The following is a 72,089-nucleotide window of genomic DNA, read 5'->3' as shown; positions in this document are numbered from 1 at the left end:
ACTTTTTGCATAATTATAATGCCCAGTGGTGTACTAAAATACCACGTAAAAGACTAAGCCTGAAGTGCTTTAATAGCAGTAAAACTTTTTATATTAAAACCGGGTCAACCCAGTTTTATTCAGAGTTCATCGATCGACTGCTTGCTAACATCTCTCGTGGATGTCAGCTTATGTGTACACACGTCGAGCACGATGCTCCATGCAGTATTACATGTTACGATCGGCGAGCATAGTACACGCATTGTAGGCGCTGGATTCACAATTTTCTTCCTTATACCTCATTTGTTTGGCTCGAAGTTAAAAGAGGATAATGTGATCAGTGAAAACAAACATTTAAATAGGAATCTATTTTTTATGCAAATCACACATTATTGCTTTAATAAATATAATCTTCATAGACTTCTTAATCAATGTGTGTGTTAATGGAAGAATTCAGGTGCCAAATGTGATACACTGTGTGCTGCCACTTGTTTATTTATCAATCATTTTGTTATTGGAAGTGTTATTCTATAGACCATTAACCATTTGACATCATTGTTTATCAACAAAGGCGAGGGACTGGTCTATTGATATGCTTGAATGAACCGCTACACTGTCCAATGGCTTTCTTGTACTATGAAATGTGGTGGGTGATTTAAAATGCATGTGCCCTGAGCAAACTATGATGCGTACACACGCTGCAGGGCAAAGAACAATGGAAATTGCCATAATTCACATGCATACTGCCAGGCAATGACGTCACATGTCAAGTGGTCTATAATTTAGCACATTTTGAATTGAGATAAGCTTTTAATACATGTCATCCTAATTAGCAACACATCGTAGTAAGTGATTACAAAGGTATCTCATCATGTTAGGCAAAATAAAAGTATTGATACAAAAAAAACACCAATAAAAACCCCACAGGGCAGCCTTTAACAACACGTATATGTGGTGTGATCAAGCAAAATCAGTCTGAAATCGGTCATATTAAATTTTCTGTTTCTTATAGGATTGTAAAAAGCATTTGCAAAGCTACAGTTTGCAGAAAACTTCATTGAAATTGGCAACCAGATATGAGCAGTTTTAAGAGTTTCCAAAACAATAGAAAACAAGTCAACAGGATTATTTCCTTTGCTTGGCTATATCTCAAAATCAATATTGCCGTTCCGATTGATTTTGCTGGATCATGGGCTGGATCACATCACATATTACATTTTTGCATCTGAATTCTTCAACTGTGATAATAATAATGTTAATGTAAAGGAAATTTGAATACAGTTTTACTATAATCACTACAATGCAAATGCACAGGATGCCAACTTTTAATCATTATGACCTTTTCTGTTCTGCTGTTGACCATGTTTGGTCACATTTTTCCATGTTTCATTTTTTGATCTCAGATAAAATAAGAGACACAATGTAGTGTTTTTAACTCATTTTGTTACCTTTGGCTAATTCCTGTGCCCACTGTCATGTTGTTAACTTTGAATTGGGGCAATAGACGTCTGATTGATGGTTGCTGCTACTTTATAGTTGTTAACTTTGAATTGGGGCAATAGAAATCTGATAGATGGTTGCTGCTACTGTATAGTGGTAATTTTCGTGATGGTTTAATTTTCACAAATAGAGGTTATCACAAATGTAACAACTAAGGAATATGAAATTTGATCATATTATAACATCATGGGAAGGCATGAACTTTGTGAAAATATCAAGAGGCACAAAAGTCTTCTGTGTTGAAAAATATCTACGCAAACACAGCCACTTGGTTGGTTATCTGCTGCTCTGCTCCACATTCAAAGGTTGGGTTCTGACAGCCCCCATCTCCACATGTTGGCATTGAAATGACCAACTCCAGTGCGTAATATGTTATCCATGCTCAATTGGCTCTCTCCACCCATGTGTATAAATGGATACTGGCATATACACTAAAAATAGTACTGGGAAGGTATAATAGGCCTGTTGTGCAGTAAAAGTGGAGAACCTCTGCAAGTTAATTCAGGACTGTCTGGCTAAATAGAGATGGGCACTTTGACATGTGTGCACTGCTTCGGCAAGACCTTTGTCTTAATATATTACCTGCTTATTTTGGAAGACAACTCATTATAATGATGCAGTTTGTGGTGTATCATAATTACATCCAAGAGAGATCAACTTTGTTACATATGCTGAAAACTTGCCAAACTGTTAACCCTTTTTACATAATTAATTCAGTGCATGTTATGAACTGGCTAGTTCAAGTCAAATTTAGAACATGTCGCGGTGTGTATTTGTATGTTTATATAACTATGAGTATAATAGGTTGACATATGTGTGTTTTACTGTTGCAACAAGAGAAGCCGTTTTTCACTACGCTTAAAATGTGATGCAACGATGAAACCCAGAGAAGAACAATATCCCAGAACGAAGCTGACTGTTTGAACTTCAAATCGCAGCCAAGAATCGAAAATGGGTGGAGAGCAGAATTTGGAAAATGTATTTTGTTGCGACAGAAAAAAATGCGCACACAAAATATTAGGGTGTGTCACACACAAAAGTATCCATACCAATTTTTTCTTAACAAAAATGAAAAGCACTCAATAGATTCACCAGGGGTTTGTAGGTAATCTGAATAAATTTCTTTTGCACAAAACCAGTATTTTACTCACAGTTTTGTGTATCATGGTCGATAGGTTACCTGATTCAAATTGATTTGTTGGCCCTTTTTACAACACTGCCTGTATATGTTATAATATAAATGTGTACCTGTAAAGTACGGTTTCCAAATGCTGATTCAGGCCCACACTCGATAAATCAAACTTTGTTTGATAACACATAATAATTGTTCCTACTATTGAAAGAGAACACTGTATACTAACATGTATACTGCCACCTTCAGTATACACACACCGTTAATTGTGTGACTTAGGCTACTTAACCAAAAATAAGATTGGTTAAAGAATAAAGAATTTGCCAAAAAACAAAAAAGGATTGCGATTTCTTTTTAAATCACACGTTTGGCACCATCACCCAAACCTCCTTTGCTACTACCAGACTCGTTCTAACAACTGAAAATTGTAATATGTGTATAAAACTAAAAGCAACTTTAACAGGCTATTCCTACAGTTCTAAGACATTCTTAATTTTTCTCATCATACCTAGAAACATAACGTCAGGGGCCTACATTGTATATCCCATTACATGTATATCACATAGTGACTTCCACAAGGTTAATCATTGAGATTATATGAATATGTAGTAAATATTAATAACTATTGAAGAGCAACTTGTCCATAACAACGGTTAAATATGATTTTTTTTTACAAAGTTCTACAAAAGCACCCTTCATGAATCCTTTATTATGTTACTGAACTGTGTAAATAAATAGTTTATCAAACTCTACATTGTTTGATGTTTGTGTTCTTGTAGTGAAAATTGTAATCAGTAAGCATTCATCTATCTGTCATTGAAATGCAAACGTAAAATTGTATTGGTACCCTTATTTTGTTTTACACATATGGACCAAAACACAGCCTCTTTACTTATACAATTAAGGGATCTGGAATGAGCGTTTTGACAGTATTTTTTGTGGGACATGAGAGCACATCAGACATCGAATTGCATTCTGAATAGGAAGAATGTCTTTCTGATATCAAATAATTTTCATTTTTTGAAATTCACGATATAATACAAATTATTAAAATGTGATATTTTTCACATTTTTGATATATAACAGTCAAAAAATCTGTTAAACAGATTTCCAATAAATTGTTCCATTTTGGGTTAAATACTCAATTTTCATGCGCGGGATATTTGAAACATAAAATGAAAATGGATTGCACTTTTTCCTCGAGATGTACTATAATATCAAGGTTACGGATATATTATAACATTTTGACATCTTTTTCTGCACTGTATTATACCTAAATTAAGAAATTTTTATAAATATTCAAAGAAAATATAGGTCATCCAAAAAATTGTGATTTTTACACATTTTGGGGCAAAAAAGGAAAAATAAGCAAAAATATCAAAATCTGTTTAACAGCTTCATTCATCAAGTCATAACAAACGGTCTACATGCTTAATTTCTAATAAAATATTGAAATTGTGAAAAATATAGGTATTTATTGATTTTCATGTTTTTCTTGCAAATATGCTAATAATATGCAAATTATGAAATTGCAAAATAAAGTTTCTACATAGCATACATCTTTCAAGTGTGATGTTCAAAATGACAGACATCAAAAAGAGATTCGATGAAATGTAAAGGTGTAGTAACAATTTTGGCATGGACTGTCTGGTCAGGAAAAGTACGGTAAGTTGAGCTGTAGCAGCCCTTTGCATTTATTCTGCTGCCATGCTGCTATGTTGTATAAAAACAGGGAAAATCTGTTCCAACTTACCAGTATACGCAGTAGAAGTGACGTCATAATCGGATTAACTACCATAGCAATAGATGAATACAATTTTTGAATAGATCGCTCTGCACTACACGCAGATTGCACTAATCACCTGTGTATGTCAGCAAACATAGATTGAATACGATAACGCTCTTTTCAAAGATACTTATCTTACAGGTGCGAGTGATCAGGCTTTCTTTGACATCTATGGTTCAATGCATCTGTAATGCGTGATCGTTGTAGTATACACCACATTTCGCCATACTGCATTCTAGAAACGCTTGCTGTTAGAATAAGAAAAATTTTAATGCTAAATTATTGCACATTCTAGGGAAGCGTGGTTACCGTTTTGAAATAACCGAGTGAGAGGGTTTTCAAGAAAATATTTTTCCTGTCAAAACTGAAGCATCCTCTGTATAAAAGAAAATATGAATATTAACTGCACATCATATATAACGATTCGTGATACCCAATTGTGGCACATTTGATGTCGTTTATGAGGCAGAGAATTTTATTTCAATTTTATATACGCCAAAATATTTTTTAATTGAGCAAGAATAAGGATAGAAAAAACGTTGAAAATTCTATGTATAAATAACATTAGACCCGGCAAAAGATTACTGTTTCGTTTTTATGGTAATCTAATCTTTTATTTCCGGAAAAAACATTTGGGGTCTAAAATGGATTTTTATGTAATTGATAAAACATCGAACGTGTATACAAGAAAAATGGTAGGTTCCTATAGTATTTTACTGACCATGGAAATGTACTGACACCGTGCGAGCACATGTCAAAATCGATATAATGTATTGTCCATATAGACGCGCATTTATCATGTTTATTGTCGGATTAACAACAATTGAGTGCTATTAATACACATTAATGTTTTTAGGCAAATAAAATTCCAAAATATAGTACGTTTTCTGCTTTTGCTTGTCACGTGGTAGGCCTATATTGAAGTTGCGATTATATCTTCAAATAAGTTTCAAATGGATTCCATCAAGACAAGTGGCCGAGTGGTCTAAGGCGCTAGGCTCATAGAGCATATCCAAATCGGCGTGGTGCGCCGTGAGTTCGAACCCCGCCTCTGCCGAACTTTAAAAGAAGTAAAATTAAAATTACAATTTAACTTTTTTTTTAAATTTCATATTGGGGAAATGTGACTGGGAGAATTTATGTATGGCGTGGAGTGGTGTGGTTGTAGTACAGGGCGGTATATTCAAAATTGTATTAATCTATTGCTATGGTAGTTAATCCGATTAACTACGTCACTTCTACCCCAGACAAACAGGTTGATGTCTATGACTTCTACGGCGTATAGGGAACCAAAGGATACGGTCGTGCGTCTTGAATTCGCCACCCAAAAAAGGTGGCGACGTTACGTTTTTCAAAAGTCGACTCAAATTAAATGATGATATCTTTGTCAAGCAAGAAGTTATTGTCATGCTTGTGGTCTCATTTTATTGCTAAATAAAATGTGACACGATCTGGTCCATGGGGCCAAAGGCGGCAAATTTGAAACTGAGATAAAGGTAAAAATATGGAGTAAAAAAATAATAAAATACATAATAAAATAGACATCTAAAAACTTTAGAACCAAGTATGCTACACCTTTGGTGTTTTAATGATTTAAATGATAGCCTATTGTATGTATAATGTAATAATTACAGTAACTCAATTGTCAAAAATGCCTCCTTTGGCCCCCATGGACCAGATCGTGTCACAAATGCACTTTCAACCCTGTAAAAAGAAATTCTTCAGCCTTTGTAATACTGACACTGTGCTTCATAGAATTCAGAATGGGCAAGGTGGGGGATGTGGTACACACAAACTCTATGGGATTGATATTTTTAGTGCATATTCTGTTTCTGTAAAGGCTGTAAATTGGATTTTGACTATATTTAGCATCTAAAAGACTCATGACCTTACAGCTAAACAGTTCTAATACTATAGTTTTTAATCATTTATAATTGGTTTAGTCTAGAAAATACAAACTTTTCCATACAAAACTACCCGTTTTCCCCCGGGCCGTTTTCATATTAAACACTAGCAAGTAATGCGGATATCTTCAAAATCTAAAAGTTACTGTAAAATCTTAATTACTTATCCTATCATAGTCGAAGTATAGATTTTCTGAAGGGAAATTTAATGAGGAATCTAAATATGGATTTATTTTTTCTGTATGGGTTAGGGACAAAATGTTTCAGTTCAAAATATGTTGAATTGTAAAAAATTCTAACATACTTTGGGGCACCCTGTATTCCGAGATAGCTGTGAATTTGGTTTCTTCCAAAGTCAGTAGGCTCCCCCTATCCTCTAACCAAATGAATGTTCTTTACTTCCAGTTTATTACTGCAAGTTGGTAATAAGCAATGCATTAAGTAACCCATTTTTTATCCGAATCTTTTTTATTCCACCCTGTATAACTTGAAGGTCACCCTGTATGATGAGTTGAAATGTATATATATGAATTGCTTATGCCTTCAGCTTTCCAAAAATGTATACTCTTGCTAGTTTAGGGTTGATAATTGTGGAGATAATCTAAATAGAAACTCGATTGGTATAACAAATCATAATATTTGTGATGTAACGCTAAGGGTGGCGAGTTCAGGACACACGGCCATACCAAAGTACTGTGTCAATGGATAAAATTAAAAACATGAAAATATGAAACAACATCCAATGGGAGAATAACACATAAAGGTATAAACATGGGTGGAATGGAACAAGCGAGATACCCAGCAAACGTGTAAATTTAGTCAAATCATAGACCCTATCTTCCAGGGTCTATGGTCAAATACCCGTGCTACCGTCCTCCTCTCCGTACTATTATGCCTCAGGTTAGTCGAACTTCAAGAAACTGGCCTGACGACCAGGGGTGGACCTCATAGGCTGCATGGTGTGACAATCATGCACATGCATAATATTAATAGAGTTTTGTTTGTTTGCTTGCTTGTTTTTTCAGTCTTATTTTTTTCAGTCTTATTTCTACATAGGTCTTGCGGTTCTTGAATCACGGCACTAGATCAAAATGACAGTTTGGAGCGTTTTCCCCTAAAATCTTACTCATACATACATACATACTACATAGGCCTACATACTACAACATTTATAAAGCGCCTTTTCAAGAAAGTTTCAAAGCGCTGGTAAGCAAAACACAAAAGATCAAAAATATAAACATTAAGGTTATACAAAGAAACGTATAAAAAACGTATAAAAGACGTATAAAGTTGTTCTCTAAAACAGAGTTTTCTCAGTAATCAAATATCGCAGCAAGTGAAATGTTGGTGCATTGGATGTAGCTTAAGGCTACATGCTCTTTTTGGTTGAAATTTTTGGCGGGAAATAATCCCGCCAAAACATTAAAGTAATCTTTTCCCACAACTAAATATCATAGTCAGGAAATTAATGATGCATCTGGTAGCTTAGATCATAACTTTCATTGCACTTAGTTGCAATTATCCCAGAAAATTCTTGATTTGTTTTTACAGAGTCTTGAATTGTCGATGTTTTTGATCAAAAACATCACTCGGTGTATTTTGAAACTCGAGGCATTAACTCTTCTCAAATTAGCCCCAAATCATAATTTATTATATGCATATGTAGCAAACACCAATGGGAATAATTGGACGTTGTTTGCGGAGCCTAAATTTGGTTTGATTTTATTTCACAATAATTCTAAGGTGAGAATTTTGACCTGACATTTACTTTTTGGATTTCAAATTTAAATTTATTGATATACATATTTTGAATAAATAAAGAGTACGCTTACCTTTCTGCAACACTTCCCGGTATCATTAAGCATCTGCTGATAACCAACATTTTAGCTGAAAACAGTCCTTCCTATCATTTTTGAACAAAATATGGTTCAAAAGTCCGTACGCTGCGTGTATAAACTAGCACAGCGAGATAACGAACAGAGCTATTTACGGTGGGGTATCTATTGTAAGCTATTAGGGTAGGCCTATAGTATATCTTCCCGCAAGTGACAAGATGTGTCAAGCAGGGCGGTATATTCAAACGCTATTGTCTGGATCATTGAGTATCGATTGAGCACGTATACATGCAGCACGGATGTGTGTGGTCCTCCCAGGTTTTGACATAAATTACAAATGACGTCGTGAATGACCCAGCGTTTTCATTTTATTATTACTAAATTAATCGTCGTTTATCACGAGTGCTAAGAGTTGTACCAGTTCAATTCATCAAAATTAATTTGTATTAAATGAAAAACAAACAGACAAGTAGAGTCATATGTCTTTCTATGACCGTATTCCTACCAAAATCAAAATCAAAATGATTTTCAATACACTAGAAACGTGTTGATATGTATATCTTTGAAAATCGCCGAATGTTAACCACAGTCACCGTGGCACAGCATAGGCATCTTTAGCATTCAGTGAAATTGGCAGTGGTTCGAACCCCGGTGAAAATTTTAGTATTTTTTATTCTTTTACTAATGCGCTGTGCCGTTTTACAAACACGCCCCTGAATGAAACTCATGGGCATGTACCCTTAACATTTTTCTTGTGTGTTTATACAAATTTTTAGAATAAATTTGAAAATCCTTCGTTTAAAGCCGTTTTTCACACCGTGTTCACAAGATCAAAAACGCGTTCCATGACGTTTTTTTTCAAATGTGCGCCCCGTATAAAACCACGCGGAGTGATTGTTTTCTTCTTTTTTGTATTGTACTACAAATCGATTAAAGAAATAATGTTGCCATAGGGAAGAACCAAATACAGTACCGATTAAGTTTTAAAAGCCCGTTTTGGGGGAACATTTTCGAGAATCTTGCTTGAGAAAAAACTGTTTTGTGAAATTATCGATATCTTGATTACGGGACGTTAATTTAGACATCTGAATACCTACATTATTTCTCAACATTCTGCCAATTGCTATCCCATTTGATTTTCACTCCAAATTGAAGCTAGTGTTGCAAAAAACGAGGTTTTTCCTCCATCAGTTCGCATGATTTCAGCGCCGACATGCGTGTTTATTCTAAGAGCCATTGTGCGGACGCGATTGTAATCATGTAATTGCATCAAATTATAGTTACATATCCGCTTCGAGAACAAGCAATTGCGTAACCTCATGGTGTGGCCGAGTGAATAGAGCGTTGGACTGGGAATCTGTTATGAACTATTTTTGTGGGTTCGAGTCTCCGTGTGACTGAATTTTCTTTTTTTTTCTCTTTTCTCATTTTTACTTCCTTTCTTTCCTCTTTTCGTTCTCCTTTTCTTTTTTCATTTTTTTTTCATTTCTTTCTTTCTTTTCGTTCTTTTCTTTCTCTCTCTCTTTCTCTCTTTCTCTCTCTTTCTTTCTCTTTTCACTATTTCTTTATTCTTTCTTGCTCCTTTCTTTTTAGTTTTATTTGATTGATTCGCTGACTGCAGTGAATCGTGATTGATTGTTTTTCACCTTTATATAGGGCATAATAGGGGGCCTAATTCAGAAATTTGTAGGCCTGCTAAGCCTGTCTTGTTGAATATTCTTCCCAAATTCGATATGCAAATAATTGCTTTTTGATATTGTTGTTGATGTTATTGTTGTACCCTATTACATTGTAATCAGGGGAATAGCAGCATTGATTTATTTCATCAAAGATCATATCAAGGCTATAAATTCAAAATCAAAACATTTTCCAGGGCGTACGTAGAGCTTGACGAAATGCCCCCAATCAATTTTAAAATTGATAAAATCCTTATGAAAATTGCCGAAAACGGCTTGTGCCCCCCCCCCGGCATCCGACCCAGCATGCCCCCCCTCATGACCCCCCCGCCCCCCCCCCCCCCCCCCCGACTCACGAGCTCCGGGCACGAGCTAAGCTAAGTTTCATGTCTTGACCGTGGATCGATATTCTATTGTAAGTAGGCATACGTCCCAGTGCGCTTGTTCATTTTCTGCATGGCTGTTTCTGTTATGAACTTACGCCCCTCTGAAATCAAGCGCATGAAAAACTCTCGGCTAACCTTAAGCAATAATTAATATAACAATGGTGACATACATGTATCATGAGAAGTACAAAGAGTTTATGGAAAACAAAAAACAAAGTTACTGCGGATAAAGATGAGATTTGAGAGCTGTTTTGAAACTGTATATGTTTTGAGCATTTCTGATTGTGACAGGAAGCCTATTCCAAGATTGAGCAGCAGCAATGGAAAAAGCTCTGTCCCCAGCTTGTTTTCTGGATGATGGAATTTCCAATGTGATACAGGATGATGAACGAGTACGCATAGAGTCTGGCCGCGATCTTATTTTTAGGCACGCATCAATGTACTGAGGACAGAGCCCGTTTAGTGATTTAAAAACATAGAGGAGAGTTTTGAATTTTATTCTTTCTGAGACAGGGAGCCAGTGCAATTGATCAAGAAGTGGAGTAATGTGAGCAGATCGTGGTTGCTGACACACTAACCGAGCACACTTGTTTTGCAGTTTCTGGAGTCTTTTAAGATCTTTCTTGGAGATGCCATTTAGTAGAACATTGCAGTAGTCCAGTTTGGAGAGAATAAGAGTTCTAGCAGCATGGTTACAAGTATCATATTCAATGAAACGGCGAAATCTATAGATGTTGCGTACTTGCCAGTTTATTGATTTACAAAGTTGGGTTATATGTTCAGACATGGTCATGTGACGGTCAAAAATGACTCCAAGGTTGCGAATGGACTGTGACTGATGGACTTCAACATCTCCAACTCATGAGGCGGAAGTGTCATCCCAATATTAGGACCTCATTTATAGAACCCACACAATTTCTCTTGTGTGTCAGCTTTATTTAGGCTATCTTAATATTTGAGTGCAAACACCGATAGGTCATGCTACCATCCGACTCGCCTTAGAGCATCAATTCCCTTGTTAGGTCGTGCAGCAACCCGGCCTAAGTCATTAAACATGATAAAGAGTTCGTATCAATATCTATTTACTCTGTGTCTTATGTTTCATTCATGTGTACCATCAAAGTTCAGTCTCCTCCCAGTGGGTTTTTTTACTTCTTCAAGTTCAACAGACACGACAAAGCCAAGGACGCGAGGATTGGATAGTCCGAGATTTATTTGCCGTTCATGATTAGCGTTCTCTCTTGGTGCCGCGCTGCAGGCCAGACCTAGACCAAAAGATTTATTATTTCCTCCCTGTCCTGTTGTAGCTCTCCCTGTAGAAAACTCCTGGTGGTAAACTTGAAACGTGCATGTGAAAATTAAAGTTATAGGCCTATAGGGCCTACTATAATTATTGAAAACTTATTATTAATAAACACGTTCAATTTACCATTTTAATAATATTAAAAGAGACTTTAATATAGGGATATTTCGTGACCCTATATCATCATCTTTTTATGGCATTTTCCACGAAAAAAGCGCAGGCCTATTCCCAAAATAGTAGCCTCGATTCCGATTTTGCGTTTGTGAGTTATGCATGATGTAATTTGCTCCATAGGCAAATGTGTTGTAATTTCGTTCTGTTAAGGGATCGGATAGCAACGTTTGCACAGTACTTTTTTGTGAGACACGAGAGCATACCAGACACATCAAATTGCATTATGATCCTTCTGATATCAAATAAGTTTGATTTTTTTTAATTCGCAGTAGGCTATAATGCAATGTCAAAAATATCAATTTTTAAAAACTGCCATAAAATTTACATTAGGCCCTATATCGCGAATTTAAAAACAACAACAACAATATTTGATATCAGAAGGCCATTCCTCGTATTCAGAATGCAATTTGATGAGTCTCAAACAGATCATGCTGATGTGCTCTCATGTCCCACAAAAATACTGTGCAAACGTTGCTATCCGATTCCGTAGACATAAATACAAATTTGCCGATATTTTTGCCAAAAAATATAATAATATAATATTTAAACATCACAACTTGGTAACAGATTAATCTTTTATACGACTCTTATAAATTGGCCGACAATCCTATGGTTTGGTCGACAACAGTCAATTTCTGCCGATAAAATTATGAATTGGGGGTGTCCCACCCAGTAGCGTAGCCAGCGGGGGGCAGGTGGGGCAGAGTGCCCCCCCTGACAAAAAATGAAAGAAAAAGTGCCCCTCTGACAAAAAATGAGAGAGAAAATCAGGAGGGCAAAGGAAAAGAAAAAGGGCAAGGAGCCCTTTTCTAGCAAAATTCAGGGCCAAAATAGTGTAAAATACAAAAATTTTCCGCGCTACGCGCGCAAATTGTAACAATAAAGCCCTTTTTAGCCGGATAATGGGCGAAAATAGTGTAAAATACCATTTTTTTGCGCTACGCGCGCACATTATCCCAATAAGGCCCTTTTCGGGAAGCTCGAAGACATAGGCCTACAGTCTCTATGTATTGTATGATGCAACTGCAATTTTTTTCGTCTGTGCCCCCAAAATTTTATTTTGCCCCCCCTGACCAAGAAAGCTGGCTACGCCCCTGGTCCCACCCCATACCCCACCCCCTCTAGCGGCGGACCTGAGACTGCGTATGAACGGTGTGCCAAAGTCGCCCCCCCCCCCGTTTGATTTGCCAAAAAAATATCTCGTCCCCTCTTTACCTTCCAAATTTGTTTTCCCCCTTTTGTCCTGTCAAAAATTGGCAAAAATGCTCCCCCTTCCCCTGGAGCGGACAGATAATTGAATACCTGAGTGGAAGAAAGGCCCAACTCCATCAACACTGTTTTTTGAGAAAAGACAGACTGTTTTTTTAATCTTGAGGAGACCTTGAGTACTGGTACATGAAGATACATTATATTATAACATACATTTGATGTTGCAAATGCAATGGCAACGGTACAGGTCTTTTAAGATATGATAAACTCATTTTGGTAAAATGGAGTTGGGCCCTTCTTCCACTCAGGTATTCAATTTATACACACAGCCCCTTACAACTTTTACACTTTATTCCCGACTGTGTTCCCGTGTTTTGATCATATCAGTCCATGCCCAGCTCCCCTATCATATGCAGAGGTAACTCGGACAAATTCAAGTTCAATGTCTCATTGCATGGCCGTAGGGCTCATAATAATGCACCAAGTCTACTGGCTTACTCTTGAGGGTATGATAACTTAAGGGAAACTCGCGATTGGTTAAAAAAATTTCATTTACCGCCCATTCCCGCCCCCAATAATACTCAAACCATTGATTTTACCATCCATGATTTTACTGACGTATTTATTGAGTGATGGACAGCGCGGTACCGCTGGATATGTGAGCGGTAATTCCTCCGGCATTTCCGTCAAGATCGCAAGCCAAAAGAGGAACAGACCGGTCGCGGTCCACGGGACGCTACGTCGCGATTATTCTGCTGTAAAAAGTAGGCCGATACATGAACTGCATTACAAATTACATGTAAGGTAAGTCAAATCATTTTGTTTAATAGCTTTTAATTTTCCTATTATATATTTTGATTTGCCAATTGTGCTATAATGTGCTTAACATTTTAATTTGTACTTTGGCAATGATCGGATATTTATTGGATCTAAATGTATTGAAGTTGGCAAACTGACAAAGAAATATAGCTATTCATGGCTTATGTCTTATTTTTAATCCGAAAATTGAAATTGACAGGAACATTACTCATGTTAACTTATACATGATCTTGAATGTAAGCTTTTTGCACGAATATTTCACCTTTCGTGTGCACTTTCTCACGAAACAACAAGTAATATGACGTGCATGGATATTTTTTGTCGACTTGGGCGACTGGCTAAAAACAATTACTTTACTTTCAGTACTTTTTCAATATTGTGTTCATGTCATCTACATGAGAAGTACGCAAATGTGCTACATAAACATGCCTAATGGCTTTACCTAATAAACGGTTCTTATATTAACATTGTAAACAAAAAATAAAATTCAAATTTGCCAATAGACATCAAAATTTTCCAAATTAATGTAGAATTTTAAAAATTGAACTAGAGCGGTTGTAGCACCGCAAAGCTAGATCCAGATCGGCATTTTAAGACTTTTTAGGTGTAGAACCTCCTGTTTTCATTTATTAGTATATTCTTAAGGGCTGGGGTATGAACGTTTGGACAGTATTTATTTTGGGACATCAGAGCACATCAGACATATCGAATTGCATTCTGAATACGAAGAATATCATTCTGATATCAAATAATTTTGATTTTTTGAAATTCGCAATTTAATACACATTTTATGGCAAATCATTAAAAATTGATATTTTTGATATTTAACAGTACTTAAAGTAAACTTTATAAATCTGATGATTTATACTTAAAGTGTATGTAGGTGGGATGAAAAGCCGACGATCAATTGAAAATTTTGACCTTTCGTATTGAAGATATGGATTTTTTTCCCAAAACACCAAAAAAAAAAGGTCTTTTGGGGAAAAAATCCATATCTTCAATATGAAAGGTCAAAATTTTCAATTGACCGTCGGCTTTTCCTCCCTGCTACATACACTTTAAGAATATATCATTAGATTTATATAATTTACTTCGAGGACTGTTATATATCAAAAATTTGAAAAATATCAAATTTTTATAATTTGTCATACAATTTGTATTATATTGTGATTTTCAAAAATGAAAATTATTTGATATCAGAAAGACATGCTTCGTATTCAGAATGCAATTCGATAGGTCTGAGGTGCTCTCATGTCCTACAAAAAATACTGTCGAAACGCAATAAACGCTCATTTTAGATCCCTTAACACTTTTCTCTTTTGATATTCACGGGGATCATACCTTTTTTCAGTTTTTGAGATGTTTAAATCGAAAAATACCCTAAACTTGATGCAATTAAACCACCTTAACTAAATGAGTAGCAATTTTACTAGCAAACTATTGAAATTAGCGGTTGTTGCACCGCAAAGCTGCATGGATCCATCTATACCGGCATTTTAAGACTTTTAGGAGTAGAACCCCCTCTTTTCAATTAATTGTACAATGTATATTCTTTACCCTTTTTACTTTTGATACTCTCGGGGATCATATACCTTTTTCACTTTTTGAGATGTTTAATTTTTTCCAAAACGCCCATTCCCCCCTGCCATAAATAACGATCGGTCCCTTAAATGCGTAGTCCCATGCCTGATGAGTAGCACCACACACCGACATCGCCTGGCTAATTTATTTGGTGCAGCAGAGACATTAAAATGAATACACGGGATCGATACACGTGAATTGCTATGCACGATTTTGATATCAGACGAAACTCTTCGGATACTGGGTTACAAAATGATGAATATCTCCCGTAAATGAATTTTTCTCAAGAAACCAGATGTGGTCTCATACACTTGAAAATACGTGTTGAACAGATATTATAGTCGTTAGCGTGCGCTTTGAAAATTGGCCGTGCGCTTTGAAGTCAAAATTTGACCAAAACTCTCAATTTTATATTGCGTTGGTCCTATATGGACTACAGCGCGCAGCAGGCTATAGCGGCACTCACTCAAGTGGAGAGAGTATAACCATTGACCGCAATGTCGTATACAAGCTTGCTCACAGAGCGAGAAATCAATTACCCCGTCTATACAGTAGCCTTAGTCAAGTCACTTCGCTAATAATATGCATCTCATAAGGTCCGAATAAAATGGTCATAGGTGGCTGTGGATTCAACCTACCATGGCGATTTCTACTATGAAGATATCGGGGCGATGTCACTGTGCACCATACGGATAGGGAAATTGTAGCCTATACTCTTCTTTTCCATTTTACACTACCCAGGGTTACCATGGTTACCATTTAGTTGTCGAGATATTAATTTGAAAAAGAACCAAATATGAATATTGACCCAGGTCTTATGAGGAGTATCACCCCCGAATGGGGAATTTTCAGTAAGGGACCGTTCAATATAGACACTGCACCGGGGGAAATAGAAAATTTAAGGAGGGAATCGGAAAACTTTTGGGGTCTTCGGGGAATCGTGATTTTTTTTAAACAAAAATTTAATGTAGGGGGCCTATAGGCCTAAACCATACCATGGGAGGAATATGAAGTTTTAAATGAAGAAAATTGGGAAAACAGTCGGGGGAATCTGAAAATTGTAAGTGGATGCGCGACTGGGAAACGCGAACGAGAAGTGAAGTTATTTTTTTTTCAATTCCCCATTACCCCCCGGCGTAAATATTGAACGGTACTTAATTAAGTGACCTGTCGCGTGTCGTGAATTTGAGAAAACTGTTGAAATATTTTATTTTTGTAGCTCATGCACCACAAAGCACTAATCCTATTAATTTAAATTCAACGTGGAGATTAACTAGTAATCTAAAATAAGGATTAACAGATTGATAAACCTTTCGTCAAGAAACGCACCATAAAGCATGCCTATTCATTCAATGGTGATGTGAAGATTAAGTAGGCCCAACTGATCTCCGGACTGATCTAAATGAGGATTAACACATTGATGATGAACCTTTAATCCAGAAATGTGATCGCCACCACACACCGACATCGCCCCGTTAATAATTACATTATACAGCAGAGACACTAAAATGAATACCCGGGATCGATACACGTGAATGTGCTACGCACGATTTGATGTTCAGACGATAAATCTTTGGATACCGGGGTAGAAAATGATGAATATCTCCCGTAATTTATTTAGTCTAAAGAAGCCAGATTTTGTTCCTTGCACTTGAATATAGGTGTTGAACGGATATGATAGTCGTTAGCTTGCGTCTTGAGAAAGAAGCTTGCGTCTTGAACTCAAAAACTTACAAAAATTCTGATTTTATATGTGCCGAACTATAGCGCGCTCCGCTCACTCGTGGAAGGCAGTCTAAAAGCAGATGACCATTGACCTCATCATGGCGTATACATGCTCACTCACACACAGAGAGGTCGATTACCAGGCTATTGTCAGTAGCCTTAGTTGGATGTCCCTCGGCTCATTATGCGTCTCAAAGGTGGGAACAAAATGGCCATGCGTGGCTGTGGATTCAACCTACCATGGCGATTTCTGCCATGAAGATATCGGGGCGATGACACTGTGCACTATGCAGGCCTTGGTCCATGGATTTGGGGAAACCAAAGAGCCTTCCATGAATTGAAGATCACTCATCATATATTTGCTCACGTTGCACTCATCTCTTTCATTAAAATTCAAATCTATCAACACAAACCACGTGACCTGTTTGACATTCAATTTCCTGTAATTTTCTTGGTATTATTATTGTTTCAACCATTTTTGTTTCAGATCTGCTTGAAAAAAAGCACGGAGAAACACTTATTTTGGATTTTGCTGGTGATCAAAATCTGCCAAAACTAGTAATATTATTGCTATCATCATTTTCACCATGGCAACGGATTGTGTACAGATGAAGGAACATGGAGGAAGATTAGAAGTGCCTTCATCTTCTGCTAATAATTCCTCTTCAGAAGCAGCACTCGTTACAGAGAAACAAGAACATCATGAACACGGAGCTGGTGAGAATACAAGGTACAGACTACAGATTGCTTGTTTATACTTCGAGGGGTCAGTGACACAAAGACGTAACTCCATTTTTTGCAAAAATGAGATTTTGATATTAAAATTTTCACTGAGAAACATGGGTACTTTCCAATAAACACACATAACTTAGAAGTATTAAACTCCATTTCATGATTTAGCACCTAATTGAAATCAATGGCCAGAGTTACTCGGGCCAGAGTGAACATGTGAAACATATAGACTTAGCTACAAAAGTCAATGTGGACCATTATCTTTAAACTCATTTTTCTCAGAATGGCCAAAATGGAGTTACGTCTTTGAGTCACTGACCCCTCGACTTAAATCCTCCAATATTTAAATAAAATGTCATTTAACAGAGAAAATGTCAAATAATAGTCAAATAGTTAAATGAGTGTGATGGGTGGGAAACAGGAAACTCAGAACAATAATTGTGAAGGGCCTAATCATCATCTTGTTGCTCTCAACAATCAGCTATTATGTGCAAGAGTTCCCCGAAGAGTTCACGATTTGACATACTTAAAGCGCCATCGCAAGATGTTTTTGTGCACTTCTGCATGAACTTTAGACGTTTAGAAATGTATTTGACTCCGTGGAACGGATTGAAAATGAGGTAGTTTCGTAAAATTCATATATTCGGGCGGCCAATTGTCAAAATTCAAAAAGAATGTGATAGCTAATTTCTTTTCAACCATAATTAGTTCTGGTTGGTTCGGGCGATATACGGTTCTTTCAGGGACATCACGGTTAAGGGTTAGAATTCGTATTAAAATGTACGGATTAGATTGAGGGCTATACCTGGTGGGTGTAGGATTAAGGGTCATGTCTATAGGATTAGGACACGGAATTAATCATGCAAAGGTCTTAAACAATTGAAGATCTATGCTTTTATACAATGGTATTTTGTGTCACGATCGTGATTACCATGTTAGAGAAGAATATCTTAGAATTGAAACTACATTTTAAAGGAGTAGCATCAACATCATGATGATTGATGCCCGGATTGATGATAATGATTTCGCGCTTCATGTAAAGGTTCGGTATTCAAGTCGAGGAAATTTTGAGCAATAACACTGTTAGCTATACTGTTCTTGTTTTGTTGGTTGTCTTTCTCTTTGAAAATAAAACCAAAACTTATTGTTCTCCTTCATTTTGGAAGCAAGGCATTTGCCACAATCACTATATTATACTTTCCCAACAGCAGGTTATCGGAAGGTCTTTATATTTACATCATCACCCGAATGAATAACAACACAATTATTGCATACTGCAACCTGACATAGTGACAACTGTTAAGAAGTGATGAAATCTTGCAAGCTCGGCTTTGCAAGTCTTTGCTTCAGGTTCCCATGGTCTATAATTGGCAGAATTGAGTTATAGTCAACACATAGTGCTCCTCGAGCACTAAATTGTATAGCAGTTCTGTCCTCGCTTTGGATCACTGCAGAGGTACCGGGTTCGAGCCCTGGCCGTTCCCGACGACTTTATGTGCATTTTGGTTTTCAGTCCATACTCACTCGCCTGTTTGGTTTTCTCCGGGTGATTCGGTTTCCGCCTGCTTCTAAAATTACGACTTTCTTCCGTGATTGTAAAGTTTCGGACCAATTTCCGTGTTTAATAATTGTTTATGATTGAAGGTATAGTGGTGCAAATGGCCACAGTATATAACTAAAAGCGCCAAGAAAACCAAATAAAACAAAAGTGCGGAGGAGGGGAGGTTGAAAAAAGTTTTATCATATCTGGATCACTAACCTATGCTCCTATCCAATGCTATCCGAGCAACCATACACCTACCCCTACACTTTTAAAACGATCCACTCATTTTGAATAGAAACTTGTCAAATTTGACAAGGTAGGGAAAACTATTCAGATGGGGACATAACAGATTTCTTTTCAAAATGACTCGGATATTCTCATCAAAATGACAAGAAACTCATCAAATTTGATAAGATTGCATTAAAAACATTTGAGTACCATTAGACTTCAAGGGAGGTTAGGAAGTTGGGGTCGGGGAAAAAAATTCGCCGCCAAAGGCGGCGAAGTTGTTGTTTTTTTCGCCGCCAAAGGCGGCAATTTTTTAAAAAAATTTCATGCATTTATACACAGAAATTTAGGTGGGGATTTTTTTTTTTAGCGTTGCTCATGTAAGCCTAGTGGGGGGAGTTTTTTTTTTCAAAACTTCCTAACCCACATGCACCTTGAAGTCTAATGGTGCGTCCAAAAAAGATTGAAATAATTAAGTCGACCAAGTTAAGAGAGTAGTGTCACCAGGGGCAAAATTTCCGGCTAAAATTGTTATGGGGGAAATATTTACTTTGATAAATTGCTCTGGGTTGACCTATAAATTGACCAAAACGTTAATGGTTAAAAGTGTTTTTAAAATAATGGTGTTACATGTGTTCTCTGTGTAGCCAAATCCATACGTCATGCATACATAAACATGCCTATGCTACTCTATACAGGCAGCAAAATTGGTTCCTTTAAAGTGACGTGGTCCGATTTTGCATGTTCTGTTTTCGCCAGCCCATCGGGCTGGTACCTGTTTCTGGGATGGGGTCAGTTTGCTCAAGAGATTAATTTTTATTGGTATTGGAATGACTTTTTGTTAAAACTTTTGTGGTTGAATTTTTTAAAAATATTTTAATTCGATGTGTAAGGAAAAGTAAGTATGTTTTGCCGTTTCAACGAATGAAAACGAGTGAGTATTACCAAAGTTATGTTTGAATTAATATGACTTTAAAAGTTTTAGGTATAGGCCTAAAATGTAACAATAATAGTTAATATACAGCATCATATGGTCAGCAGAAGAAAAGTATGTCATTTCAGTGTCTTTGACCCGGGGTCCTTGACCACTGAACAGCGTGATATCATGTTGATAACAGATCTAAGAATCAAAATCTTCATCATATGGACCATATTGATGTCAAAGTAATTATCTATCATATCCTGTGTCGTTTTATGGATAAAAATGACTCAAAATGCTATTGATGAAATAGTTGCTATCATGAACATCAGTTTTGCCTTTTCAACGGGAAAAATCCGATGCAAAATAAAGTTTTCAGGGCCTAGCTATAATATGGGCATAATTTATGCATGTAGGCCTATAGTATTGAACAATGTACCCATTTGACATGCACTTATAGATAAATAAATTGTCTTACTTTATTAATTTAATAACTTCTATGTTATAAATAAAATGACACATAACGTAAGTGAAGCTACTTTCTATCTTTGTTATTTGATTCATAAACTTACAGTCAAGACACACAAGAGTGAAGATTGCAGTGAGTAATCAGTCCTTTATAAATGTTCTTGCCACCATCTATCATATAGTAAACTATACATTGCGAATTAATATCAAATTATTTTAAAATAAAAATGTACATGTAAGGTGAGTTTATATTATGTTATATGGCGAATTTAAGGAGTATTTCGTGATCCTAGCATCCTCTTTTTATGACATTTTTCAGTAGATATCCACAAAAAAAGCTTATTCTAAAAAATTTCAGTTGATTCCGATTTTGCCTTTACGAGTTATGCATGGTTTAAGTGTACACAATGTGTTGCAATTTTGTTCTGGTATACCAGAACGAAATTCAAATTTCACGATTACTTTGCTAACGAATTTTCTGCAAGAAATATTTTGTACATAAACATTATGTAGCCAGAGGTTTCCAGTGATATAAAAATCTCAACTTTTTTTGAGAAAAGTTCGGGGATGATGCTGTGGATCACGAAATGCCCTTTTAACTAAAACCTGCAGTCAGTGCAGTGTAGTATTTGTGACGTGGTATATCGAAAGCAGACACTTTTGGGCAGGATCGTAAATGGAGAAATAGCCAAAAATCTACCCGGGGTGATTTTTTCACGATTTGGGTTTATGATGTTATTAATGTTTAAAATACTAGTGCACCTGCGGCTGTGAGAGCCCAGATGCTGTGAGAGCACTGGCATGATAGCGATACTGTTTGACCCCAGATGACCTTTGACCTATCAAGTTTAAGCCCAATAGGGCAAAGTTTAAATTTAGCCCCTACATGACCTTTGACCTCGGTTGACCTCAATTTTGTTTTGCGCATAGGCCTATATTCCCCTCGTATCAAGGATTGCACCCACCACGTTTGAACCCGATAGGACAAAGTTTGAAATCCATGACCTTTGACCTTTGACCTCGGATGACCTCCATATAATGTTTTTCATGCTCCCCTCATACAAAGGTTTCGACCCACCAAGTTTGAGCCCGATCGGACAAAGTTTGAAATTTGACCCCTCCGTAATGACCTTTGACCTCTGTTGACCTCGACTTTATTTCGCGCATTATATTCCCCTGCTATCAAGGATTCCACCCACCAAGTTTGGGCCCGATCGGACAAAGTTTGAAATTTTGACCTTTGACCTTGACCTCCGATGACCTTCAAAACCACATGGCCAACATGCTTTTCCCGATACCTATCTATATGCGAAATTTCAGCGCGATGCGTCGAAGCACGGCGAAACGCATAGCCGGACAGACAGAGAGATAGACAGATAGAGACCGCTTATTATTTTATTAGTATAGATTGTCTGATCGTTTCAGACCGGAATATAACTGGCATGTTGTATTTTTGAGACATTTTTCAAGGTAATTCCTACTCTCAACATTGTCAATAATATTTTTAAAGGCAGCTTATCTATTATTAATATTAAAGGCCCATTCAGTGATTTGCTCATCCGGACGATCGTAAAATCATCAAAATTTTGGTACCGTACCTTTGTTATTACATAGATGTGCTAAGTCTGCGAATGGTTCAGCCAAAAGCCGCGTAGGCCTATTTAAGACAAAATAAGACATTTTACACGAATCTGTATTTTTAGATACTGACAGTATCTAAATTTAGCTACAAGTATTTGAATGGCGGGGCTTGAACTTTGTCAGTACTGCTGTTTTCTTCATTTTTTGCCAAATTTGGCATTTCAAAAATACCAAATGACAATTTGAATGACTTAGGCCTATCCTTCTCTTTTAAGCAATTTATAAACAATTTTAATTTTTTTACTCTTGCACTGGGATCACTGAATGGGTCTTTAAGAAATATGGTGTATCATGTCAAAAACAGACATCTTTTGGACAGCTTATAAATTTGGAGGCTTTCACATAAAGAGCTATTTTGCTCCACAACGCCGTTTTCCCCAATAAAATCGGACATTCCTAAGCGAAGAAATTGAGTTCGTAAGTTATGGTATTAAAAATTGGAAATTGAAATATCGTGGGTAAAAAGCTGAAAAGACAAATAAAACCAGAACAGAACAATTTAGAGAACAATAATGAATTAATAATAATGAACAATAATGAATTAAAGAGTTGACAGGAGATTAGGAGTTAATGTTTTCTGCAGTTTCAGTGTACATCTTCTCACCGTTGATGGTTTGGTGGACTGTCATGTAACATGGATGTAGTAAGCCGTGATCCTAAAAATGCCTTTCACATTGACCAAAACTAATTACAAGACCTCTTCTACATTGAGGCTGGCTTTCCCTTTTAGAGGGAGTTTTTATCTATCTTAGATTGAGGCCTATATCATTAAAACAATAATTATACGTTTTCAAATTTTGAGTTGCATTGCTGCAGCGGTTTGATAAAAAAAAAAAAACGTGTATAAATATGCCCCATAGGATAGTACATAGGTCTATACTTCCGGAGTGTAAACCATAAATCACTATACACTCTCAGAAAAAAAGGTGCTACTTAGAACCTTTTTTTGTCCTCTATGTAGAACCCTAAGCAGTAATAAGGTTCTAAAAAGAACCTTAAAAGGTTCTATAAAGAACCTTAAAGATTTAAATAGGCCTGGGGACATTCTAATTCATTCATTCAGGGACTCATCACAAAGTTAAGAAAAGTAAAACGTAGTGTTAACCCTTTTTGATACTAAAAATCATTTTCTTGGATAAAAAACCTTTTTTTCTGTTCTACTAAGAACCCTTTGATGGTTCTTTCTTTAAGATTCTTTAAAGGTTCTTCAAGCTTAAGGTTCTACAAAGAACCTTTTTCTTGGCTACAGAACCTTTTTTGGTTCTACAAAGAACCCAACTCAATGGGGTTCTTAGTAGAACAGAAAAAAAGGTTTTTTATCCAAGAAAATGATGTTTTAGTACCAAAATGGGTTAGGCCGTGTAAAATTAATATTTTGGTTCTCGTCCCTCCCTCCTCAATTTCTGGGATTTGTCAGATTTTTTTTTTTTAGATTTTTCAATTTTTTAGACTTTGGAATGATTTATGAAATCTTCATACATATGAATAAGTTTATTAGAGAACAAGCATCACTTCCAAGTCTTTTTGTGGTACTCTAGGGGGTTTATCCCTCAGAATCTCACATTTGAAAAAAAAAAAAAAAAAAGGGCCTCATCGTTTCCTCGAGCACTGTTGGAGAAGACCGAAAACTACTGACAATGCTAATTTTACATTGAAAAAAAAAAAAAAAAAAAAAACACCTCCCTCCCTCATCAATTCATGAAAATCCTCTGGACGAGAACCAAAACATTAATTTTATACGGCCTTAACACTACGTTTTACTTTTCTTAACTTTGTGATGAGTCCCTGAATGAATGAATTAGCATGTTCCCAGGCCTACTTAAATCTTTAAGGTTCTTTATAGAACCTTTTAAGGTTCTTTTAGAACCTTATTACTGCTTAGGGTTCTACATAGAGGACAAAAAAAGGTTCTAAGTAGCACCTTTTTTTCTGAGTATACGTGTTTGTTACGCCATTTAAGGGGTGCTGCAATAATTGTGTGTAGGCCTACCCCCGGGGTGGTAAATTCTCAAAATGGTCTGGCCGTGCCAAAAAATCTTTGCCCTCCTTTTGACGTGCCAAAAACCTTTGCCCCCCCCTTTGATGTGCCAAAAATCTCCCCCCTTACACATGCAAGATTTTGGGGAACCCAAATGTAAGACCTTAAATTGTCTTATCATATAATTAATGCGAAATTTTGCATATTTGAACATGTTCCTAACGTTTTCCTACACCTTTTTAGGGCGTAATATAGAAACGGTGCCCAAAATATATGTGCCAAAAATCGCTTGCCCCCTTTTGTCCTGCCAAAAATCGATTGACCCCCCTTTTGACCTGAAAAAAAAATGCTTGCCCCCCCTTTTTTTGGCCTGCCAAAAAATCCGGGCAAAAAATTTGCACCCCCCTATAATTCACCACCCCGGGGTACACATAATTATTGCACCACCCCTAAACGAAACATATCTCTGTCTATAAATGGCGTTAAATTTCACTGGGGAAATGAGACAAATGTGAGCTTTCTTCTGATACCAAAATCCCAGTTTTGAAGAATAAAAATGGGGGATGCGGCTGTCGATATCACGGACCTTTAAATTTCAATGCACTGTCATACTTTTAGTTGCAGAATCAAATTTTCTGTTTATAAACAGTGTGCTGAGCTGAAAATTTAATCAAAATATTAATTTTTGATTTAAATAAATAAGACGCTGGCATGGTGCGGGGCATGCCGAGTAGTGCTGTAGTCATGGTAGTGTGTAGACGCATAAATCAGCTGCATCTGTGACATTTGGCCCCTGAAGATGTAGAACTATTCAGCCTCGCGATTTTTTTGAACAAACAAAAAAACAAAAAACAAAAACAAAAAACTGTTAAATGTCAAAAAAGTCAATTTAAAAATTTTGCCATACAATTGGTATTTTGTATTATCGCGAATTTCACAATATCAAAATTATTGGATATCAGAAGGACATTTCTCGTTAGTGTGTCTGATATGCTCTCAGGTTACCATGGTTACAGAAAAATTACTAAGCAAAGGTGGGTGACCGAACCCTTAAATTCTTGATTCACTCAATTTTGATAAAACCAAAGTTATCTTGAAGTCGTTGGGAACAATGAAATACATATTATCTATAATATCAAATTATGTTCCTATTAACCTTTTCACATGAACACGTTACTAAGGTGAGGTCGAGTCCTGTCTGAGAGTTTGTGTTCCTTGAAATAATACATGTATAGTGGGAATTAGTAGTAATGCATGATGTTTTAAAATAGTTGTTCTCCAACGGTTTTCAATTTTTGTGAATTTGTTTAATAATGTTGCCGAAATGTGTTTGGCAATTTTGTTTGAATATCACACTTGCTAAGAACGCCAAGGTTTTTGATAATGAGAAAAGCACTGTTAAGAAATTGAGCGTTTTAACATGTTTAAAGGAAAGCCTTCTTTTTTATTAACGATTTTATTATAAAACCTACATGATCTGTTCATTCATGGCGTATCCCCATGCCACGATAGTGCCTATATCAGGTACTGTACTGTAATTTGGTAGTTGGTACAGAATTACCTATTTTAAGGGCAACGATATTTGAATTTTGCCCCTTGGCATTTTATTTGAGGTCTGTAAAAAGGTTTTTTTTTTGGTTTTTTCAATCTTTATGGAATTCATTACAAATTTATCGCGAGTTTTTTGATATTTTGCCACGAGCTTAATGTGTTAATTAAAACAATAGAACTAATTGGATTACGTAATCAATTAAATTTAACATTGTATTTTGATTCATTGACACAAAATTGTAAATAATTAATCTTGAAACAATTTTTAGGCATGAAAACTTAATTTTTACCATTCATTTTGGTCTAAATTAATTCAAAACAATAGCTGCAATGCATGATGCACTTGAAGTTGTAGGTATTTCCGTACCCGATAGCTCCTGATTTTACCTGATCAGATACTTTGCCCAGAGCAATGATGTGATTTGACATGCGTGGAAGCAGTCTGTCTTTAAGGGTAGACGAGGTATTGTTGGTCGAAGCAACCTAAAAATCGATTTTCATTATCTAGATCAATATATATATTATTGAAAAATAACACCTTGATGTTTTGCAAAAGTTCATTCTGCAAATCATATCTTTGCAAACTTGCTTAATTTATTGTTGTTAATGAGTTATGTAGGCCTACGTGTTACAAAAGTGTTGTTGTTTCAGCCCTCTTTACAACGTAACTCAAGAACCGCAGCACCTATAAAAGTATATCTGTTATATTTTAATTCTTCTACACACTCGCTATGAATTGAGCAATACAGTTTTTGCCAAAGCTCACTACCATTCGTAAGATGATGTGAACTACCAAATCACAACAGTTTAAAATAATTAATAACCTTAATCAAATGATCAAGAATCAATAATTTTGTCTAGTATTTAATACATTTGAATATATTGTTCGAACAAATTAAGACAAAATTATGACCACAAAGTGTAGAAATTACCATTTTGACCGCACAAAAAGAGTGAGTGAAATTGGCAGTATCATCTTACTTCATTCAAAGTACAATATACTTATAATACCTTTTTAATTGGTATCATCAACATTTCAAAGGACGGCAATTATATATTTTTGAATATTTTCTTGAAAATTACGTATGTGCAAAGAACAATCATTATACAGCCTGTAGGCCTATATCAGGAAGTCATAGCATTAATATCATGGAATTTCAAAAGATGAATGTACATACGATTAATTTGATTTTATATTCATAGAAAACTTAACAATAAAATAATTTTGAAAAGTACAGCGGTTCTAGGTTTCACAGCTTTACTTTTGGCATACAGGGTGTCCCAGAAAAAAAATTACCGAGCGAATAAAATTGAACGTAAGTCGAGTAATAGACATCAAAATCAAAAAATTTAAAATGTAACGTATAGCTTATTTTGTTGTGCATCACATACCAAAATTTTATTTGATTCGATTGACTGGTTGTGAAGAAATTAACGATTACATAAAGCGTGCATCAATGCAGTTCATTCCAAGTTTGATCAACAGGCGCTTTTTTCATACTCGCTCACCGCTTCCTAAGTTTGTGTATCTCATTAAATTTAGTCCACATCATCTATTTTATAATCCGACGGTGTTATGTCATTCATGCTTTCACTGAAGATGAATAATTCTTTATGTTGTGCAAACGGTGTTATATTTTAATTTCCAAAGAACATTTTGAGCCAAGAATGACAATGATCAAGTGCTTACAGCTTTACGTGTGATTTTGAAATACCATGCAACATTAATGTTGAAGTTTTAAAAGATTTAAGCTTTGCATTACAATTGTTTGGAAATATTCCAAAACATTAATGTGTGTGAGACATTTTTAAGCCAGCTGGAATTCTTTATGCAATAATTATTTATGCAACATTTATACTAACATTAAAGAAAAAATATATTTGCAAGTACCGAGCATCATCTTACATGCAAGCTTTCATTTTCAATATCGTGCAGGTTTTTAAATTTGAACAAAACCTAATTAAATCAAAGTAAATTTAGGTAGACAAATCCAGTAAATAACTCACGTTCTTTAGCTTTCGCCATCTCGGATGATGGCTTTCTCAAAAGTGACTTGGTTCACTGCTTCTCCCGCGGAAAGCGGCTGTAGCCTCATTCCCAGAGTGTGATGGTGCAAGCAGTGAGTCATATACGTGATCTAGAGTGTATGAGCCTATGTCCGGTTCATGGTGGCGGCCCCTTTCTCCTGATCCATATGGCCTCCCTGACTTTTCTTTTGAACTGATTTGCTTCCTTGTCAAGTATTGTAGCTCCCTCCCAATCTATAACATGGTTGTCGGCAGCGACATGGTCCGTAATTGCTGATTTATTGAATTCTGTGGTAGATTCTTTCCGTCTTGCGCGGGTGTACTTCTTGTTTTCCGCTTTCTCTGCATCTTTCTGGTGCTCTTTCAACCGTGTGCCAAACGCTCTCCCTGTTTCACCTATGTATGATTTTTCACAACCCTTGCAGTCGATGTTATAGACCACCTCGCACATCTGGTTGGTTTCTCTCTTGTCTTTAGGGTGCACTAATAAGCTCTTGATAGTGTTATGAGGTTTCATGGCTGTTGCGATTTTGTGTTTCCAAAAGATGCGCTTGAGCTTCTCTGAGAGGCCTGCAACGTACGGTAAAACTACCATACCCTTTGACGGGTTATCATCGGTGCTCTTCTTTGAACTGTTACTCTTGATCTTGCTTGTTGACATTTGCTGCTTAACACGGTCCATTGCCCACCTTGGATAGCCACAGTTTTGAAGTGCGGTTCTGATCTTCTTTTCTTCTTCCTTTTTATCTTCCTCCTCTGTCACTATGCTATCCATTCTGTCAAACAGTGTACGAATGACCCCGAGTTTCTGATGCAGGGGATGTTGTGAGTCAAAGTTCAAATATTGATCCGTGTGGGTTTTCTTTTGTCTTTCTGACATAGGCTCATACACTCTAGATCACGTATATGACTCACTGCTTGCACCATCACACTCTGGGAATGAGGCTACAGCCGCTTTCCGCGGGAGAAGCAGTGAACCAAGTCACTTTTGAGAAAGCCATCATCCGAGATGGCGAAAGCTAAAGAACGTGAGTTATTTACTGGATTTGTCTACCTAAATTTACTTTGATAACCAAACCAATCCTACAGATGAAACTGTTCAGTGACCTAATTAAATGTTTTGCAAGAAACAGATTGTTTAAAAAGAAGGATTTCTCAGAACAAAATATGAAGCCCATTGACAGTTAACCACTAGTGCGCATTGTGTCGAGTGGTCTTTCTTTCAAACTTGGAATGAAGTGAATTGACGCATGCGTTATGTAATCGCTCCTTTCTTCGCGATCAGTCAACCGATTCTAGCAAAATTAGCGTATAAGATGGGCTACACGCTGATGTTTAGATTTTTGGATTTTGATGTCTATTTCTCGACTTACGTCCAAATTCATTTGCCCGGTATTTTTTTTCTGGGACCCCAGCAAACACAAAAACGTTTTAAAAACGTTTTAAATAAGTTATATTTTGGCTTTTGGTTTAGGTAAAACGTTTTAATAACATTAAAATGTCGGGTTATATAAAGGTCATGATAACGTTTTAAAACGTTTTGTATGAAAACACACTACAACACTATTTTTTAAATGTTTTCAAAAATGTTATTTTAAACTATTTTTGCAAACATTTTTGCCAAATATTTTGTCAATACTTAAATAACATTTTGTTAAAACATTTGAACCCAGAAAACACAGAAATGTTCTTAAAATGTTTTTTACAAAACCTTTTAATAACATTTAAATGTCGGGTTATATAAAGGTCATGAAAACGTTTTTAAAACGTTATTGAAAATATTTTGGGCAAACATTTTTCGCAAAATATTTTTTCAACCCCAAAATAACATTCTGTTTAGAATGTATTGTATCAAGTTGTGTTTGGAATGTTATTAAAACGTTTTTATAACCTTTATATAACTCGACATTTAAACGTTTTCTGTAAAACATTTTTGTTTGCTGAGCAGTAGATTATCAAAAAATGTTTTTTAAGGTTATGAATACGTTTTATACTCTTAATATACCCTTTTTATAACCCGACATTTAAACGTTTTCTGACAACCTTTTATAACCTTTTGCGAATGATGTCGAAAACGTTTTGTGTTTGCTGGGACACCCTGTACGGTTGTGGATACGAGGTGGAAAGGGGTGTTTCAGGCCTAAGTGGATTTGCAGGATCACATGGAGGGTGCACCCGGGTGCAGTAATTTCAGACCGCGGGATGGTCGCAAGGATTTGCGGGCCTAAAGTGAAGTTTTGGCTTATCATGTCATTGCTTGTTTGTGTTCAGAACCTTGTGTGGTCGTAGCTGTGTACTTATTCGATTTTGGATGTTTGTTGTTAGTTGACTGTATGATGGATAGAATGAGTTTCAGAGTTGCTACAGTAAAATATGTGTTATGTTGTATATTGGTAAATATATAATGTTATCTGTCATAGCTGGGCAAAAAGTCCAAAAAGTACTCAATGTTGGACTAGCTATGAATGAACGTAACGTTTGTCACAATAACGAACGCAAAAATGCCGGACTATAAGTGCTTTTGCTGTGATTTCCTGCTCATAATCTGCATTGTAATTTGTACTGTTCTTCTTTTCCTCGAGGTATAGTGTCGCTGCGGTACAATTTTGTCATGACGGACTAGCTACGGCAGCAAAAGTTATTGCAAAAATTCTCAATAATAATACCATATCCTTTCCTTCACGATATAGGTACTGTTGTTGCTGCTGTTGGCGACCAGGTTTCCTACAATGTTTTGCTTCTATCCGATGGTTTCTAGTCTTCGTCTGTTTTTTGGTGACGTCAACTGCTCTCATGATTGCAATATTCCAGGTACATGCATACATATAATATTTAATCATTTTTCTGCCTTTGATAAAGATCTAGGATCGAAAGCTTAGGCCCCTAAAACTTTGAAATTTTAAAAAATTTTTACAGGCGAAACCAATTAGTTTATACCCCATTAGGCCACTAACAGTCAAGTTTGAGTTTCCCGTCACATAATTTCTGAAAACAAGTGAGGTCACTTTTTCATTATTCATTATTCGTTATTTTTCTGCCTTTCATTATGACCAACACGCATGTAAATTGTGTTGTTATCTACCGCTCACTCACTTGAAGATGGATATTAAGCCCAAATGAGATTCAAAAGTATCTTAAAAAGAGTCTGCAAGGTTGACAGCAAAATGTATGTTTTGATTTTGATTTTTCCACAAAAAATAAATGGATATTCATCATTTCTTTTGCAAGTATAACCAGTTTTTATCGGTATTTTTTGGAAAATCACAATAATGAATTCAAGTGAGGGTCAGAAAATTGGAGGGCGGGTGACGGGAAACTCAAAATCGACTTTGATTGGCCTTAATTCAAAGTCGAATACTTTTTGTAAAGTCGAAATGCCCAATCGACCCAGATTTTAAGAGGTTTGGTGGTTTCCATGAAATTAAACCCCGTTTTTTTGTGGATTAATCAATTTTGATTAATTGTTTTGTTTTAATAAAAAAAAATTCCAGATATGTTTGCAAAAAATATACAGATTTGTCAAGCATTCGGTGATTGTTAGGGGCATTATAATAATTAAAATATAAATATATATTTAAAAAAAAAATGATGGTCCGCGCGTAGGACAGGTTTTTATTTTTTGTTGCCTTAGACCTATATGCAATTTGTTTATGTGTTTTGTTTGTTTTGTTTGTTTATTTGTTTGTTTTAGGGTAATCTTACTACAACAGAAACTCGTTACCAACTCAGTGCATCCCAACTCGGATTGGCCGCCTCAATGTTTACCGTGGGGACGGTTATTTCCACCATATTTGTCACCCATTTTGGCGGGAGACCTGAAAGTCATCGTCCACGGTGGATTGGAATTGGTGCTGTAACCATGGCAACGGGATGTTTCATTCTATGTCTTCCGCAATTTATATTTGGACCTTACGAATACACTGAAAGTATATCAAACTCATCTTCAGCAATATCATCATCTCCAGAGGGTTTATGTGAACTGGATAATAGTGTGGCTACAATGTCATCTATTTTGACCTGTGATGATGAGAAACATCAATTAGTGTATGAAAGTTACGTGGCGTATATTATGATTGTCATCGGGCAACTGGTGATCGGGTTTGGGTACGGTCCCTTGATGCCATTGGCATTGGCATTCATTGATGATAATATCGATACGTCTACTACAGGGCTTTATTCTGGTAAGTTTATGTATGTCTGTTTGTCAGACTGTCTGTCTGCCTGTCTGCCTTTTTTGTTCTTCTGTTCTTTTCTTTTCTCTGTTCTTCTGACCTCTCTTCTCGTCTCCCTCTCTTCTCCTCTCCTCTCCTCTCCTCTCCTCTCCTCTCATCTCATATGAAATGATTTAAGGAAGCCAATAATCGTATATATATCTTGCAGCTCTTGTGTTAAGGCCAAAGATCAAAAGATCAAGATGTTTTGGACGTTGCCCCCCCCCCCCCGAGAAATATCATGCATATGGAGCAGAAATGATACCCCTTATATACCCATACCATTCATTTTGTGTGTCAGCTTTACCTTAAACCACGATATTATCGAACAGCCCGGTTGCACGATTATTAATATTCCTCCGGTGGCCGACTAAATATAAAGCCATTGCAATAAACTTTGAAGTCACAATAATAATATCAAAAGTCACAATATGACAGTACTTCATATCTTCCCACCGATTCAGTTCCAAAGATAAACACTTCATCAGACTATCGTTTTCCAATTCTTGTTTTCCCTGATGTGAAAGCGGCATGAATACACAGTGTTAACAAGATACATGGGAAGGTCGACAACCCATGATAGCCTCCACTTTAACCCAATGCTGCCCACAAATATCAAGTTTGAAACAAAAGATTGTCTAATTTACCAGGAATTGGTTGAATGTAATATCATCACAAATGGATCAAATGTTTCACTTATATTGGAAACTAAATACTTGGATTATGACATGCGACTCCGAGGCTCATTAAAGTGATAATGCCGAAAAATGACCACACCGTCTCGATTTCCTTGTTGTCGGTCATGACATAATTACGGGTGTGCAAAGAAACCGGCTCGAAGTACACTGGGAGGGTGAGAAGGGGGAGGGGAGTGGCTGAAATCAGTCGCGTAAACAGCTTTCTTCGTGCAGTGGGGGAATTTCGGGGGCAAAGACGAAAACAATTCCCGCTTGCATCATTGGGACACTGTTTTTGCCCATGATCGGGTGAATTTTGGTGGAAAACAGGTTCCTTGCCCCCTTTCTTTACCTCCGCCTTCCCGATTTTCTCTTTCATTTTTTGTCATGGGAGGCACTCTGCTCCCCTAGCTGCCCCACTGGTTGAAAAGGTTAGATTTTGCATAATTGTCAGAAAACCCGGGTGGGGGTGTTGAGACCATCATGGGCACAATACTGATTACAAACCAGCCTCTATTTATATTTTGCGTGTCTTACTGAGAAAGAATAATATGCAAGCTTTTAAAAGAAGTGTTACTGATGCCGACTTAGGTCTATCGTCACCTACAAATGAAACGGTGTGTGTTGCTGAAATGAATATCTTAGGCATAACAAGGCCGGATCATTCATTCAGTCACCGTGTCCTGATGAAGTATTTCGCTGTGAAAAAAAATGAACTGAGAAGTTATAAGGTCATTTAAGGGTGACTTAGACCAGATTTAAAGATCTCTGCTTAGGGAGTGTTCATAAATACTTTGGTAGGGTGGGCTGGAAAATATGTAGGGGGGGTCATAAAATTTTAGGAGATCTGAATAGGGGGGGTTAAAAAAGTTTTGGGTGTATGAACAGGGGGGGTTAAAAAGTTTTTGGGCACGTATAGGGGGGGTGTAAAAACTTTAGCAACATTAGTCCTGAAGCGAAAAATATAAAATAGCCTAAAATTTTTTCGCGCGCTACGCGCGCAAATGTTCATGTAAAACCACAACAAAATTTCATTCCAGATAAGGGTATCATACATTTGATCAGGTCCTATAAGTATTTTGACAAGTCATTCAATAGTCAAAGATATATAAGTATGAAGTGTTAAAAATTGTCTTGTTTCAGTTTGTGTCAGTTCCTTCTGGTCTGCTCTTTAAATCACTAAAAAGGTGCAATATCTTTGTTCTTCTTTAGTGTTGACAATTTTTACAATAATGTTTCATGCAGTACAGATTATTAATTTGTTATCACTGATATACACAACTAAATCATGTTGCATTATAATCATATCGGCAGAGTAAGCTTTGAGAACCGGGGTACACATCCCCCCTAATTGTTTCCATGGGGGACATCCACCTAAAAATCCTAGTAAGAGAAAAAAACAATAATTGCCCTATGCAACTTTTTTAGCACATCGAAAAGCACCGTGTATTGGGCCCAAATAGGGTAAATTTTGCGCTTCGCGATCACGCAAACTGGTCCATCAAATAGCAAAACACACCATTTCGGCAGTAGCGTAGCCAAGGGGGAAAGTTCCCCCATGACAAAGATGAAAGAAAAAGTTCCCCTGTCAAAAAATGAAAGATAAAATCTGGAAGGCAAAGGAAAAGAAAAGGGACAAGGAGTCCTTTTCCACCCAAATTCACCCCTGATCATGGACCAAAAATAGTGTAAAATACAAAACGTTTGCTCGTCACCCGACCCCCCTAAATTTCAATGCTTCCATTGCCACTGATTCAAATCATCAATTGATGTTTTTTTAATACGGTACTTAAAACATAGGCTACTTATATGAGCTACTCTACAAAATGATAAAACATTTCCACAATTTCACATATTTTATATCAATGACATGGACGTACAATTTCATTGCATCATCAATACAAATTTTAGTATCATTAATATAAAGCCTCTGTCCTTTGATATAGAATGGTACATTAAAATGAGGGGGGGGGGTCAAAATAGTTTTGAACCTAATATGAGGGGGGGGTCAAAAAAGTTTTAGGTCCATTAAGAGGGGGGGTCAAAAAAGTTTTGGGTTCACGAAGAGGGGGGGTTAAAAAAATTTTCGACATGAAAAAAAATATTTTCCAGCCCCCCACCAAAGTATTTATGAACACTCCCTTACTGCTTTCAGAATACTTTGTAGACCGTGTAGACGAAACAGATTGTGAAATCTATGAGCGCCATAATTTATTTTATGGTGATTGGTGACAACTGAGTAATTAATTAATGTTACACAATTACCATGATTACCTCGTAATTCAAAATTGCAAACGACTCTTAAAAGAGTGAAAACCACAATTTCAATGTATGATAATTGATTATAAAGGCCATTAAGTGAAAAAGAGTAGTGTCCCTTATCATACCTTTACGAAGTATTGTTGGTCGAAGCAACCTAAAAATCGATTTTCAATATCTAGATCAATATATTATTGAAAATGAATACCTCGATGTTTTGCAAAAGTTCATTCTACAAATCGTACTTTGCAAACTTGCTTAATTTATTGTTGTTTATGAGTTATGTACGTTTTACAAAAGTGTTGTTGTTTCAGCCCTCTTTATACAACGTAACTCAAGAACCGCAGTACCTATTAAAGTATATCTGTGATATTTTAATTCTTCTACACGCTCGCTATGAATTGAGCAATGCAGTTTTTGCCAAAGTTCTCTACCATTCGTAAGATGCTGTGAACTACCAAATCACAACAGTTTAAAATAATTAATAACCTTAAAAGTGTGATTCACGAAATTACAGCAAAAAAAGTCTTCCGAATTCATTCGTTTATCAAAAAAATCGTCACATTTTAATTTCGATAAACGGAATGAAATTACAGCACATAGTGGATATGGAGCAATGTTTATGATCAAATAACTCGCAAAATCAGAATCAACTGAAATTTTGGGAATAGTCATTTTTCTTGGATATATCTATGATATACCATAAAAAGAGATCGCTAGAATAACAAAATTCTCCTTTAATGATAACCGCGCCTATCACATTTTAAATTTGTCTACCATTCATCCACGAGAAATGACGAGATCATCGACCGTACATTATCGCTAACAGCGTTCATATTTTGGCAGAGAGGAAAGACAACATAAATAGCTACCTTTGACCAGGAAAGTTAGATAAAATCTACCGGTATATTTTAAATAGGTCTTGGGATGGAAATATAATACATTAGAAAATCCCTATCGAAACGGCCAGCACTGACAACATAATCCTACCATGTCTGAAACAACACCTCATGATACATTCAGTACAATACAACTTTTTAGTGAAATGATGTAAGGGAATACTCGAGGAGGACGCATAGCTCCTTTAAATTTTCATGGTCATTTTCTTGTATTCCCGGCTTGTATTTAATTCTAATTTTTTTAATTGAGGGATATCAGTTATTTTTGGTGCATCAGGTGCATGTCTCATCATGCAAACAGTATGTATGATGTAGACATCTATTATCACCGAGGTATAAGTGCGTTATGGACAGGGAAGTCCTCTTTTAGTACTGTCTATGCACTAACGCGCTCGCCTTTTCGCCACAGGATCGTGGGTTCGAAGCTCGGCAGGACCACTCGAAGATAGTGCAGGATACTTCGATGAATTTACGCCTAATTGCTGGGCGGTGTGTGACACTGTTACCAATGTAAAACAGAAAAGTTATTTGACGTACATTTTCGGCATTAAACTTACTGGACTGAATTACTAAAGTAGCTTTAAATGCAAATGATGGCGTAACAAGGATAACGGCAAACATTAAAGGTTTATTCAGTGATCACAGCGAAAGTGGAAAAAATGTGTATAAAGGATAAGTCATTTAAAATTGTCATTAGGTATTTTTGAAACGAAAAAATTTGGTAAAATTCGAGGAAACAATAGTATTGACAAAATTGAAACCCCATTCAAATACTTGTAGCTAATTTCTCTGCTTAAGCAGGGGGGGGGAGCAGGGACATATCTGACAGTAAAAGCTAACATTTTATGGAAAATAAATACTAATCTATTTTTACAGAAATGTTATAATATGGCTTTAAAGCGCCCGGTGTGAGCGAGTGAGAGAATATAGGGAGAAAGTTGCCTTCATGCAGCACACAATGACACAAAAACATCTCTTTACAATAACGCAAAAGTATGTCAAATCGTGAACTCTTGATACTGGTAATATACACTGTGAGTGAGTGTCTTGAGCGAGACAAAAAGCGACATAAGCCTAGAGCGCAGGCCAATAACCGCCATCTCGATCTACTGCCCTAAATATTGTGCTATTTATTCAGTATTCATCACGTGACTGATTTAGGTGAGTAGATCGGGATTCAGGTTGTTGCGAGGGCAGAGAGTAGAGAGGAGAATTTAAAACGAAAAAATAAGGAGATGGGAGAGAGTAGCATAAAGACGAGGAAGAGGCAGTGAGAACGAACCTTAGTCGATCATAAAATTCCTCTATGCCCCCCCATCGATTTGAAAATTTAAAAAATCTCAGAAAATTGTCGAAAAATGGCTCCCCCTCATCAGGCCCAGTGAGCCCCCCCCCCCAAAAAAATCATGGTCGGTGCCCCCAATGTGATGACTCGCGCTATGCCACTGCTTCCTACTAATAATGCACAGTTTACACGAGGACTCTATTGCTGGAAATTTATTTCCAGCAAGGGAAAGTCCTCGTGTATATTGGTAATTTTGCCAGGCAATACCCCTGGACCTCTGACCTTTCATAGTTTCCTCAAAATAGAACCTTTTGTTATGTATTTACTTGGTTATGGTTTTATAGGTCACATAGGGGGCCCCTAGATATAGTTGATTCAGATCATATTGCTGGAAACAAATGTCCCCATGTAAATTGCATCGCCAGGGCAAGTCATCCATCAAAATGAAATTTATGGTTATTATGTAGGCAAGGGTAAAGTCCTCATGTAAATAGGCCTTAATAAGTGTTCATCTCTTGTTTTCAATTGTTATTTCTTGATAGGAATTATGGAAAGTATGTGGGGAGTCGGTGGCATCATAGGTTTCCAAGTCAGCGCTTCCATCGTTGGTTTATGGGTCGATTTCTATCGAGTAGACACGGAAACCATCGAGATTACACCACGAGATCCACGATATGTTGGTGCCTGGTGGTTGGGGCTCCTTATAGCAACATCACTTTTCTTACTCTTTTCTATTCCATTCTGGGGATTTCCAAAGAAATTGGTTCAAAATGGATGCCATCAACATGATCAAAACAATGGTCTCGAACACAGCAATGACAGCCACAGGGAGCTACCGAGAAACAAAACTAATAGGCTGTTAACATTTAAGGGTAGGTATAAGTATGAATGCTTTTACTCTAAATAGGCCTGTTTTATTTTTTGTTTAAAGAGGAAGGCCCACCAGAGCAGTTCTTCTGTGGTGAACCACACCTGCCTGGTTATCAAATTATTCAGTGACAAGGTTACTAATTGTTTGCCAGGTGCTAATTGATGTTTTAATGTTATTGCATCAATTAACCCATGTCAAATTCAGAGATAAACTTGTTACCGATTAATTTGATAACCAGGCAGGTTAGGTTCACCCGAAGAACTGCTCTGGTGGGCCTTCTTCTTCAAAGTTCTTGTATCATTTAAATACATTTTCAGTGCGACAGATTATTTTTGAATTGCCAATAATCATTCATTTAGAATGACGAATTATTAATTTGTCAAATTAGACCACATTTTTAACGAATCAATATTTATAGTTGAGCATATTATTTCAAGTTCTAGTACGACATCCATTTCAAACGCCTCTTTTCATATCCATCATTTCTTATGTATACCCTAGGTATAAGGGCTCTAATTGGAAAGGGAAAGCCCGTTAGGGAACAACCCAAAAGTTCGATGAAGTCTTCTAAAGGAAAGTCATTCCGTTAGAAGGCTAACCCCTCTCCCTCCACTCTAACGTAAGTGTCAAATATCGAAAAGTCCAACCCGCATTCATAGGATACAGGGCCATCGCTATGGTGCATGGGGGTGTGGAGGGGTGCAACAATATAGGATATTGTCAAAAAAATTGATCACGTTTATGGAATAAAATATGTTTTTTGATACCCTTTTAGCACGAAACAAAATTAGGACTTGCTGGATTTTCAAATAAAAAGAACCAAAGTGTGGTACAGCAGTTGCAGGTTACGAGTACTGCACTCTTGATTTGAAGCAACCACTGTAAAATGTCAATATCGTACTTCGGAAAATGCTAAAATGCTAAAATTTGAAAATGAATTAAATCCTTCCAAAAGATCAACTTTGACCGATTTTTACGGGCGTTTTTACAAACGTAATCGGACTTTCTGACCCCTTCCCTCCCTAACGAAGACTTTCATTTATAGGACTTCATCGAACGTTTGGGTTGTTAAGGGCATGTAGGTCCTATAGGATTTGTCCTACAGTAAGAGCTAGTACCTCGGGGCTAATACAAATTTAAAGCTCGATAGTGTCGTACCGGTACTTGTCCGAAACCGCTGAAAAACTCAATCTGTTTAATATCCGTCGGGCAATTGTAGGGCATATCTCAACTTACATACATGATGTATTTTTCTTCCAAAGAATCTAATCTACAAAAGAGAATCCCCCTTAATCTTGTTTTACTTCTCACTCTTTCATTGCAGAGTTGATATTCTCAATATGGCGTCTATGTCGGAATAAGGTGTACGTCTCACTCTGTGGGTCTATGATGATGCAAGGGGCCATTATATATTCATTCAGCGCTTTTCTGCCTAAATATTTGGAAACACAATTTGGTTTACCCACAAAGAAGGCGAATATTACAGTAGGTAGGTGCATATGCATGCAATTTGTATGCAAAGATTATGATAAGAATTATAGCTTTGACAGAATTACACCAGAGATGTCCGAAAACGCCGACAGTCGGCAAAATTGTCGGGCATGGTTGCAGGTCTTTCTGCTTCAATTCTTAAGGCACTGCCCACGCAATGTTGACCAAACAAGAGAAGATCAAAGGCAGGATCATTAAGAGCTTTCGCGAAAAGGGCTGCTGGGAGAGGGAGCCTGCAACGTTATGCAAGAGCGATCGATCTTTCCCAATTCAAAACTAAAATTCATTTAACAATGCAGTGTACTTCTTGATATTAATATTTATACATGTATCTTATAGGAAATGAGCCAAGGAAGCAAATAATCGCATTTATATTTCCATAGGTCTTGTGGTCTTGAATTTAAGCTCAATATCATCACGAAAGTTTGGGTGTTTTCCACCTCCCGTGAAAAATTAGGCCTATACGCACATTGGAGCAGAAATCTCCTAAAGAACCCACACTATTCCTCTTTAAATGTAACCGCTTTATTTCTGAATATTTGAGTTCAAATACCGCTATTATAAATATGCATGCTCGTCTCCAACCAGGGCCGGATTTACCACTGGGCCACATGGCCAAATTTTTTGGGCCCCCAAAACTGCACTCTGCATCTTCCTTTTTAGCCCGAAAACACCATGTTTTGGGCCAAAATAGCGTAAAATTGCAAAATTTGCACGCTTTGCATGCACCTCCCCTTGTATAGAAAAATTCACCTTCATTGCGGGAAAACGGTCTGAAATTGATTTTTTCGTACGCTTCGCGCGCAAATGTCCCAGTCAAATTTATGATCGTCTCCCGCTAACATGTAAATTCTCCCGTCGCCACTGTCGATCTTACACCTAAACCAAAACTTTGCCACATGAGTAGGCCCACACATGCCTGCCTCAGAGTGAGTTTAGGGCCACCAAATTTTGGTCTGGCCCAGGGCCCCCAAAAGGTAAATCCAGCCCTGTCCAACCAGCCGTAATAACATTCAGAAGTTTTTGTTATCTTCATGCAGGATTAATTTTACTTCCCGCTTTTGGGCTCGGTGCGATTGTTGGCGGTATCTTAGTAAAACGACTGAATCTCGCAATACTTGGTTCAACCATGATGTCTATGGTGTGTAGTTTATCGTGTACTCTCTTGGCAATAGCATTTGTCTTCATAGGATGCCAAAATCAACCGGTTGCTGGAATTACCGCAGGATATCAAAATCAAAGGTATAATAGCCGCACAGCGCAAGTTCACGACCATAAGTGATTCAGTGAGTGTGTGAGTGGGGGGGGGAGTGAGTGAGTGAGTGAGTGAGTGAGTGAGTGAGTCAGAAGTGAGTGATGAAGACAACGACACAAATCCCTGGCACAAATCAGAACAAATAGAATGGTTTGTTAATTAAACATTGTTCTTCAGCGTTATTGCAGGATGTGGAAACACTGCATTGTTCATATCTTCTTCAGCGGTATTGCAGGATGTGGAAGCACTGCATTATGTTCAATTCTTCAGCGTTATTGCAGGATGTGGAAACACTGCATTGTTCAATTCTTCTTCAGCGTTTTTGCAGGATGTGGAAAAACTGCATTGTTCAATTATTCTTCAACGGTATTGAAGGACGTGGAAACACTGCATTGTTCAATTCTTCTTCAACGGTATTGCAGGATGTGGAAATACTGCATTTTTCAATTATTCTTCAACGGTATTGCAGGATGTGGGAAAACGGCATTGTTCAAATCTTCTTCAGCGTTATTGCAGGATGTGGAAAAACTGCATCGTTCAATTCTTCTTCAGCGTTATTGCAGGATGTGAAAACACTGCATTGTTCAATTCTTCTTCAACGGTATTGCAGAATGTGGAAAACCTGCATTGATCAATTCTTCTTCAAAGGTATTGCAGGATGTGAAACACTGCATTATTCAATTCTTCTTCAGCGTTATTGCAGGATGTGGAAAAACTGCATTGTTCAATTCTTCTTCAACGGTATTGCAGGATGTGGAAAAACTGCATTGATCAATTCTTCTTCAACGGTATTGCAGGATGTGGAAAAACTACATTGTTCAAATCTTCTTCAGCGTTATTGCAGGATGTGGAAAAACTGCATTGATCAATTCTTCTTCAACGGTATTGCAGGATGTGGAAAAACTGCATTGATCAATTCTTCTTCAACGGTATTGCAGGATGTGGAAAACTGCATTGTTCAAATCTCCTTCAGCGTTATTGCAGGATGTGGAAGAACTGCATTGATCAATTCTTCTTCAACGGTATTGCAGGATGTGGAAAAACTGCATTGTTCAAATCTTCTTCAGCGTTATTGCAGGATGTGGAAAAACTGCATTGATCAATTCTTCTTCAACGGTATTGAAGGATGTGGAAACACTGCATTGTTCAATTCTTCTTCAACGGTATTGCAGGATGTGGAAACACTGCATTGTTCAATTCTTCTTCAACGGTATTGCAGGATGTGGAAACACTGCATTGTTCAAATCTTCTTCAACGGTATTGCAGGATATGGAAAAACTGTATTGTTCAAATCTTTTTCAACGGTATTGCAGGATGTGGAAACACTGCATTGTTCAAATCTTCTTCAACGGTATTGCAGGATATGGAAAAACTGTATTGTTCAATTCTTCTTCAACGGTATTGCAGGATGTGGAAAAACTGTATTGTTCAATTCGTCTTCAACGGTTTGTAAATTAAACATTGTTCTTCAGCGTTATTGCAGGATGTGGAAACACTGCATTGTTCAAATCTTCTTCAGCGTTATTGCAGGATGTGGAAACACTGCATTGTTCAATTCTTTTTCAGCGTTATTGCAGGATGTGGAAAAACTGCATTATTCAATTCTTCTTCAACGGTATTGCAGGATGTGGTAAAACTGCATTATTCAATTCTTCTTCAACGGTATTGCAGGATGTGGAAAAACTGCATTGTTCAATTCTTCTACAGCGGTATTGCAGGATGTGGAAAACCTGCATTGATCAATTCTTCTTCAAAGGTATTGCAGGATGTGAAACAATGCATTATTCAATTCTTCTTCAGCGTTATTGCAGGATGTGGAAAAACTGCATTGTTCAATTCTTCTTCAACGGTATTGCAGGATGTGGAAAACTGCATTGATCAACTTCAACGGTATTGCAGGATGGGAAAACGGCATTGTTCAAATCTTCTTCAGCGTTATTGCAGGATGTGGAAAAACTGCATTGATCAATTCTTCTTCAACGGTATTGCAGGATGCGGAAAAACTGCATTGATCAATTCTTCTTCAACGGTATTGCAGGATGTGGAAAAACTGCATTGTTCAAATCTCCTTCAGCGTTATTGCAGGATGTGGAAAACTGCATTGATCAATTCTTCTTCAACGGTATTGCAGGATGTGGAAAAACTGCATTGTTCAAATCTTCTTCAGCGTTATTGCAGGATGTGGAAAAACTGCATTGATCAATTCTTCTTCAACGGTATTGAAGGATGTGGAAACACTGCATTGTTCAATTCTTCTTCAACGGTATTGCAGGATGTGGAAACACTGCATTGTTCAAATCTTCTTCAACGGTATTGCAGGATATGGAAAAACTGCATTGTTCAATTCTTCTTCAACGGTATTGCAGGATGTGGAAACACTGCATTGTTCAAATCTTCTTCAACGGTATTGCAGGATATGGAAAAACTGTATTGTTCAAATCTTCTTCAACGGTATTGCAGGATGTGGAAACACTGCATTGTTCAAATCTTCTTCAACGGTATTGCAGGATATGGAAAAACTGTATTGTTCAATTCTTCTTCAACGGTATTGCAGGATGTGGAAAAACTGTATTGTTCAATTCTTCTTCAACGGTATTGCAGGATGTGGAAACACTGCATTGTTCAAATCTTCTTCAACGGTATTGCAGGATATGGAAAAACTGCATTGTTCAATATTTATTCTTCTTCAACGGTATTGTAGGATGTGGAAACACTGCATTGTTCAATTCTTCTTCAGCGTTATTGCAGGATGTGGAAAAACTGCATTGATCAATTCTTCTTCAGCGTTATTGCAGGATGTGGAAACACTGCATTGTTCAAATCTTGTTCAGCGTTATTGCAGGATGTGGAAAAACTGCATTATTCAAATCTTCTTCAACGGTATTACAGGATGTGGAAAAACTGCATTGTTAAATTCTTCTTCAACGGTATTGCAGGATGTGGAAAAACTGCATTATTCAAATCTTCTTCAAAGGTATTACAGGATGTGGAAAAACTGCATTGTTCAAACCTTCTTCAGCGTCATTGCAGGATGTGGAAAAACTACATTGTTCAATATAAAACAGGTCTAACAGTATAATCATTTTAAAAGGTAGTGTGGTTAATTGGGTAGCGAGTGTGCATACATTTATGGGTTTGATGACCCTTTTTGCATCTCGTATTTCGCATGAGTTGATTTTTCTACACTTTTAATATTATGTTCAATACAGGGATCTACTGTGAAAACAGAATTTAGGTTACAACTTTGCTGTTACCTTTTTGGGGTTTTGAAGCTAATTTGACTAGTCTATTAGTTAGAAAAGAGGGAGGGGCTAGATATGCATAGAGCTATCTGGAAAAAGGAGGATGGTATATTATATAGCTTTTATTTGAGACTATTAAAAGTTTGTACCACATCTACAATAAATATTATATGGATAGGGTTTCCCCGTACCGCGCTGGTGTACCGAAAAGTAGATATTCTTCAATGGTATCGCATGATGTGGAAAAACTACATTTTTCCATTTCCATACTAAACACGTTATGTTAACAGTATAGGTTTAAATGTAGGGGTGTGCGGGTGTGTGGATGTATGCTTGGTATTGGTTGGGGTTGGTGAGTAGGGGGAGGTGTGGGGTGTGATTGGCTGTGTTGCCGGGATGGGGTGTGTTCGCAGGGGTGTGTGGGTTGTGCGTACGCGATGCGTGAGAGAAAGCTAGAAAAGCAGAGATATAAAGAGAGGACATCATCACATACAGAAACAGCGAGACAGACCAAAAGGGGAAAAACGAAGAGGGGGGGGGTGGTAAAGACAAAAAGTCGAACATAATAATTATATTCAGTCGTTACAAACTTGTTTTGTCAACACAGTTTAACAGTTGTTCCATCTTTGGATGCCCCGTGCAATGCAGACTGCGGATGCTCATCGTCACTAGGTTTCTCTCCCGTCTGCGGTAGTGACGGTATCACCTACTTCTCGCCTTGCCATGCTGCCTGTCTTGATGTCAATGAAAACAAAGTAAGATAATTGGGTCTTTATTGCCGATTTTCAGTCCCGAAATTGAGGACGTTTTAAAAAAACTCAGAAATTTCTGCGGGTTCGGTATATAGGCCTGAAGGCTAAATGCGATTTGGTTAAATTTAACCACAAAGTTTTTGTTGAAATTACTGAAATGTTGCTTGGCATGAAACATTACATCGTCTTCTTTGTTCACTTTTGTAGCATTTGTGATGGAATGTGTGTGGGTGTGCGGCCGTCTTTTCAAGAGTTTGAAACACTTAAGCTCCACTTTTCTAAACAATTCTTTGGTTCTTCATGCATTCATTTCATTTAACAACCATTATTTTGTAATTAGACCTTAATAGATTGCGAATGCGTCGCCACCAATCCAGAATTCGAAGGCAACGACAGTCAGGCTTCAAAAGGTCCCTGTCCCTACACGGGATGTGGAAGTCTCATCGCATTCCTGGTTTTCATGTTCATTGGCAATTTTCTGTTAGCCTGCATCGTGCCACCTAGAATTGTTATCATAGTCAGGTAGGTTATGATAATTGTGCATGTTTTTATTCACGTTCTTATGTATACTGAATTTACTTTCCGAGAAACACGGTGCATCGACGCAAACGCCGACAAGCCGATACCCGCAACGGCTAAAATTGGCCTTCGCGCCTGATAGTGAGATATTACAGATTCTATGGGGAGAGCAAAATGCCTTTGATAGTAAAACTTGGCTGAAATACGTGAAAATCACAACTTAATACAATCTATCATATAGTCTGAAGATTTAGGACTATTTTAAGTTTATATCGTGTATAATTGTTATAATGTTTTAATTGCCTAAACTGTATAGAGCTTAGACCTATTTATACCCATTATATCGTGTTTGTTTTCTATTTCTTTTTCTTCAGTTGTGTGGAATTCACAGACAAGTCAATAGCAATAGGAGTGTCACGTATAATTATGCTACTACTAGGTATGTTTTTTAATAATCATAAAAATTTAAGAATTATTTTATTAACTAAATTTATATAAGCCTAGGCGTGTATAATATATTTCAAGTAAGAAAACTTTGATTACTGGCAGGGCCAAGTGATCCTCTCTGGCTTTCTGTAGTATGAATTGTCTATCTATCTATCTATCTATCTATCTTTCTTCTGTCAGTCAGTGACTCCATGTTTAAGTCCTTCATTAATTTGGTCACACTGGTGCGTTTGATGTAGTCGTTTTTAATTAATCTTGCTGCTCTGCGCTATCAAATAGCACCACAGATTTACTCCACGTCTACGTGCTGCGTCAAGTTTGTTAAAGTATGAAGTATGTAGGCCTACGGTATATTACGTGACTTACGCATACACATAAATGCCAACAATTGTATAGGGTATTCTAAAAGATAAACGTAATTGTTGTTTTCCATATTCTCCAGGTTCGATCCCAGGACCAATCCTATATGGTGCTTTAATCGACACATCATGCATTCTCTGGCAGACCATCTGTGATACCCGAGGATCTTGTTGGGTCTACGATATAGAACAATTCCGTCACGTATTTGGTATGACCACAACTCTAATCCTAGCAGTGCAGTTTGCTTTCTTTGTTTTAATCTGGATATTTTTGAAATTTTCTGATGATGCTAGCAGTAATAAACAGAGGGCACATGGAGAGGCAGTACCTGCGGCCACCGAAGGCAAGCCCATACCAGATTGATTGGGACGATAGTATGTTAACTACTGTAGAATTCCATCTAAAAGTATTATATGTCTCTAAATGAGTTTTTTAAAGAAAGAGTCAAAAGGCAGACACCATCCACAAAAACATTAAAATAGTTTGGTTTTACAATAATTCATGTTTTGTACAGCCACCTGTATCAGAAATAGGCATACAATTGCTCAAACTCCAAATACTGTATGGAGGATGTCTGCTTTTCATTTCTTTTATCGAAAAACCCTCATTTAGAGGCATTATATGCTTGTAGACGGAATTCTACGTTTTTTTACGGTGTTGTAGAATTGTTTTAGAGTAACACGATGCCAAGTGTAGTGGAAGTGACAGGAGGACATACATACCATGGGACTGTAGGCCTAATAGACATATTCCTCTTTCAGAAATACGTTTGATTTGATTTCCTATTACTTTGAGATGCAAGCACCTGGTAAGGAAATGAGGCACTTGTTTTATCAAAAACTTTTCGATGTACTTAAAAGATTGACCTCCTTTCAATGGGCTATGATATTTAAAATCCACACTACCCCCGTGGAAAATTTTTGAAATATCTTCCTCAGGGGGAGTATGACTTTCAGATGGAATGAGCACATTAGGCAGCTCCATTTGAATTTCATACATTCCCTGAGAAAGATTCAACCTGAATCTCAAACAAAGGGATGAGTTTCAAATGGAGTTGCTAATGTGTTAATTCCATCTAAAATTCATACTCCCCCTGTGGAAGATATTTCCAAAATCTTCCACAGGGGTAGCATGGATTTTAAATGGAATAGCCCAATTAAGATCATGTCTCTTGGTTGTCCACTGTGTCTATGTCAACAAAACTCGTTAGTCTGCCATCTAATTTAGTATTTGACTATCAGAACACATCATTGGCTAATGGCTGAAACTAATGTCCCCAACATGTTTTTTTGTTTCTTATTCTAAAAATACAGATATTAAGAAACTCCACTTTAATCACTCAATGTTTTATGCAAGTGACACGGGAAAGAAGTTCCGATGACTCTGAACCAGATCGATGTCCTACCGTTCCTTTCATATTGAAAAGGATAATTGGTCACTTTTCACAATAATTGTTCAAATAATGCATTATCAAATTGAATGAACATTATTTTGGATTTTAAGGCAAATCAGTAATACTTGTTTTTCTTTCCTTTAAACCTCCAGTGACAAATCTACTTTGAAAAGAAGTTCAAGACATATCAAGCAAAACTTTGTGAGTGACTACAAGAGGATAACAGCTTAGCACAACATTATTTATATGATATTGCAAGCATCACTGTGACTTCTGCATACTGACAAATAGGGGATCATTATAAACCATCCATATTCAATTTGTGAAGTGCCATACTCTATTATTTATTTCAATTTTACTGCTTTAGCAGAAGGGTACCCAAATAGGTAATATTAAGCGTTCCTCTCGAACAAACTGGTACAGCAAGGGGTAAACACGCTACTCTTTTCGAAACTGACATAAACATGTACAGGTGCGACTTTCTATACACAGGATCGATGTCTAACGGTCTTAACATCCCCTCCGAAGGACAGATTTCTCTCATCTCTCCTTTACACAATTCTAAATGAGCCATGGGGAAGAGTGGAAGTCTTAAGGTGGCTGTGTACTCTCAGACATGCATGTAGTAAAAGTGCAATAACTTTGTAATTATTCGCGCAAGACATATAAAAGTATACATTTTTATAAAGGCAAGACATCAATAAATCATAATATAAATACAGATTTGGGATAAAAACATCAATTATGAAGAAAATCACAAAAAGTGAGTTTTTGGCAATATTTGTTAGGTACATCATAACAAAAAACACTCTTTCCAAAATATTTTATTTTGTTTTTAGCTCAATCTTGAGGTTCTCCATTCCAAAAACGGTTTTTTATTTTTTGATATTGGCCTTAGTTTTTGAGATATTGACCATATAAGGCATCAAAATGAACTTTTTAAAATTCACAAACGCCTATTTGCACAAAATGATGCCTAAAATCGGAAATAGACCAAAATATAAAAAAATGAGAAAACCGTTTCTTGAGTCGATCATGCTTTTTACGATGATCATATTTGCTTACCTATAGATGCTGTATTTATTGAGTTATCGTGTACCTAAATCGTCATTTAACCGAGAAAATGAACATTGAAATAATGGCCGTTGAAGTTTAAAGTGGTCACATTTTGCCCTTTCATCGAATCTCACAGGAGAATGCGGCAGTTTTCGTTTTTCTACCTTATATTACGTGAACATCGGGTAAATCCACAGCCCGTTGAGAAGTTTGAGCGAAATCCATTCTTAACTTGATATTCAAATCGAGGGAGAGAACTTGAAAAAACCCACATTTTATCAGCTAAAACGGAGCCATTTGACCACTTGAAATTAGTGTTTCCAAAGGATGCGCCACGCATGCAGATAAGCGTCAGCGACGCGTAGCGTATCTGTGCGTTAACAAATTGCGCGACACATAGCGCGATGCGTTGTTGTTATGGCGTGTACCTCGCTGATACAACAAAGATTTTCTCTCTTTTAAAATTGCAAACACGAATGAAATAGTGAAATAAAATCCATAAAATAGCGCAGTTGGAGTTTATAAATCTGGATTTTCTTTCCTTGTATTTATAAAAAACATAACAAAGTAACAAATATCAAAAAATCTCAATTTTGCGAAAGAAACAACGTCTTGAGTACACAGCCGCGTTAATTTAATCTACTGATGTTGCCAATCAAATTCAGACTCCCCCTCCAAGTCAATACCCCTATAAGTTACCAAAACAGGGAATTGAACCCAGGACCTCATGCACCAGAAGCCAATACTCTAACCACTAGGCCATGCTCTTCCTTTTGATTGGTCATGTTCGAAAGTAGCGTAACTAGCTACTATGGAAAAAGCACATAATTCATAGGGATGATTGATAGTAACATGCAATTCCAGTTGAAATCCATACCACCCCCAATGGAAGACATGCCCTAAATCTTCCACACAGGAATGTGAATTTCAAATGAGGTTACCTGAATGGGTGTCTCCATTTGAAATATACACACTGCATGTGGGAGATTAAGGCAATGCCATAGGGGGTGTATAGCAGTCAATTTAGCTCAATCGATAAGGCGTTAGACTATAGTGCGAGAGGTTGCGGGTTTGAACCCCGGCGGTAGTTACTACGCTCTTATGTAAAAATTGAGTTAGCTTGAAATTCCCCTGGACAAGGAAGTTACTGCTAATTGTTAACCTGTACGAAACTCGGGGAGCTGATCCTGGCTGGGAAGATTAATTGTGGAATGTCTAGGGTGTGCGCTGCTTAGCAGCAAGTTCCTGTGTTGTTGTTAAATGGTTTAAGTAATGATGTTGGCCATAGTGGTCAGTGACAACCTGTAAAGTGTGCTGAGGCTTGTGGCTTCTGGTATCCCTTCCACTTGTATCTGTTAAACAATGACATAATAACAACCCCTGATATACAGTACATAGTATGATGGGACTAAGAAAAACAAAATGCCCAAAAGGTGTATTCACGATGATGCAAATAAGAAAATTTTAGTTCAATATTTATTATAAATCCATAATGTTACTATATTCATATGTACAGTAAAATTAATTCATACAGTACAATTCATTTGATATAACAATGGGATTCTCAACATATGTGATGTGATCAAGCAAAATCAGCTGGAAGTCGAAAATTCTAGTTTGCAGATATGGGGGAAAATGTGTAAGTATTTATGTAATTCTTTTGTTTTTGTTCCGACTTCAGACTGATTTTGCTTGATCACATCACATGATCACATATGAAAAGTACAGATGCAAAAGCCGATAAACGCCACTTTTTGAGTTAATGCCACCAACATGTGATTGTAACGCTAGCTTTCAATTGACACACTCCTTAAAATTCCAAGGTAAAATTTTTTTATTACTTATATTTGATCAGTTATATTGAAATTGAACAAAATGGATATATCGGTTTTTGTACCTGAACTATAATTCATACATGTATTTCTACAGAGAAATGGATGAAATAATGTTCAAGTACAAACAAGTCAACTGCTATAATCCGTCTGCAGTATGTACTGGGCTATTCCAGTTGAAATCCATACACACCTATGGAAGCCATGACCTTAATCATCAAACAGAGTCACCCATACAGGTATACCCAATTTGAAATTCACACTCTCTGTATGTGAGATTAAGGTCATGTCTTTCATAGGGGGTGTATATGATTTCAACTGAAATAGTTCAAATTTTACCAACATCATTAGGGCTATCTACAGGGGTTAGAACATTCAAATTAATGCACATTCATGTGGTACTTCAAATCTACACTAGATCTGACAAGTTTGGGTATTTTGGGTGGTACATGTCCGTATTCAACAACAAATCCACATATTTTCAAAATGTGCATTATTAGTATGAATCTGCTGTCCCGTATAGATAATCCAATATTTGAAGAGGTAAATTATAGTTTGATGAGACAGGTGCTCTGTTCACCCATTGTTAAGTCCAAGTTTTCAATATGGGACGGAAGATCCGCATTAATTTGGTCCACTTTGCACTAATACACTACATCGATCTGACAAGTACATGGCAGTTGTGCTGTCACAGTATAATATGTTGGCCTACTGAATACTCTGAATACTACCAAAGTCTTAAATTGATATGGTTTTTGGAGGTGCACATTAATGCAAATCTGCTGTCCTGTGTAGAAGCCCAATAAATGAAGACGCTAACAAAAGACGATCACTGACAAATCAACTGATGCATAGAAATATTATAATATTAAGAGGACGGAAACATTTGACGGACGGTAAAAATGGACGGATGTCTGATAAAGGTACCATTTCATACTGTAAGTTCACTTAAATAACTACTTGTTATATCTGAATGAGCTATTGTCATTACAGCATCTATTTGACTTCATAAAGAATAAACATTTGTACATGAATCTGACTGTACACAAGTATTTACAGCTTTGAATATTTTCTTCTTTGCACATCAGTTACAGAATATTGTCTAAAATAGTTCCTTTTTTATACTTTTATATAAGTATGCATCAATACAATATATTCTGTAAACTTTTCAATTAGATCATACTTTTGTAACATTTCAAAATGTTCATTGTTTTGTCAGGAATTCCAATGCATTTTCCAAAACATTTTTAAAAATTGTGTATTTTGTTTATTCCATTCAATGGATGAATGGAATCTGACACTACAATGGATATTACCATCATGTAAGCATACTTAGAGTTAGCCTAGTATCAAGACAGTGATTATAATACAGTATAGGCCTACAGAATAGATCCGTCTACTCCCTCAATGAAGTCTTGACAATAGGCTAATTTTGTGTATGCTTACATGAAGGATAGACATAAAATGCTTAATACTCTGCGTGCTAGCCATGCGCTTCAACGGAAAAAGTTCAAGTTTTGAAACATTTTCTCAAAATATCAAGAGCTATCTTAAGAACTACTGAACCAATTGAATGGCTTGTTTGTACTCATTTTAGTGCATTTTTCATGCTGATTCCAAATACAGTCATGAAAATTTACATTTATGAAATTTTTGAATTTAAAAAAAAAATTTGAAACATGTCGTCTGCAGTCGACACCCGCGTGAAGAGAATTAATTTATAGAATTGCACCTAATTTAATGCAATTGTTCAATTCCAAACCAAATTCTACACCCATTGATCAGTGATTCTACACTGATGATCAGTGTGGGCATTACTTACTTTTGCATAACCTGGCTCAAAGGAATTCAACGTTGCTAGTCACTAAAGTGACTATAATCTTATTTACTCGATACACCCACCACTTGATTGAGAGGGATGTTGAGACATCAACACACACAGTGTCTATGGCGTGAAACCTAACATCCCTCTGGTGGGTGTATTGAGTAAAAAGATCTATGTCACAACAAATACTATTGTCAACTTCTTTGTCAGAACCTTCACAAAGTCATCATATTACTGAGCCAATGCAACATTTCTTGCACATACATGAGATGTGGTGTCACAGTTGGTATTTTGGCAGAGAAGAAAATCAGATCTCACAACAGTATTACGAGTTGGCGGAGAAGTACTGACACTGCACCCACTGGCATGATTTTATCTCTGTAAATAAATACAAAATAGAAAAAGAAAATTATTATGTATGATTATCATACAAGTCATGTTATAGTGTTGTGATTCACAAGCCTATTAGCCAGTATGGATTGTATCTACTCCCAAAATATGGAGAAAGGGCTAATTTATCATGTTGTATTATAGAATTATATGTGACATGATGCTACATGATCACGGGGATTGAGTCGGATGTTGCTAATATTGTTTTTGAGATATTGGCCAAAATTGTGTTCAAATTCTTTTGTTTTATATTGATAAATTGCTCATAACTCGGTCACCAGATGTCCGATTTTGATGGGGTTTGCATCAAAACTGCCAGAAAATTATGTAAAAAACTTCTAATTGAAAATTGCCGACATGTGACTTATTCCACTTGATCATTTGTGAAAATTACAGATATGTTGGCAAATTTAATAGATCCAATTGGAACAGAAATCATTCTCATGTCGAGATAATTATTATTATAGTTTGGGTCTTTTTTGTGTCAAATTTCATATATTTTGTCAGTTTTCAGAAACCCGACTGCACATGCCCAGCAAAATCAAAATATTGTAAGTGGGCCCCTGGCTCCACCCTGGATGTATAAGGCAATGTGGATGTAACCTTCAACTCTGGGGCCCAAATAGCTTAAATGGGCCTAAAATAGGCTGATTTTGCAGGAAACAGATCCACCATATTTAATAAGCGATACTCCTGGTGTCAAGAGTAGTCGTCATTGTTAACTGCTGTTGACATTTTTGGCAAGGAGTCTACCACATCTGGCCATTTGGATATTCGGTCTGTTCTGCCATGCCAAATTAATAATTTCTATGTTTAAAAATTATGCATTAGGTATCATTTTGTTGGCATAAAAATAATGAATGGATGAATGAATGAACAAAGGAACAAATGAACTGGGTTTGAGGGTAAGTCTTGAAATAAGCAGACTGGAACCAGGAGCAATTTGTTTTTGAACATTGCTCCTGGTGCACTGGGATTTTACAAGAACCAGGAGCAATTTTTGAAGAAACAGGAGCAAATTTCAAATAGTAAATCCTTTTCTGCAATACAGCATACCAGCACTACTGCATCAAGTACAAAACTGGAACCAGGAGCAATTTGTTGTAGAAAATTGCTCCTGGTTCATGTGAATTTTACAAAGACCAGGAGCAATTGGTGGCTTTACGGGGGCAAATTTTGCTCCCAGCGCCTACTTATTTCAAGGCTTGGTTGAGGGTTGAAGCCCGAAACAATCCGTCGTCGCTAGGGATAAACACATTAGAAGTCATTTTCTACAATCTTATGTGGATATCTCACCTCTGCTTCTTCTTTCTCCCCATTAGCGTCATCAGTCTTTTCAGCTTCCTCTATGATAATGTTCTGCAAAAGAGAAAATATATCACTGTAATAAAATAACCATTTTTACAATTTCTATATTACCTGACATATGTGCTATGTTGAATGTTTTTGTTTTGAGAAATAGCAAATGTTGTGTACCATAAGTAGGTAGATTCACATCATTGATTATAGAGGGAGTCCTTTATAGCATACTAAAATGTATCATCATGGCATGCCATGTGAGTAAAATTTGGCAGTGTACTTTACTGTGTAAACGTATGGTATGGGGGAAATTCAACATTCATTTTAATCCTTTATGAATCCCATGTTGTAAAATCTCTTATATCAGGTTGTATTCACAGATGCCTAAATAACCACACACAAGCAACTGGGCATCATGAAAGCAAAGCGCATTTTAGCTAAAATGGTTTAAAATTTAGCACAGGTTTCAATGGGAAAATGTCAAATCATGCTATATGGCAAGCCATGATTAGGAGGTGAACAAACTTTTTGTGATCCAAAAATTTGCAATGGCCAATGCAAATTTTGGCAATAAAAAGGCGACATACTTTTGGTCATAACTTTGTAATTATTTAACCTGCAGACATGGTTGAACCATCATTTTTTAAAGAAAATTGCCATCTTTCATTTAATTGCATTTTGAAGGAGATATTCTGAAGTTCAAAATTTTATGATTCTACCTACCATAAGAAGAGTTCATACACATCTCAAGGCTTCATTGAGTATGTGTGTATTGATATAGTTAGCTATGAAATTAAATACTTTGTACCTGCTATTTACAGACAGGGTTAGATGTGGGGGTGGGGACAAAGTCGGGAAAGATAAAATAATCCTGGTGTGCATCATTTTTGTCCAGTATACAAATACTGACTACTACGAGAGGCTTGGGTAATAGGCCATTGATGTACTCAAACCATGCTATGACCGAGGCCAAGTGCAGTAAAAGCTACACAGGGGCAGTCTGCCCATGCTTAATATGTTACTTTTCGAGAAGATCACTATAATCAAAGACTGCATTCAAAATACTACTTTGTGTGTGACGTCACTTGTCAATCAAACTGATGATTGATGATTGAAATGTCTGAATGCAGCGGTAAAAGTGTTCCCTATGGTAAATTTTGCAGCATCAAACAAAAATTTGCAATAACATTTTGACAACATGTAATAAAGGTTTTTATAGTTTTTTTTCAAACAAAATGTTTAAAAATGTATTCCAATGACCTTTACATTAAAAGGTTTTAACCAAAAACAAAAAAGTTCAACAACGTTTGTATTTGCTGGAGTATATCACGTTTTTGGCATGAGCTCTTCATTTCTTTCTTTAAAAATACAATATCCCAATTCCTAACCTCCATTGCCAGATATTACGCTACAGTATAACAAAGGTCTCAATGTGACTGGGCAATTCCCCGACCAGTCAGAATTTTTAGTGACCGTAAAATTTGTTGCACCTGTTACAAAATTACTACAATGATTTAGATAAAAAATTCATTGTGGACTCACATCTTCTGCTTGTTTATTGTCTTCTTCAGCTTTCATCTTCTCCTTCTGTTTATCTCTCTTCTTCTTATCAGCATTAATCATTGAGAAGAAATCTTCCTCTGCCTTAGCCACCAGATCTTCTTCTTCAAAATCACCAGCATTCTCATCATCCTTAAAGGGAAAAAAAGCAATATGTCGGAGTGATGATAGATATTTATTATAATTAGTCAATAGAACCATGTTAGTTTGATCTTTCCATGGCCCATTGATGCTTGGTCGATCCTTATTATTTATGAAATCAAGTAACTGTAATAACATACGAATGTTTGCTTGTAATGATAATGACCAATACAAATTTACCACTAATTCTGATAAATTAGTTGATAGTTCATTAATTACAAGCATCGAAGCAGCACTTACGGTTGATCCAAAGATCAAACAAATTTGGTTCCAGTGCCTTAATCAGAAATGACAATATACAACAACATAAACAACTCGAGGGTTGAGAGCCAGAAAGCATAAACTAACAATCACCTGCTCCCACAAAATGAGCATAAAGTCGCTAGGGCACTATAGAAGAAACAGTCCATTAATCATGACCAAATTCTATAGAAAACAAAAGATATTGTGGAGGAAATATTGATTTTTTTAGACAAAAGCAAGGAGCAAACTTTATGCTCATTTTGTGACAGCTGGTCATAGTGAGTTACGGCTTTCTGGTTCTGAAGAAATCATTCACAGAACAAGTTATCCCTACCTCAATACCAGACAGGGCACAAACCATTTTTCTTGCAGAGGAATTAACTGCACCTTCATCTTACTGCATTCAAGCAGCACATTTTCAAATCCAATTCAGGATTTGTTGGATACTCCAGTTATACTGCAGTGTGGCAGTCCTTCCACTGTTTCCATGATTTTCAGATTTAGAAATCTGAATAAACATTGACGTCTTGTTCGTCAATTTTATAAATTGTCAACAGCAGAAATAGAATATTTCCACTGCAGAATTCTATTCACTAAATTACATTACCCTAGCTATAGTATTTGAGCTTATTTGGCAAGGTCCTTCATCAGCAGTGCCCAATTGCTTCTGATGATCGCATAAAAAGAACTGGGTCACACAATGGTGCATGGATTACTCGGCGAATGAGGTGCCGATGTGATGATGACATGATTCAAATGGCCAATCAGAACCCCACTTCTGTAAACAGTGCCAAATCAGCAGACCGCTGAAGAACCTTGCCAAAAACTATAGCAATAATTGAATTAATTATTTTTTCTTTGTTTACCTCTCCCTGTGCACTCTGACCAGCCCTCTTCAGTCTCAGCTCTCTCTGTCTTGACTCCAAGATCTTCTCTCTTTTAGTCTCTCTCTCAAACATTGCTGTGACAAGCGCCTTCTCATTTCTCTGCATGGTACAAAGGCTATTGGAGAGTTCTAGCAGCGTTGTGGTGCCTGTGTGTGAGCCTGCTGCTATCAATCTGCCTTGATCCTGCACTCTTAGACAATGTAGAGCTTCATCACATACCTATAATAATAAATTTTAATTATAATAACAGTACATTAATAAGCAACAGCGAGGTTCCACGAAAAGTGAGTATAATAACCCTCCCCCACTGAGTTAACACTTCTCTAGTCCATATGCAAGAATTATAATGTTCCAACAGGCATACCGTAAAACCTCGTCTACAAGCATATATAGTGTTTTTGATGAAAACTAAATTAATACGATACATGCGTAAATATGCCAATACAATAGATTGGTCTTACAATAATACTTCTTTGTATATGCTTGGATCATTGACATTCAAATGCATCACTTTGTCATGCTGCAAGACTCAACAACCATGCTATATGCCCCAGTAACCTGCTGCATTAGATACCAGTTTTAAGTATGTTGCGTAATAAAAAAACATTAAGGTAGTAAGCCTTACAACTGTTTCGCATCTAAATCACACTGGGCTATTCCAGTTAAAATCCATACGCCCCCGTATGGAAGACACATCCTTAATCTCCCACACAGGGGGTGTAGATTTCAAGTGAAGTCACCCATGCAGGTAACCCCATTTTGAAAATCACACTCCTTGTGTGGAAGATCCATACACCCCTCTTCCATATGGGGTATAAGGATTTCAATGGAACAGTCCATTGTTGCTTCAAAAGCCTACCACCAAGCACTAAGACTCACCTGTAAACTAAGTGTAGGATCGTTTTGTTTGAAGAGATAATCCCATACATCTAATGTACCATCCATCTTGGTTGTGAAGAATACCGACGGTCTGATAGGACTCCAACAACCATCTGTCATGTATGACATGTGATACCTATACAAATAATAGCAAAAATAAAGAAATAATGGTTCTGGTTATATGAATAAGTTTGTCTTTAACTTCTTCCAGACTATTCTTAAAGAGGAAGCCCCACTAGAGCAGTTCTTCTGGGGTGAACCAAACCTGCCTGGTTATCAAATTAATCAGTGAATTCAGTCTCTGAATTTAATGGTGCTAATTGATGTTTTAATGTTATTGAATCAAGTACCTGTCAAATTCAGAGATAACCTTGTCACTGATTAATTTGATAACCAGACAGGTTTGGTTCACCCCAGAAGAACTGCTCTGGCGGGACCCCCTCTTTAATCAATCAACAATTTGGCATTATCTATTCCAGCACCAGTGACACCTCATTAATTTCCCTGGACCTTTGGATGCATTAATTGAAATAGGTATTAGCATTATACTTCCAAAAAATCAGTATTATAAAAAATCAGGACTGTAGTGGTAGATTTCTTGCCCTTCCAGTCAATATAGGCCTAATCCTACCCAAGAAAATAGGCATGAGGTGTCACTGGAGTTGGAGCAGTAAAAGTATTCAACTTCCTTTGGATTTTATTGGTCTGGGCAACACTATGGCCATATCTCTGTATTCGTAAGTATTTGAATTTTGATCGATATTAGACTCATTTAGCTTGATCGCATCAGAATGGTGATTTTTATTCAAAAAAGATATATAGCAGTTCAACTTACTTTGTCCACATAATGGATGATTCCCTGATATCTTCTGACCAAATCTAATACAAAAACAAATATAAATTAATGTAAGAACAAATATTGTCACATATTTTTACTGCTTTTACAATTTTTTGAATATATCCAGGCATTACCTGCAATTAAATTTTGTACTCTGTACCCTGCGATATTGCCGAAGTTTTCCAACAGTGGAATTTAAATTTATGAGGAAGAACAAGAAAGTGAGTAGAAACAATATTTATAAACATCATGGAATGTTAGAAACTCAATCTATACCTGGCTTTTGATTGGGCAGTAATCAATGAAAAATCCTCATACGTAAGAATTTTCGGTAAAATTACCCAATGGGGTGCAACTTGCTAGACTTGAGTCCAGTCCTCGTTTACGGAGTTTAGGGTTAGGGGTTATGGTTGGGTAGGGCAGTCTTGTAATAAGACTAGCCGAGTTGCACCCTATTCGGCAATCGCTCCGAATTTTCAGAGGAATGTTCTGCACACAGTAAATACTGGCATCCACTTAGATTGATTGTATAAAACTTGGAATGCTTCACCTGACATCATCTGTCACTCAAATTGACCTAATAAATCACTGGATCTGGGCATCCCTTGCGTACAGATACTTGCCACGTCCCCTCAGACGCAATAATCCTGAGTTTATCGCTGCCAGCAACTATATATAGGCGTTAAACAAGATTTTTACTCATAAAAATTATACAGATTATGAAACTGACCAGAGTAAGTTTTAAGAGATGCAATAAATTAACAACTGCAAAGCATAAGAAAATGTATTTTCTTGGATTTGCCAAAAACATTAATTTTCTGCTCAAGAATTTTCTACTGATGACTTTAGCACTCATATTCTTGAAATGCCTCAAACATCACAAAATTTGATAACATCACACACTTACCCTAGCTGTCCAATCTCCCACCGTGAGGAAGTTCTTAGGGAAGAAGGGATTTCTCTGCAGTGAATACACAGGACCTATGTGCTCCTTGTAGATAGCAACAATCTTCTCGGGCGGTGTCTTCGCTTTACGATTACATGAGATGATGGTACCTTGTTCTGTTCCAACCATGAACTTTGTTGGCTGTGGAGAAAGGTATACACAAAAAAATACATTCATCAGAAAGGTTTTTTTAAAAGAATATCAAGGGGTACCTCGTTTACCAATGAATGGTATAAATCAAGGAAGGCATTTTTTAAAACTTCACATATGCTGATTAAGGATTTACTGAACATTTCTGAAAATGTTGTTAGTCTGTAATCTACACCAATACTATGAGACAAAATTTAAAAAAAAAATTCTAAATATATCACTTTTAATTTTACTGTTCCTAATACATTAAAGACTGGTCCTTAATGTGGATTTAAAAACAATTCATTAAACATACAAATAGAAACTCTGATACTTAAATCTGTCACAGAATCCCACAACCTGAAAATATATATGTGACACGATCTGGTCCATGGGGGCCAAAGGAGGCATTTTTGAAAATTGAGTTACTGTAATTATTACATTATACGTACAATAGGCTATCATTAACTGAAAACACCAAAGGTCTAGCATACTTTGTTCTAAAGTTATGAAGTTTTTTGATGTCTATTTTCTTAAGTATTTTATTGTTTTTTAACTCCATATTTTAGCTTTATCTCAGTTTCAAATTTGCCACCTTTGGCCCCCATGGACCAGATCGTGTCACATTTGAAGTATATAATAACTTGGATAGCCTTTGAACTTTACCCTCTATCCTAGCAGCATAATACTGTCAACATCTGACTTTTATACAAAGACTTATTGACTTACAATAGTAGGTTCATACTCGAGTGCAATAACTCCATGAGCATTCTCCATCTTGCCCTTCTTGGTAGGATCCATCACCAATTTCTCTGTTGGTTCTCCTAGTTTCCTTGTGTCCCACCAAAGAACCTTTTTATACAAAATAAACAGAAAAACATTACAGCATTGAACAACATGTGTGACTACTTGTAGAGCAGAAAGGAATTTATTGTTTAAATCATAAGTTTGGATGCCCAATCTCTAGCCTAGTCTAGATCCATGAGGCATCTGAACATGGTATAATCAATTAAGATGGTGCTATCTACTCTCACATACCTGGTGCTACCACAGAATTAAAACCAGAGAACCAGGATTCGGCCGCCATCTTGATACAGGCATGGAGCAAAAATTGGGGGTATTCGGTTTCCCTCGGAATGCGCTCGAGGCATTCTTTGTCATGCATGCGTGACATGAGATAATGGGCGCATTTGAGAGACGCACTTGATGTGACCTGCACGCGAGTACCAAGACGCTACAGATGAGACACAGAATTGTTTTGCGGCGAGTGTACGTGGCGGTATAGGGAGTCCCGGTTCTCCTTCTCTAATTCTGTGGGTGCTACACAAAGCAGGTATAATTTAATGAATTTGCTTCACCATTACCAGGTGATTACTGCCATTGTAATTTGCACAACATACATTGAAAATGCTAACATGTTGTGTTCTACTTTCATGCATGTAAAGACTGCTTTTTTAACCCTTATTCAAAATCTGTTTTTCTCAACAGCTTAAAATGGTTGAATCGTTGGTTTTTCTTCAAAATATTCACCTGTCTACCATTGTTCATACTTTAGATTGATAGCACACAAAAGAAGTTTTGTTGTTTTCATCTTACTATAAATAGGCTAATGTTGTATGTATGAAGATCGAAAGGCTCCGTCAGTTTGGATCCAAATGTCGCCAAATTCATACGGGAGATCGAGGAATATACGGAAATGGACTGAACTTTATTTGGTTGAAATCGGTCAAGAATTGGCTGCAAAACAGTGAAAATATGGGTAAAAACGAGGTTTTTGTTATGAAAATCAGTTGCCAGCCTACGCGTCACTGCAGCTGGCCGGCAGCGGCGTCGGGCGCCGCAGCATGTAATGCGCATTTACGCCAATGCGCTGCAGAACGGCGCAGAGCCGCGATGATTTTGCGAGCCAGAGACCAGTGGACATGGACGGGTCACGGGATTATGAACACGTCCGCGAGACACGCTATGAGAGGACGTAATAAATACGGGAAAAAGATATGTGTTGTATAATTCTTCCTGTTATAGTGAACGCTCCCATTTACTCATCTAGCGGGGACCCGCGCGAAGCGCGGGTATCCCGCTAGTTTCTTAGAAATGATGCAATGTTGGTAAAAAATACAATTTAATTGAGGGCAGTATTATCCGGCAAATTTCATGTTCATTCCAGCAAAATTACATCATACAGCTGGCCTCAGGGTGAACAATGTTAACTACAGGCACAATGTGAGTTTTGAAAATTGCAAAATTGTAGGTAGGACACAAATTAATGTTTTTCTTCTATATCCGAGCTGTTACACAGACCCCCCCCCCAAAAAAAAACCACCCAATTTTGCATTTTTTTGATTCACAGGGTTCCATCCCACAGATTTTCAATTTAAAAATCCCATGACTTACGATGACTGAATCATGACAAAATTCCAATCCAGACCTGAATATAGCTAATAATTATGTCATACAATTATACACCAAGCTTTTACGTTTTCCAGATATAGTCCTCACATACCTGTCCATCTGTGGAGGCTGAGAAGCATTCTGTTCCTGTCTTGGATTGTAACCAGATGGTTTTGTACACAGGATCATGATGACTGTGTTCTACAGGTGACATCTCAACAGCCTGAGATCCTTTCCTTGTGTCCCAAAAAGCTGGTCAAAAGAAATATCAAGAAAATTATGAAATCCTTCCTTTCCGAAACGGACAAATGAATTAAACTATTTGAAAATAGAATTATAGTAGGTTGTCTTGTTGTTACTGTGAGCATCTATGCCTAACCCATAGGCCTCTGCACGTTTTACAATAAATTATAGCAATGTCAGTATGAAAAAAAAACCCACCTTTTTCCATTCCGCCATTTTAAAAATTTACTGATGGGTCTATATTGTTGTCATTATGCCATTGGCTATTAGAACACTATGTGGATTCTGACAATGCTGCCCTAGGGGATATTATTGGGGTTTGACAATACAGTCTAGCTTTCTTATAACATACCTATTTGACCATTATAGCAACCTCCAATCAGTACATGTACATCTTTGGGGTTATATTCCAGGCACACTAACGGTGAAACTGGTTTGAGTGTCATCTCTGGCTTATTGGGATTCTCTGTCAAAACATAATAAATTCATTGAATTAGTTGCATGGCATCAAAAAAAGAAAGAAAGAATGATCGGATTATGAAACTTGGCTACACAGCTTCCCGTTTCAAAATCTTTGGTACAACATGAATTGTAAAACACAAACACACACATACTAAACATATGCAAGACAAATTTTTATGATTACTTTCTTGGTTGGAAAAATCACAAATGATCTAGAGGTCACATATTCTTAAAAGCCAGCAACTGTTTCAGATGTTTAGAGTTTCCTGTGTTATCCTGTGATATGCTAATCCTACATGTCCTACCAATTGATGCTGGCAAGTGGCAATTGAAAAGTGCTTTTCTAAAACTCGCTCATGCACCCCACAATCTTACTCATTTATTTTGTTGGGTCATAGTGTAATGAAGTATTGTTTATAAAATCTGTGGAATGTATCCACAATGGACAATTCCAGTTGAAATCCATACACCCCATATGACATGGAAGGCATGACCTTAATCTTCCACCTAAAGTTAATTTCAAATAAGGTTACGTGAAAGGGTAACTCCAATTTTAATCTCCCTGTGTGGGAGATAAAGGTAATGCCTTCCATAGGAGGTGCATGGATTTCAAGAGTTCAGATACAGAACATAATAAACACCAATTGGGATACTGATGTTCATCACATTTTCCATAAAAATGGATACATTGTGCATGGGATATCCGATATCAAGCACTGCAGCAAAATGAAAACAACCGGGTAGGTTGGTACTCAGTCAGTGCTGGCAAATTTTACCAGCAGGTAGCTCAATATCAATCAATTCCTCACACTGTTAACGCTCACCTATATCCCATATGTATGAGTCCAGGCTAGTGTCTGCTGATGACCTCTGGAATTCTAGGTTTGAGTAAGCTACGGCAAGTTTCCTTGCTCCATCTGGGTACCATGACAAATGTGTGGCAGTTCTCTTGATTTCATTTGGGTCTCTGAAATTGCAGACACAATATACAAATGCAGGGTGAAATTTATACACAGAATTCTCCTAATTGACTAAACTAGATGCAAGTGGTGTCTGTCAAAATTTGGGGAACAGGCTATTATAGTAGGGTGTTTAGACTGGTGTTTAGACTGGCATCTCTGAATTGTTGCAATCATGCTGTGGTTATAGCTTAAACAAGGGTATGCAGAAGTGATTTAACCAAACATGCTGACTGGCGGATCAATAACCATGACAAACGCATGGTTGACCCATTGGTAATTGAGCATGCAGATTGGATATTTTGCCTTTTCTATGCACTCCATGCACCCTATTTGAAATGGGCTCTTCCAGTTGAAATTCATACACCCCCATGGAAGACATGACCTTAATCTCCCACACAGGGGTGCAGATTTCAAATGGAGTCACCCATTCAGGTAACCCCATTTGAAATTCACACTCCCTGTATGGAAGATTAAGGTCATGTCTCCTATAGGGGATGTAAAGATTTCAACTGAAATAGCCCAATATGCCTTCACAAACCTAAAACATTCACCTTTTTCTATATTTTTCAACACACAAAATCTTGAAGTTTTCTGAAGAATGGTATCAACACACTTTTAGTTACTTGGAAAAAAATATGTTGCTGAAATATTGAGCTCCAGCAACTGGTTCACAGTATATGTAGGGTGTGGGATAGGCTGCTCTAGCCTCTTACCTGAATACATTAATTGTTTTGGCTGATGGGGTCTCCTCACTTTCTTCAATTTCTAACTCTGCAAAGTAATCCTCGTAAATATCGATGGCATTGTTCTGTTTGATGCAGTGCTCCATAATCTGAGGAAATATGAATTCATGAGGAATGTCGCTAAAATGAAATGATATCTACAAGATGTCTGTAACTTACTTATATGGGAGGGGGGGGGAGGGGCTACTTCACAAGGAAAGACAAAATCTTTATTTGTTTTTCCCCATTTTTTCATACATTATACAATTACATTTAATTTGAAATGAACAAAATAATGTGCTACAATTACAGCACCTTTAGCTTTGTTTTTCACAAGGAATTGTATTTACACTCTGTTTCAGAGAAGAACGGCATTCCCTTGCTCAGATTGATGTGAGCACCCTGATGAGCGACATACGCAGAGCTTTGCATTTCCTTCAAGGGCGCCAATCTACCAAAGTTTTCTAAGAATTGGCCAATCAGGTTATCTGTCTGTTGCTATGATTGTCCGACGATTGATTAAGCTAATCAGAACCCCACTTCCATGTTTACGCTCTGCACGCTCTCAAAATGTAAACAACTGCCGTTTTTCTCTGCCAAAAACTGTAAATTCAGTTCATCAAGGTGCATCACAATCATGCGAAAATCAGAATTTCAGAAAAATGATTAAGGACCTTCTCTTGAGCAAATCTTACAGAAGCAAACTGACAGCATGTCTTCCCTGCCTGATTACCTACACCTGGTATCACCATTCTTTTGCATTTTATTGCCAATGCAGCATGTATACTGTGTAAAAATCAAAATTGTCCTTATTGGCTAATTGAATCAAGCTATAAAATATAGTACTTCGTTCACTGCACCAACTGAGTGTCACAGTGAGTGGCCTCAATCCTTTTTCGGCAATAAACAGGGTCGTGTGTCAGCAAGTGACGTTGAAGTATACCCTCCTGAGAACCATCAACTTACCCCTCCCAGTTGCTGTATCGTTGCCATGTACATCTCATCCTTCTCCACCTTCTTGCGATACCTGATGACCTGCTCCACCTCGCTGGGGTTGATATCTTTAGGCCATCCTCCTTCAACATGGTTAATACCTCTGCTGTCTGTTTCAAATCTTTCTGTGTTCACCTAAGAGGGAAAGTTTACAGTTGTTTTACCACAGATTTTACCACTTGATGCATGCATGTTATAGGGATGGATAAAAGTGGAGGTGTAACTTGAATATGATCTCATAAAATGTAGATATTTCATACTACAATTTATATTTTAATATCTACTTTATTGTTCTATTTGACAAGCTTGTGTTGACACTCACATAAATGAATAATAGCCCTCAGGGCCAGATTTACCTTTTTGGGGGCCATGGGCCAGGTCAGAATTTGGAGGCCCCAAACTCACCGCGAGGAAGGCATATGCACTCAAGTGGCCAAGTTTTGGTTTAGACTAAAGGGTGATGGGCATATTTTGTTCCGATTCTACCATGACGTTTTGAAATTCAATTTCAGACTATTTTAGCCCAAGATGAAGGTGAATTCTTCTATGTAATGGGCTAGTGCATGCAAAGCGCAGAAAATGTTTGCATTATTACCATATTTTGGTCCAAAACATTTTGGAGCTAGAAAATGGAACGTGCACATGGCAATTTTGGGGCCCGCAACATTTGGGGGCCCTGGACCCGGGCCCATCTGGCCCAATGGTAAATCCGGCCCTGATACATTGTAGCTCTACCCTTATTCAGAAATCAAATACGACTTTTTCTGGATGAACATCAAAAACCAAAACCATCAAGACATAATATCAAGCACCTAAAATCTTCTTTCAAATGATAATTTCCATGCATTTAGCAAATCTTAATACTAATTATGGCGTGTCCGTCCTCTGTCCGCGCGCTATCGCGTGCGCGTGGCTCACTAACGCGTGCTCGCGGTGCGTATAACGCGAGCGCGCAGTGCGTATCGCGTGTGCGTGGTGCGCTATCGCGTAGTGCTGCGGAGTACCGACGGGCGCAGTGCGAGCATCGGACTAACAGGATTACAGTGACTAACAGGTGCATCTCATCGGACCAATAGGCCTATTTTAAAGACATGATTAACATACCCGTTTGCGTTCACATTTCTCCCGAATTGACGGCCTACATCCAGACACTACTAAAATTTCGGGGTATTTTTGGGTCCTCAGATGTGGTTGCAGGACAGGGTTTGGAAGAGGCGAACGATGGGTTTTCAGATTATAGGTTCCGAAGTAAGCGTCACAGCTACAAAACAGAGTTGATAGTTGTGTCTTAATCATTGAGAGACATATATCGTATAGGTCAGGACAAGTATTATAGGTAACGGGCACATGGGTAACGGGCGTTGGGTAATTAGAGATAGGCCTATCACGAGAACCGCCCAACCCGAGAACCGCGAAATCTAGTTATATATAATTTAAGACAAGATCTCACATTACACAACATTAATAAGATGCTATGTTCAAAAGTTCAAAAAAATGATTTTTTTCATGTATCAATCACAAAACCATTGAAATTGTACATGCTTACCTCATGTTCTGACATTTCCTGGACACATTGTATCCCTCTGTCCACTGGATTTTTCTCCACAAAATTCTGTGTGAGGCTTTCATCTGGCAAGATGTCGACATGAAGCTCTGCCGGCCTGTCAGAGAAGTTGCATTGTCGCCCAAACTCATTCCTCTTCTTCGTGTACACATACACAATCTCCATTTTTCACCCTTCCCCTAAAAAATATAAAATTGTAAACATGGATGAATCAGGATCCTGGTATAATGTACCCAGAAATTACAGCAACTGGACCAAACAATGGTTAACAGTGCCAAAGGCATTGCACTGGCTCAGGTTACCATACCTCATAAAAATAAGTAATCCAGAGATGTTATTGGTTAATAACACCAGCAACCAGCATCTGATTTAAAGGTATTGAAACGGGACCCCCAGTAAGCCTACTATATATTGAAAAGCATTAGTTTAAGCTTCCTTCTCTCCATGATTACAGTCGGCAGTGCTCAGCATATTTTTATTATATTTTCGTATCTTTTTATTTCAACTTTTATTTATTTGCTGTTGCGTACTTATTTTGCAAGTCGCGGCGGCATTAAAACATGCGTACGTGCAGCGATCACCGCAAATCGTGTGACCCAAATTTGCTTGCGTGATTCAGAAGAAAAATGAGGACTGTGATCATTGGAACGTGCCACTTGCGGCCCAGACTTTGTGTCTGACAGTCATGTTTTTACATCCATTAGCTACTTGCGGTTCCGCCATTATGCACTATGTGCGGGGAGAGCCTCGAACTGGCAGCATACATGAATGGGAATTGAACTAGTCATAACGTTCTGTGTAAGGTTACATAATTCTTCCTTTCATGTATGCTGCCAGTTCGAGGCTCTCCCCTATACACATATAGTGCATAATGGCGGAACTGCAAGTAGCTTAATGGCTACAACTTCCGCCTGACAACCTGCTAACCATTAATTTGGATCAGCAACAACATGAGTTTTGTGTCAAGATTTATGATTTCTTTTTATCTGACTGATATTGTTTTGTTATTAATTTTTGTATGATTTATAACTAGCGGAATGCCCGTGCTCTGCACAGGCCTCCGCTAGTTGAGTAAACGGGAGTGGTTACTAAAACGGAAAGAATTGCTGAACAGATTACATGATGATGATAGAGACTTTTATAGGCCTAGAACCTAAATGGCATTTAATACCACGCCGAATTGCTATTTTATTACGAAAATACCCTCTTTCTTTCTTATTCTTTATTATTTTTGCTTCCTTCCTACTGTACTCTTACGATATTAGTCTTCGTAGGCCTAATCCTGTTATCCCATCCAGTGGCGCGCGGCGTGTACGCCGACCCGCTACGACGGTGCGCTTTCTGCTACAGATGTGGACGCGTTGGTTGGCATAGCCTGTAAACAAACAGCCGCTATTGCCCGAAAAACTCACTTTTTTACTGTTTTTGCAGCCAATTCTTGACCGTATTCAACCAAATAAAGTGCAATGCATTCCCCGTATATTCTTCAATCTCCTGTATAAATTTGTCGACATTGGGATCGAAACTGATGGAGCCTTTCAATCTTCATACCCACATAGTCACATACAACATTCACCTATATTTTTATAGTAAGATTGTGATTTTCTGATCACGAAAAGACTTGGAAAAGTGAGTGCGGATGAATCTGACCGAGTATTCATTTTTATGGAGTGATCAGGTTTTTGGCTTGAATCGTGTTTATTTTTGTACTTTTTATTTTATAATTTTGGATGTTGGTTTTTGCAAATTTTATACTGATTTTAAGTGAAGAAAATTGCTGCGGCAGAATTGGTGTGAAAATTGCTGCGGCAGAATTGGTGTGCAAATTGCCATTTTGTTTTATTATTTTTCATCGTCACTGTGTATGTTCAGCACTACGGTACATCTTAATATTCATGTACAATGAAATAATGAGTAGGGCGGGCTCCGGGCCGGGTTTCTTCTTCGTCTTACGTAACAGTATTGTTCTCCAAAAAAACCCGGAAGCTTGTTGTCTGGCGCTCTAGCTAAAATACAGCAAGAGAAAATGTAAGATATAGTAAATGTAAACCTGTATTTTAGCTACAGTATCTCAAGCTAGTTTGGGTGTGTAAATCCTGGGGTGTAAATTCACTGGGTGTGTAAATTTAAGATTTGTGTACAAAGTATAGGCCATGTGGGCAAAATCTGGGTGTGTATTTACAAATTTGGGTGTATAAAACACACTCCCTACACGGCTGGCTGCCTACGCCCTTGCATCCACCGACCGACCTCGTTGAATTCACCGTATGCCCGTACTGATACATGTGACACAGCTAAAATAATCCACGAAATCAGGGATCATAAAAGCGTTTAAAAAATTCAAAATAAGGAAGTCAGTAAACTCAATGGCGAGCGGTCCGAATTTTGTCAGCCATACATGCGTGGACGTGGTGAACAGAACTAGGGCATCCTCGGCGATCCTGACTTTTAGACCACCCGAGCTAAATACTTAGGTTAAAACCGCTAATTTATCAAATTAAACTTTCTCAAAAAGGTTTTAACTTGCTTTCAACTGTACACACGCATTACCTGTTATTTCGTCGAACATTACAAGCTTTATTTTGTTCCAAAATTCACGTTTTATAGAGATATTTTTGACGTTAAGGGGTACTACACCCTGCCCAATTTTGCGTCTATTTTGCATTTTTCTCAAAATTTAGAGAGGATTGATGACAAGTAAAATATGTATATTATAGGGGCAAGGTCAGGACTACAACTACTGCACTGGAAATTTTATTTCTGCGCAGACTTTCATCAAAAAGATTCTGCTAGCAAAATTCCCCAAAACACCATTTTGGTGGTGTTTCTAGATCTTAGTCTCATGATGATAGCAGCTTTTTTTAATGGAACTGCTATTTATGGAACTGCTATATGGTCAAGTGAAGAATAAGCCCTTTCGCAATTTCAGATCATGGTGCATCATGGGTAATATTTGCCGATAAAATTGGAGATAAACACGATGAGGCTTCTGTACATTTCCAATGCGGTGAACTGTGCCGTTTGCATAAAAACATCTTGTACTGGGATTTTGCCAATTATTTTGTCTTTATTTCTTCATGATATCAATATATTTAATCAAATATAATGTATCATGAAGAAATAAAACAAAATAATCGACATAATTCCAGTACAGTTCACCGCATTGAAAATGCACAATAGCCTCCTCGTGTTTATCTCGTTGAAGAACTGTATGCGATGTCTGAGCATGCGCAGTTGCAATTTCCCGAAATTGCGAAAGGGCTTATAGAAAACATATTTATGTAGGTTTCCTTGACCATGTGACCAGCCTGTACCAATCTGTTCTTTTAAATTTCTATGTAAATATCCATTGTGTTTGGGCCCCGGTCTAGGCGAATTTGGCTGGCTATAGCCAAAATATTAAATTCTCGATCATGAGAGCCAACTTGGGTATGCACAGTTATTTGCGCCGAGCGTACTACGCAAATACTGGCGCTTACGGCGCAAACACAGCTTTTGAGAATTGACCATTCACACGGTCGTTGGCAAGGTCAAGGTTCGGTCATGCAGGTCAGCGATCGTGTTATTCTATGAAAATGCACGCTGACGCAGAAGGTGCATCCTCTCATGAATGATCGAGAAATTGTTATTTTGGCTACAGCAAATGTGTTAGGTTTGCCTCTCATCATCATCATGCTCATACCTACTTTTGACCTTGTTTTTTACCGCATAATTTCCCTCATTTATCGAAGCCCTGCCCTCTTTCCACATGTTTCCAATACATTTTAACCTTGACTCCAAAGTGTTTGGCACCTTTTTAACCATGTAACCATGATGTAAAACTAAACTTTGATGCAAAAGTAAAAAGTTAAATACCGTGCACAATGCGTGTAGTCCTTTTTGGGTGGTCTAGACTCTAGTACTAATTCAGGATCGCCGCATTCTCTCAGTTTTCTTCACCATTTTCCTTCATCTTTTTTCTAATCTGTCTCCTTCTTTTCTCTATCTTACCCTTCTCTCTCTCTCCTTTCCATGCCCCCCTCCAGGCGCCAGCTCTGTCTTTCTCATACCCAACCAATTTTTAATACATGACCAAAGGTGCCAAGGCTGACGAATTCGGCAGTTTTCTTGCGACTCGTAATTTCAATTTAGAAAAAAAAAACCTTAACATACACCTTACTTTTACATATTTAGGCAATGGTGTGATTCTTAAATGTCTCGTTAACCATTCCTTTTAAAAATACTCTACACACACCTGTAAATTGGTTGAATTTGCGTGACAAATGCTCTTCAAAATAGTCACATACGTACGTACGGATTCCATAAACTTCCTATGCAAATCGTTGCTAAGGCTTGTGCGCATGCGTGGAGGTTAACTTGACGGCTCGTTCTAAAATTAAGATCTTTTAACATAATATATTTGGTTAGTAATCTTTTATAATGTACAATTGTTGTTTTAAATATATTTTTTTCGTATTTAAATATATTTTATGTCAAAAATTGTGGCAGTTTTTGTTTATTGTAAATATTTTTTCAGCTGTAAAAGATTTGTGACAATGCCAAATTGAAAATTCAAGATGTCAGCGCCCAGTACTGTTGAAAATATTTTGAGCCAATTCAGGTTTGTATATATTGTAAACTCACATTTTCAGGGAAGGTAATGAAATGATGAGTGTTTAAGTAAGAGCTCCTGTACTGGAGCTTGTGTCAACTTGAGTCAATTTGAGAATGAATGCACCATTCATTAATTTAAAGACAGCTGATGTCGAACTTCGAAGTAAGCTTAAAATTGAATTGTGATTGATCATGTGATAAACAACAACTTTTTTTTTGTTTCATTTTTAGATAAACAACAACTTGTTGAATTTGAAATGATGCTTAGTACAGGAACCCCGGTCCGGCACTCCGTGCAGCGCATCCACAGTCGGCTACAATCAAACTTGCACCATTGGCTAGTACAAGGAACTTATACGATGTCCTCATTCACAAA

The 72,089-nt window shown here is 37.2% G+C and overlaps 2 protein-coding genes across 2 annotated transcripts; one reads left to right on the top strand and one right to left on the bottom strand.

The window, feature by feature from the left end:
- The first annotated feature begins 17,576 nt into the window (after window positions 1–17,576).
- On the top strand, window positions 17,577–47,999 carry LOC140144316 (solute carrier organic anion transporter family member 5A1-like). Its single transcript, XM_072166141.1, has 11 exons — window positions 17,577–17,739; window positions 30,788–30,908; window positions 31,789–32,278; window positions 37,971–38,300; window positions 39,624–39,788; window positions 40,831–41,032; window positions 44,895–45,042; window positions 45,380–45,561; window positions 45,933–45,997; window positions 46,448–46,739; window positions 47,911–47,999. Exons 1-10 carry the CDS (start codon window positions 17,597–17,599, stop codon window positions 46,726–46,728), a joined length of 2,127 nt encoding a protein of 708 aa, XP_072022242.1. The 5' UTR covers window positions 17,577–17,596; the 3' UTR covers window positions 46,729–46,739; window positions 47,911–47,999.
- A 4,366-nt stretch (window positions 48,000–52,365) lies between these two features.
- LOC140144310 (dynein intermediate chain 3, ciliary-like) lies at window positions 52,366–71,473 on the bottom strand. The gene is made up of 15 exons (XM_072166136.1): window positions 71,355–71,473; window positions 67,103–67,299; window positions 65,530–65,691; window positions 64,555–64,673; window positions 63,704–63,846; window positions 62,770–62,883; window positions 62,287–62,426; window positions 60,513–60,635; window positions 59,616–59,795; window positions 58,706–58,749; window positions 57,871–58,006; window positions 56,971–57,210; window positions 55,703–55,852; window positions 54,158–54,220; window positions 52,366–52,849 (listed from the first exon to the last, which is right to left on the bottom strand). Exons 2-15 carry the CDS (start codon window positions 67,283–67,285, stop codon window positions 52,844–52,846), a joined length of 1,803 nt encoding a protein of 600 aa, XP_072022237.1. The 5' UTR covers window positions 67,286–67,299; window positions 71,355–71,473; the 3' UTR covers window positions 52,366–52,843.
- Between the last annotated feature and the right edge of the window lie 616 nt (window positions 71,474–72,089).

Source organism: Amphiura filiformis, unplaced genomic scaffold (assembly GCF_039555335.1).
Source record: "Amphiura filiformis unplaced genomic scaffold, Afil_fr2py scaffold_49, whole genome shotgun sequence".
NCBI classification, from domain to species: domain Eukaryota; kingdom Metazoa; phylum Echinodermata; class Ophiuroidea; order Amphilepidida; family Amphiuridae; genus Amphiura; species Amphiura filiformis.
This window is presented reverse-complemented; position numbering and strand designations above follow the sequence as displayed.

What these genes read in the sequence shown, in the direction of transcription:
- LOC140144316 (XM_072166141.1), top strand. Translation starts at nt 17,597, where the DNA reads ATGGCAACGGATTGTGTACAGATGAAGGAACATGGAGGAAGATTAGAA. An exon ending in GGAGCTGGTGAGAATACAAG is followed by an intron (nt 17,740 to 30,787) that starts GTACAGACTACA and finishes TTCACGATATAG; the next exon opens with GTACTGTTGTTGCTGCTGTT. An exon ending in AGAATTGTTATCATAGTCAG is followed by an intron (nt 45,562 to 45,932) that starts GTAGGTTATGAT and finishes CTTTTTCTTCAG; the next exon opens with TTGTGTGGAATTCACAGACA.
- LOC140144310 (XM_072166136.1), bottom strand. Translation starts at nt 67,285, where the DNA reads ATGGAGATTGTGTATGTGTACACGAAGAAGAGGAATGAGTTTGGGCGA. An exon ending in TTGCTATAATGGTCAAATAG is followed by an intron (nt 62,427 to 62,769) that starts GTATGTTATAAG and finishes TCTTTTGACCAG; the next exon opens with CTTTTTGGGACACAAGGAAA. An exon ending in ATCCTACACTTAGTTTACAG is followed by an intron (nt 57,211 to 57,870) that starts GTGAGTCTTAGT and finishes TTATTATTATAG; the next exon opens with GTATGTGATGAAGCTCTACA.